The following is a 60319-nucleotide window of genomic DNA, read 5'->3' on the forward strand; positions in this document are numbered from 1 at the left end:
AGGGGGGGCATTTCTCTCTGAAGAGCCATGCATCCTGCTGCTTTAAGCGAAGGATCAAGACTAACAGCCCCAAGAGCATGAGCACACATTAAAACCCAGGGTGCTTGACTTAAAAAGATCAGACTGACAAACATGAAAACACACACGTGATATAAATGTGAAGAGACAAAATGGTTTTAATGTGTCAGGAATTCAAGATTGCCTGTTTGTGTGGAAGGAAACAAATTATCAGCACGTACAGCGCCGTGATGGATGCGCAAACTGAGAGGGGAGGGTGTGCGTACTTCGTCAATATCCCTTCTTTTTTAAATTCAAAAAGCACTGTTAACAGCGAGTGATTATTCCCCCATAACCTGCACATCTCTCAGGCAAATGAGCGCCATCCATCTCTCTCCGTTTAGCCCCTGCACACACACACACACACACCCCGCACTTCACTATCCGTTCCCATCACCTGCCCAGAGATGGAGCTGTGAGAAGGACTGCAACTCGCTTTCGCTCTGCCGTTATTTGTTTGAGTGGTGTCTTCAGAAAGTCGTCTTAATAGTTCACGCACCAATATTTTTTTCTTTCTTTTTTTCCGGGGGAGGGTGGGGGGGTCTGTCTGTTGTTCACCCGCGAAGAAATGCTTCTCTTCTGGGAGAATGGAAGGTTATTCAAACGTTTGGAGGAGAGGCAAGAGACGGAGAAGAAAAGAGAGAGAAAGAGAGAGAGAGAGAGAGAGAGAGAGAGAAAGAAAGACGCGACTTGTACCCCCTCCCTCTCCACACTCAGTCTCGGCTCAGGCGTACGCGGCAACTCAACGCGCACGCGGGCACGTGTTGGTTATGCATGCTCGCACGTGCACGCGCGCGCAGAGGCAAATCGAGTCACATGCAGCGGTGGCGTCTGGCTTAGAGCGAAGGGAAACAGCTTGAAATGATACTCCACTTGCATTACAATGGCATTAATTCAACGGAAGGAGTTCGATGGGGTTGGGAAGGGTTTTTTCTTCCCATCTTATTATTATAAAATATGCACGTGCACCTGCAGCATCAGGTTACAAAGACGGAATGTAAGCAGAGCGTGAGGGAGAAAAGAGGGGAAGAAGCCTATTGCAAATTATTGGATGATTGTCATGTTTTATTTAAATTGTTATTTCAATTTATATGTTTCAAATGCGTGAAAATTGTTGACAGTGAAACCACACTATGAAATATAGATAGATGAATAGATATATAGATAGATAGATATCTTATTACATACAGAGACTACAGAGGCACATAAGCCCATGACGTCCCTCATAACTAATCACGCACATGTACTACTTTAACCACGCGTGAGGAGGCAAAACACACACATTCACAAACACACGCGCGCACACACTCACAGAGGAAACGTTGCACTGCAGACCAGACTGACGTGACTACACTGCCAGCTCACTCTGCCTGTGCTCCGATGAAAATAAACCTCCAGTCAAAACTGAGGGCGAAAAGAAATGAGAGTTGTCCAAAGCATTCCAAAAATCAACAGCTGGGATGAATGTGAGGCTTATGAAACAATAAATTAAACGGTCATGGTATAAGATGCACATAAAATAGTCATTCTTTTAGCTCTATTGCCTCCTGCTGTATGTAGTCCTTGGTCGTGATGAAAATGTCCTCTGATTTGTAGTTTAACTTGAAATACGCATATGACTACAAAAATATACGCTGGGTATCATCAGCCCAATTTTTTTTCCTCCCCTTGCAGATGCACGCAGCTCAGCGCTCCTCGCCGTTCTCAGCTCAGTCTTGAGTGGCGCGGCTGTAGCAGCAGAATATTTGGCTGTAAACAGAGACACAGTGCTGTTGTCTCGATGCGAAACGCAGGCTTTTAGGAGACGGTGAGTGCTTCGAGGGGGATTTTATTGCAGAGAGGGTCGTGTCATCATTGCAAGCCGGTGAGGGAACACCATTTTCTTAACATTTTTTGGAAGGTGTCTTTTTCTCTCGTTTGTGTGTGTGCGCGCGTATCCGAGCCGTGTCATCCATTCGTGTTTGATTGTTTTTATGCTTCATCGTAAGTACTCACTGTCCGTTTTATGAGTCCTTGTCCTAAGCTGTCTTGGCTGCGATGCTGTCTTTTGGTAAATGTCAATTTTTTATCCCCTTGGATATCATCACGTAGGAGTCAGGGAGCGAGACAGCGAGAGAACGCGCGATTGGGGCAGAAAAAAACTAGTGATCCCAGCTGAAAATGTAAGAGGATTTTTATTTAGCAGCCACTGTAAAACAGATTAGGGCGACAGCAGTGGAAGTTAAATTGTGCTGCATATAAAATGGGCGGGCTGCTCTTTACATTTGGTTGGTACAGCCTATTTTGAAATGCGCTTGGATAAAGTCTCCATGTACTTTATTTACAGGCACTAATAATCAACCTAAACCTTCATTTTGAAACAGACATTGCAGCATTAAGCTAGATTTGTTAGTTTAGGACATTTGTTGTGTTGTTGCTGACAGACTGGGAGAGTTGAACTCACTACAGCATCACCAATGAACAGTGAGAGAGACCTGCGCATATCGTCAGCAGCCGCTTCTCCAGCCTCTAGCTAAAATTCGTCAGATCTGAGATCACAGAGGATTTTTTCTCATTCAGTCCGGCTAGAAAAGCTATTCTGAAAAGTTTGAGGATATAGCCAGCGGACACCGAATGTAAACCCGATTCATCTGCAGTAAGTGATTTTGCTCCATTTTCCTCGCTTTTTTCATCCGACAGAACAAGGGGGAAGAGGGGAGTAACACTCGGATTTAGAGAGCGACGGTTTGTGCTGCTGGACGCCGCTAGAATCGAAGACGAGTTTTATTGGGGAGAAGGGGGAGTCTGCCGTCGAAATTGGGACCGTTTAAGGTGGGATTTTTTAATGGTCCAAAAATATAGGCGTCTGACGCTTTTAACAGGTTGATTTCAGCACCATGGACAGCGTTCCGAATAAAACAGCATCAACGCACATTTGCTTAATTACTCCGCCACGCACGGACTGGATCGCCATGCATGTATTTAGAGCAGCCTTGCAAGGGGATGCCAGTTGCATGCTAAAATTCTCTCCAGCTGATTGTATGTTCATAAATCGTCGTGGGGAGAGAGAGGGGTGACATTTTCCTCTGAATAACTTAGAAAGTGTGCGGGATTTTCTCCTCCATTCGTAATCTCCATCATCCCCCTGCTTTGTCAAATCCTTTTCAACCAACGGATTTATTTTTATTTTTATTTCATTTCGAGAAGGCATTGTGTGTCCCCTCGACTCCTATCTGCTCACAGTGAACCTTGAAACATTACAAGCAAGTAATGTGGTATTGTCTTCTATAGTGGGTTTGTTTCAATGCTAGGAATTTGCGAAATACTGCTTTAGCGCTTTTCTATAAGTACAAAACTGGTCGTCTCGTGGACACACCGATTGTGCCATCATAAAAATGAACCATGAATCCGAGAATTGTGTTTTGCATGCGCAATAGCGCAGGCTAATTGCTCATATACTTTATGACCTGGCTGACATCATAGCTTAATGATTGATGATGAAGCGAATAGTCTTATTTTTTAGGAGGATTTGGGGTTGATATTGCGGTATTGCGCGTTTCACATTGCAGGGTATTAGAGGAGCCTGTGTACAGGTGCTACAAGCTCACACGGGCTGTTGTGTGGTCGATGATGTGTTGCCTTGTTCGGTCTTCTTAATCATTATGCGCTACAGATGCAGCCATGCTTAGGCTTGTGCGTATTGAGCGTCAGCTATGGAAGACGTATTTACACTGGATCCCCTTTCTAATCATCGACATGCTGAGTGGATATTTCAATCCGGTCTCCCACATAGTTAGGGTGTAGAATATGTCTCTGTCAGGGTGACAGATAATTCAGAATGATGATGTAAATCTTGGAGGGGGGCGCGTGTGTCAAGTGGCATGTGATGGCCCAACGCATGTGGCAGGGCCATTTGGTTTGATTCATGCCCTGTCAGTGAATCTTTGAGGGATGTTAAGGAGCAAAAACCTCCCATAAAACATCTCCAGGGGGACTAGGTCCTTACTCCCAACAGCTCCCACCTCTGCTGTTGTTGCTTGGGCACATCTACATGTTTGTTGACACTTGATGTGGTGACATATTGTTGGGTGTTTAAAGTAGATCTCTTGCTCATATGACTTGGTAATGATGCTCTCTTCCTCTCTCTTTGACCTCCAGCAATGAAAGGTCCTCATATTGCAACTATGTCTGGACGGGGCAGAGCGACCTTTCTGTGTGTGTGTGCTTGCTTGCTCACCACCACTAGCATGCAGGCTGGGAAAAGGTAAGAATGAACTTTAACTTACAAATGCATATGTACCTGTGTTCTACATTGGGTGCTACCATATATATGAATACAACATATAATCTGCACATATCATGCACACTGTTGCACACAGATTATTTTTAAAGAGTTCCAAAATCCATAAATGTACTGTACATTGTGGTAGATTTGCTCTCTAACTAACCAAAACAAGTCTAATTTTCATTAAACGTTCCAATCATTTCTCAAGTCATTTGTATTCTGCAGCTATAGGCAGAGTTTGAAACTGCCCAATGTGGAATTATTGTTTTCTTTGCTTAAATTATTAATTGAATGATGTCATTAGGAAAAGTGTAATTTAGTGGACTAATAGTGAACACCAAACCGCATTCGGAAAGTATGAAATATAGTGAACACCAAACCGCATTCGGAAAGTATGAAATACAGTTTTGCTCCAAACAAAAATGTCCCTTTTCTTGCTGAATGGTCCACTGCCAAGTAAATATGTAAAAATAAAAAAATAAAAACATGTCAGCAATGGTGTGCAGCCAGTGTCCAACGTACTAGGTTGCTATTGTGTCTTCTTCCTGCCTATACTTAGTATTTTCTGTAGGATTCCACATCATTACAGAGCATATTCACTGTGGTTGCAAATAGGCCATCCCCACAGGACACAAAATGTTTGTTATTGCATCAAGGTAATAAGTAGTACAAAACAGTGAGAGGAGAAAAGTAGCCGTAATAGCCACAATCCAGCTTTTTTTCTGGTTTCTCTAGACTCACATTCCAGACCTTTATGTGTGTGCTGCTCAAAGATATTTGGCACACATTTGCGCACATGTGTTTGTGACAGTGACTGCAGGGACATTAGGGTTCACGTACAGACACACTTCTCAATGTCATCTCGGATGTGTTGGATGTCACCTAACCAGAAGCAGACGCGCAGAGAGACAGGGAGAGAAAGAGAAAGGGTGATCGGATGCGAGATGACAGCAATAAGATCTACTGTCATGTGACTTGCAACTGCATTAATTCCTGCATGATTCAAATGCTGGGACAGGCAGGAATGTTTGGCAGAGCTCAAAACATCGTAATCGGGCTGCACTAGTTGGACTTCTGTTGGTAACTTTGGCATTGAATAGTGCAGTAAGTGAAAACACAGAGTAGGAGCCTAGGAGTAAAAACACAAAGCAAAAACACACACACAATCAGCTTGAGACCATTGGATTCCTATGGAGAATCTTGGAGAAACACTCATCTGCATGGTTGAATAATTCAGCAGAACTGTCATAGGCAGTTGACTTGAAGGCTGATGTCATGAGATGGTCCATATTTCTTCTCTCAGTGACAACCACAAACATCAGCACAGAGTCCATGTTGCAGCCTGTACAGCCTGAGCGCATGCAGAACACAGATGGGATGTGTCCTATTTTAAATCTACGATGCATCTGCGATACATCATTATTGCTGGCTGATTTGACCCAGGTTTCAGCTGCACTGACTGTAGCGAAAGGGAGGGTCTGATTTACTGGGTGTGAGAGGTTGTAAAAAGTACTGATTACCTTACCAAGAAACTGTCACTGCAAAACTGCAAAGCAATTATCACCCAAAGATTTACTGTATCATCCAGTACATCCCCTCCCCCCCTTTTTTGAAGTCAAATACGGAATCACATACTCACACACACACACACGCACACTCAAATACACACCTTGGGGGATTTCAACAAGACACAGTAATCAGGAAGACCTAGCACTCTTCTACAGTATGTTGCCAACGAGAGAAATTGCCTTATAATTAGATATCCAAGTGACAGGAGAACGAGAAAAGGAGAGCGAGAGACACACATTGGCAGAGCAAGTGTGAACGGCACTGTTGCTGTTCAGATGACCTGTAGATGGGGATGGTGTACAATGTTTTATGAGGAAGTGGCCCCTGGCTGATAAACATGTGTATTCTTCCACAGCACCTTTTTTTCTCTCCATTGTTCTTCTTCTCCTTGACATACAACCTCAAACCCCCATGTGTATGTTTTCCTTCAACACTCTAAAAAAAAATGAAGACTTAAAGATAAATGTGTTCCATATTATTTTATTTTCTCCATTATTATGTGAGAGAGGGTTTGTTGTCTACCGCGTTGAGGTAACAAATATAATTTGGTTATATTGAAAAAAATTGGAAAATCCATGGTGAAATGGTCTGCCTTTTCTTCAATTTTCTGTGAAATTTAAAGCACTACATGTTCAGATAATGACCTGAAGTGGTGTATTTTTCTCCCTTGTATTTCCTCTTATTTCCTATATTTTAATCAGTGGTGAACTTGAAAAAGCAAAGGGACACTGTAGCTTGTTTTTCTCTGTTTATTGGGACTAAGACAAGTGGACAACAACCCTTAGGGCGGATGGAAAAATGGTTTCTGTGTCGTGCTGTGATGTAGCAAATTGTAAATGTGTGAATAAATCCAGAGAAACAGGAATATTAAGAAGGTAGGGTTAAGGAGGTTGTGTTTTAATTTAGCCTCTGCTGATTGGCTTATTGTTTTTTTTCATAACTGGCTTCCCGGACCTGTGCAATACAGATAAATTACTGTTTTAAATTTGAATATTTCAAAGCTGTTACCTCTGAAAATGACACTGAACAAAATTGCTCACCATAGTTTGAACAGTTTTAAAAACTGGCCCTAGTTTTCACACAGTTCTTCATTTTTTTTTGGCGAGATAGAAGACTGCTTGCGAATTAAGTGAAATTGGTGGCAGAGAGATTCGCATTAACCCTTTTATATAAATCCATGTGTGACGTGGTTGGCGCATCCCTATTTTTGAACGCAAACTGCTCAGCAGCATCAAACTCAAAGCTCCAGGATCTGCTTCAGTCCCGCAGCTTTGACTGTGAGCCGCATCTCTCTAAAACACCGCTCCCCAGTTTCACTTAACAGAATCCTCACCTTATCCCAACCTCTGCCTTTTATCTCCCCCTCCGCCATCTCCGCTATCAACATTTTTTTTTCTTCCTTGTGTTTCTTCACAGCGTTCCCCACACATGTCACTCTCCCTCCTACTTTTCCCATCCTCCCGTCGCAGGTCTCCGCTAACTAATCTTGATGACCTCTCCCTCTCCTTGGAGGTGTTCAGCTATATAGCAGAGCTTGTTTTCAAACACTTGCTGTTTATTTAGCATGCAATCAAACCTCATAGTATTGGCAGGAAAATAGGGTAGGGATAATTGCTTTGCTGCCCACAGAACAAAACACTTTGATCTGATTATTATCAGTATATACACAAGCAAACATAAAAAGGAATAAGTACATAAGCATACATCCGCATATGTGCACACACCCTGAGCATATTGTATATGCATGCATTAATGCGTCAGGTATGCAAACACACATGCACATACACCCTCTCTAAACATTCCTGTGGCGTTCCTACATAAATGATACACAATTAGGGGCTGTACGCCTGATCACGAGTGTGTTGAAATATTTATGCTCAGAGATGCTGCAAACTGGGCTCTCACAATCACTGATCGTGACTGTTTTTCGGGGTTGCTCGAAGCATTTTGTTTCATGTTCAAAAGAGCACATTCAGCAAAGCCTGTGTGGTCTATAAAAGACCAGATTATGGTATAAATAATGCAGTGTGATTCTCCTATTCATTCAATCTCTGAGATTGGTACATGTTGGTGTTTGTGCATGGATAGCTTCCCTGCATACCTGGTCTTACACACTGACTACGAAGCTAACTTCAACATCTGCTTCCGTGGAAATATACAGAATTTTCAAATCAATCAATCAATCAATCATTATTTGTATAGCACCAATTCATAACAAATGATATCCCAAGACACTTTACAAAAGAGCAGGTAAAAGACCTACCTAACTCTTTGTTAACACAGGATAATTTTAGCCTCTCAGGATATTTTCCTCCCTTCTACACCTATTTCTTATACCTATCTATTTGATATGGATATGGTAACACTGAATAAAATGGCAAAGATGGCAAAGTGCGTCACTGTTATAGAAGATTTAACTGAGTTTTTTCTTGTCCATTTTTACACAGTGTGATTCATGATGCTTCCAGTGTTCTTAAACAGAGCCATCGTGCTAACTACAGAGCAGTGATCCCCTGTTCTTGTCTTTGATATATGATTCACATGCAGAGTTTCTTTATACTCTTTTGGCAGTTCGGACCGTGGTTTTGGGCTCTAGCTGTGACGACTTTAAATTTTCTTTTTCTTTGCTTCTTTGCCAGCGCTGATAGCATGACAGAAGAACAGAACACTACAGTGTTCACCAAGATCTTAGACAGCCTTCTGGATGGCTATGACAATCGCCTCAGGCCAGGACTCGGAGGTCAGTAAACCCAAGTCATTGCATGCACTTTGTCTGGTTGAATCGTTGTTTTTGCGTTCTGCAAATAAGGAAATGTCATCCCAAAAAATCCTTTTGCAAATAGCGTACTATCCATAAGATTAAATATCATTGAGATAGAAAGCTTCAGATCAGATTGTGTGTGTGTGATAATGATAATAAAGAAAAGAATAGGACACTCATTCTTCACCTGCTGCTTTTGTAAAACACTGAATAGTCACAAAGCCAGCACTTGTAATAGAACACACTGAACGTGATTTCATTGCGTGGGCACGTCTTCACTCTATTGCCTACTGTCCATTGTTAGAGAGAGAAGAAACAAAATGGCAGAGAGATGGAGAGACAAATCTAGAAACAGAAAATGCTGAAAAGAGAGAAAAGGGAAGGAAAAAAAGAGAGTTTTAAATAAAAAGGAGAGAACAGCAGGAGATAATGTGAGAATCGGTGTGTGAAGGACACTGAGGATCGCACAGAGTGATGCTGTCAAACAGACAGGCGAATAAAAACCAGGGCCTGCTAGGAGTTCAACTGCAGAGAGGAAGAAATTATGGATTATGATGGGTATCATTCATAAATCATGCTGTCACATTTGGGTTTCAGAATCACGGGAAAAGATATCTCCCCCCCACACACACACCTCTGCCACTGCCTCTGATTGAATCGTCACAGACCTTCTTTTTCTGTCAGTATTGAGTGAAATCAAAGTGGCATATTTTCAGTATTACAACAATGCACATATTTATGAGGAGATTGGACGAGTGTAAGTGCAATAGAGCTGACCCTGAAGCCAACACCTGCAGAAATGGCTATCGACATCCAACATGGGCATTTTTGTGGTTTATTTTTCTCCAATATGTTTGCGTGTGTTTTAAAAAAAGAATGTTAACTGAATCTGAAGCTACAGCCAGGTGGGCTTGTATTAACAGGTAGTTAAGGGCTAATGAATGCGATGGATAGTCACTCACTCTGGCAATTTCCTGCTTCAACAGAGCGTGTAACTGAAGTCAAGACTGACATTTTCGTGACTAGTATTGGGCCAGTTTCGGACCACGACATGGTAAGACTCTTTTTGCCTCTTTAAATGTCACCAATTTCACCCTGTATCCCTTCACCCTCCACCATCCACCAATGTTTCTCTCCCTCCCCCCTCCCTCCTTGGCCACATCTATCTCCAAGCTGTGAGATAATTATTAATTTGATGCTTCATTCCATTAACTCCTGATGTGTTAATAAACCTGTCACACGTGTGAAACATTTTCTTTCTGCTGCACAGTTTGTAATCTTGCCCCCACATAAATGCCGCCACTGACTCGTAAACATGGCTGCATGTGACTTTTATATGCCTGTGGGGAAAAGCTGTGAATCACAATTTCTCTTTATGGGATTAAGATTACTAATAATCATAGCTTTAAATGTTCTGTTCTGTATCTTCTAGAAGACCCATGTATATTTCAGAGCTGTCCCCATGCTAATCTGTTTAAACTTTGAAATTCTGAGCTAAGAAAATGTGATATTCAAGAACTGTTAAAATATGAAAAGGCAAACCAAATCCATTGAATAAAACACTGTGATATACTTCACAGTTCCAGGTAAAGGCGCTGATACTTCACTCATGAAATGTTATCATACTGCAGCAAAAATGAGTCCTTTGATACGTGTTTTTTGCTTGTATTTGGAAGGTCAAGCAGATTCTGTTAATGGGATTCTTGCCAAATATTTCAGTACCGTGAGAACATTTGATGTAGCTGGTAATAAAAAAACTAGATCACTTCAAATTTAAAATGCAACCATCTAAATATGAATCATCACCTTGAAGATTTTTTTCATCCCACTTCCATATGCTACCCTTCAAAAAAAGGCTTTGGGCTGTTCAAACATGAACATCTGATCTTTACCCTGTGCACCGGAAACCAATTAATCTCCTCCAAATGTCTCACTGCCTCTCCTTTCCCCACTTGAAGAAAAAGAAAAAGAAAAACACTTCTGTTTCATGCATGTGAAGTGAGTGTGTGTGTGTGTGTGTGTGTGTGTGTGTGTGTGTGTACTCTATTTGACATAATCTCATTTAATTGCACTGGCTGACATGCAGCCCAGGACTATTTTGCTGCTGTGTTGAGGCCAGAAGGAAGAAGCTGAAGAACATGTCCTCTATCTCCAGTCTGCCCATTTTCCTATCCACTTTTTACCTTGAAGCTTTGTTTCAGTTCATACTAATTATCTGAGTTGGAGGAGGAGGGGGGGGGGGGGGGGGGGCAAAAAAAAAAAACTGGCCAAACAATAATTTTTACAGCCTCCCTTTACTCCGTCAGCCAGTCACAGGGAACCATTCAATTCTGCTCAGAGCGACAGTCATTAGCTGCCACAAAAAATAAATGTCCCCCTAATTTCTTGTCCAGTGCTTCCTTTTTTGAGAAATTTCGATTAGAGAAACAACTCCCCTAAAGATGTATGCTAACAATAACCTATTTTGGCTCTTACCTAACAATGCAAGACCAAATGCCCAATGTTGAAGAATTATCCCCCATTTGTATGAAGCTTATTAAACTGAGATGACCATATTTACACAAATAACAAAATAATTTAAAGAGAGCCGTTATTACAAAATGGAAGCATACTTTTTAAAGATACCAGCCAGAGAACCACCTGCTATATAAGCCAAAGCCTTTAACATGAAGAGACAGTTACCAGCAGGGAAACTAGGCCAACACAGCCATAAGAAAGTCAAAGTGACACGATGTAGAGAGAGAGGTAGAAGTCAGAAAAGTGAAAGAAATATAATTTTTACTCAGTATCTTCCCAAACTGCATAAAGGAAGGAAACAAAGACAGGGTTTGAGTTTTTGACATCCTCCCTTTTCCACCTGCAGGAGTACACCATTGATGTTTTCTTCAGACAAAGCTGGAAGGATGAGAGGTTAAAGTTCAAAGGCCCGATGGCCGTGCTGCGTCTCAACAACCTGATGGCCAGCAAGATCTGGACCCCCGATACCTTCTTCCACAATGGCAAGAAGTCAGTAGCCCACAACATGACCATGCCAAACAAGCTGCTGCGAATTACAGAGGAAGGCACCCTGCTGTACACCATGAGGTAGGCCAACACGCTTTACCACGACGCCAGTGCAGTGGAGGATTTTTGAATGAACCAAAGACTTCAGTGTTCAGTAGCTTGGAGAAAAAAGCAATTATATTGTGCCATTTAAATATCAGTGCAACTGCACATATGATTTATCAGGAGAAGAGAGGGTTGAGGGCACACTGAATTTATATTTTCTCAATTAAATAGAGGGTGACTGATGTAATCTTATGAACAACCAACATGAAATTGTTTTTACTGGTCCTAGTTTTCAATGATTTTCTACATCATCTACGAAACACAAACAGTTTCCCCATAATTCACATTACTCAAACAGAGGTAAACAGTGCATTTGTTGGTGGGCACTTTCCGAAAATTACAGCAGATTTGGTGCATTAGTAGCTTTTTGCAGCACCAGAATGGAGTTTTGTTGGATTGAATGATCATTTTCATTGGTGAAAAGAACACCTGTCTGTGTGACTGATGGAGAAATGATGGAGATCTGTGGCTACTTCGGGCTTGAGCTACACAAAATGACTGGTTAATAAAATTCACTGTTGGTTTTGGGGTTGTTTTCTCGTGGCTGAAACAAATTAACCTAAAATAACCAAATGTGGTTACTAGTTGTGGTTATGTTTCTGAGCTACTTAAGAAACTGTTTTAAACAGTTAATCTTTGCGCATTACTTTGTTGTGTTCATTGGTTGTGGTTTTAATAGTTTTAGAGGCTTTAACTACGCAAGCAATAACTGTCAGTTATAAATATTGTTTGTTTTGGGTGATAGCCTTCAAGCTTAATACTTTTTAACAGTTTATCTTGGATACATTGCTTGACCAATGTCTGTGGTCACTCTGAATACACACAATAATCCACATTATAGTGTGAAATTTATGTCAAGGGATTTTACTATACTACTAAATTTCAGTTTTTATATATTATTACCTTTTTATGGTTATTTGGCAACCATAGTGAGCCATTTATGATCTGTGTATCACATATATTTTTAGTATGATTTGTCAGTTTTCTGTTCTAGTGTTCACCAGTAAAAGTAAAACGGTTTTATCCTGACGTGATTGATCACATCGGGGATGCTCTCTGACAGTTACAGTAGGAAGATAAGGTATACGACCAGCTGAGCTGAGCTTAAAACCACTCGTGGCCCCACGGTAGCCTTCAGCAGAGGGCGGGTAAGTAAAGGCCTTAAAAAGAGACAGCAAGAACCGTGATGCACACAGACAGAGGGATTCTAATGTGAGCTGTCTGAGTCAAGGATCGTAAAACATTTGTTTTAGCATGTTTACTAGCAGGGGGAGGGGGTTTAGAGGCGGAGCCCTGTATTGCTGTCACAGATGAGCGAGATGAGGGATGGATGGGAGATTAGTGTGTCACGGGTGGCCTGACATGCTGTTTTTCACCAAGCTGTCAGGAAATTGAAACCCACGGCTCAGGCAACTGGAGCGTTTTGTGTTGGTTTGGGGTAAAAGTAGCGGCCGTTTGACTGTGTCTGGTGCGAAAAAGATGACAAAAATACGGCCGCACATGTTCCTGGTGCTTTACTGTGCTTCGATTTTCCTGAATCCTCATCCTCAATTCTCCACCAGTACTGTTATGTTTCCTCCTGGCTCTGCATATGCTCTATTTTTCCTTATTTTTTTGTTGCTACTTTTTTTCTTTTCCTAGGCTTACGGTACGAGCAGAATGTCCCATGCACCTGGAAGACTTCCCAATGGACGCCCATGCTTGTCCACTGAAGTTCGGCAGCTGTAAGTGGCCTCTCTGCGCGCACACACACACACAACCTTACACACATGCTCGAAAAACACACATGAATGCACCAAACACACACATAAACACACATGTATCTGTATGACACACTGTCACATCCTCATCCAACTGGAAGCACGACCGCTGCGCAGGTCTCTGATAGGGGATGACAGTGCGGTAACAGCTGTCCTCCCAGAGGATCTGTTCCCGCCAAGGCCCCTCTGCTCCACCCTATTCATCCCTGCAAGACCCTGGAAGACCCCTCGTGAAGACCTGTGTTTATCCACAGCAGCAGTGTCTGTAATACTTCCAGAACATCCCACCAGCTGCCCACCCCTGACAAGCGACCCCTTCCTACCACGATTATCCCAGATAAGATGTAACAATGTAGAATGATGAAGAGAAAAAAAAGAGAGTAGAATTGTAGGGGGAGGGGAATAAAAAGCAAGCAAAAATACAGCGAACGTGAAGCAGAAAGAGAACATCGAAATGCTTCCCTGCCATCCTCAAGACAGCTGCACAGTGTGAGTGAGAGGACCTAGCCTCAACCCCCCCTTCAAATTGAACTCACTCCCTAAATATTTCAGTGATGAGCTCTCTTCCTTATGCTGCAGTCTGCTGAGGAGCCATCCTTTTCCTCTGCAGTGGCCGAGCCACGCTGCAGCTTTGACAGGTCGGGTGGCCGGAGGGAAGGGAAGACTGACTTGGCTCTTTTAAGGTCATGTTGTCCTGTTGGGATGTTGTTTGTTTGCTTTCTTATAAGTCCAGGGATAACATGAAGTGACACGACATTCCAATGCATCACGTGTTTACATGTTGGCGAAAAGAGGAGCAAAATATGAGGCAGGCTGATGCTTAGAGGATGAAAAAGAGATGAGATAAAACACTTGAACAAGGTGACAGAAAAGGATAATATGCTTAGAAAGCAAATGAGACAAGACAGGCAGGTTTGGGATGAGAGCAGCGAGACAAGATGCAAGAGGACAGAATGAGACGAGGTAAGGATTTAAGTGGAAGACCTCTTTTCAGATTTGCTTTTGTCTTTTCCATCCTGCGGGCATCCCTCCCAGCTCCAAAAATACAGCCTGAGAAGGACCACGTGACAACTAGACAACCAGCAGCAAAATAATTTATAACTTTTCACTCTGTTCATCCCCGGCAGATGCCTACACTCGAGCAGAGGTGGTGTATGTGTGGACCAGAGGGGCTGCCCAGTCCGTGGTGGTGGCAGAGGACGGGTCCAGATTAAACCAGTACGATCTGATGGGACAGAGTGTGGACTCTGGTGTGGTGCAGTCCAGCACAGGTAAGCTTCAGCTGGATCATACTCTAGATGAAAGATTTTATCCTTAAATAAAATCATGTTTTCAAGATAGAATTCATCTCATAAAGGCTTCAGTTAGATCACCTTTACATCACACCTACAAGCTTTGGCAGGTAGGTAACAGTAAAGTCCCAGATCAGGCTTGACTGTGAAATAACTTACATTATATTACTGTGCCTTGTATTTGTTCATTAGCATAACTCAGGCAGATCACAAAGCTTAAACCTCAACACATACACAGCCGTCTTTAATATTCCTAACTGAGAAAACTAACAATCTGAAACAGCACTTTTTTTTCGCTCTACGTATGACAGCCCATGTCCCAGATTTCATAATTTCCCTACCGACCGGTACGCCCCTTTCCCACCTCCTCCTCCTCTTCCTCCATTGATACTGGCACAAATTAGTGACAGCGTTAAATGGGTGACCTGTTTGCTGTGACGTTGGCTGCAGGCAGAAAGAAATGCTTTAGACAGCTCTATCCCCCGAGCAACGCTTAGCTTTACTTGCAACAAGCCCCAAGTGACTGTATCTACCAGCCTTTATCGAATAAACAATGCTGGAACATAAATAGGTTTTATTATTTGTTTTATTTGTTTTATTTGTTGATGTCTCTGGAAATACTTGAAAATCAACATATTGTTATTGCCGGATTAAATGCAAGTGCTGTTCCTGTTCTTGCATATTCTCTCTGAATGCACTGATGAAATGGAGTATGCCTGGATACAGAGTTTGCTGACAAATTACACCAATAACTCTGCCAATAAATCTCAAATGCAATAAAAGTGAAGGCCAGAAATACAACAAACCATTTAGAGATAAACACTCTATGCTATAGGGAATGGTGCAATAGATCTTCTTGTTTATAAAGTATAAAGTTCAACTGCTCTTTTGTTCCTAAATTCTCCATGTTTTTTTTGCCCGCAGGAGAGTACGTTGTGATGACAACCCACTTCCACCTGAAGCGGAAAATTGGTTACTTTGTGATCCAGACGTATCTCCCCTGCATCATGACAGTCATCCTCTCCCAAGTGTCTTTCTGGCTCAACAGAGAGTCCGTCCCTGCCAGGACTGTGTTTGGTGAGTTATCCGCTATCCCTCCCGTTCTAAACATCTGTGGTTCGAGAAATGAGCCCAGAAAACAGAAGGTTCCAAATCTGTTGTTGGAAAAAAAAAAATCTATTTGGCAGATATGATGACAGGACACCAGGCTTTCACCCGGAACTATGGTGCCGTTGAGCACGACTCTAAAAAACTAACTGGGCTGAAAGTACTACTTAATGGAACAAATATAAAGTACAGCTTCTAAATGTTATGCTCACAAAATTACACCATGTACTTATTTCCCAAAAAAACTGAGTTCCCCCAATAAGAGAAAAGGTTGAGTTATTTATTCAGTAACAGTATTTGAAAAATGCAATGCTTACATTTTCAAAGCCTAAATTCTGCCCAATCTTAAAAAAAAAAAAATAATGAGGCTGCATTTTACTGTGTAGTAATTACTCATTATCGCTTTTCAGTTGGAAATAGTTTTGAAGCTGAGTTTTTCTGTAAATGTCTCTAAGACCACCTGCCTTTCTCTCTGAATAAAAAAAAGATGACAATTTGGATGAATTCGTAGAAATCGTGACACACACAGCCTTTAATCACAATGCTGTCAATCGCCCTGGAGGGCAGCTTCATTTCTTTGCACCAAGATGTGATAATGTTTTTGCTGTCAGTATTTCTGACAGTGTCAATAACACAGCTTAACTGACGACAAGACCTTAGTGTGAGAGACGCTGCTTCAAAGGACGAAGAGAGAGTCTTATTAGGTTTGATTTGAGATTGATGACTGATGGCTTCATACCAGTCAAACAAAAGCAAAGGCTGGATGAGATTCATTGATAGAGATAAAAATCACTAATTCAAAGAAGCTGTTTAACAGTTTGGGAAATGTGCGTATTTGCTCCCTTAAGGAGAGAAAACAATTAGCGTAGCATAGCTTAAAGCCTGGAGGGAGCAGAGACACTCTGGTTCTGTTGTTCAACAACATCTCCCTAAATCACATGTTGTTCAGTATCCATCTCTGAACCCATCTTCTTAAGACGACCTCCTCTTGCATGCGCTGGTTATGGCTAACAATCCAACTTGCAACCTCAGATGTGAAAGATTAGTTGGATTTGATTGACGTTTTCTTCCTCTAATCTCGTATAAATAAACATGGCCGTTGCACCGTTGAACCAGGACTACAAATGTTCAATTTGAAGTCAAAATTATTTTGATACTAAAAACGTTACCCTTCGCTCTATTAATGCATACATCTGTTTATAGAAGCGGAACAAAAGGACGAAAGTCTGCAGCAAATACTTTGTGAACAGTGGAGTGACTTTCTGATGCTCTGCCGGTTGCCTGGCAACCTCGCAGTCTTGACAGAACGATATCAAAGTTCTGCATCAAATTCTCAACGAGGATATCAAATCAACCTGTTTTCCAAATGTCAAACTACTCCTCTGAAGAACATTAAATGTTAAATCCAGTGGTTAAGCGGTTTTATTTTCCTATCTTCTTTTCTGTCCTGTCTCTGCACCAACGAGGTGAACAGGAGCTTTAATCAGTCGTGGCTGGCTGCAGCAGAATTTCAGGCACAGGGCTCAGTGTGAATTCAGATTTACGTGCTCTGAATGTGTTTCTACAAGTGTGTGTGTTTGTGCTTGCCCTATGTGTGTATGTGTGTGTGTGTGTGCGATGAAAGTGTTCATCAGTGTGAGTTTGTGTGTGCACAGATTGGCCCATGTGTGCTGTGTGCATGTGCCTCGGCATGCATATGCGGGTCTTTGTATGTGTGTGTTTTTGTGTGTGTATGTGGTGAGTATATGTCTGTCTGTCACACTAATGTCTTACATAATAGCGCCCAAAAGGAAAGCTCTTGCTAGTCTGCAGCATGCTCGGTAGCAGCAAAGCACAGCAGCAGGCAGAATGTCCTTGAGTTACCTCAGCTTCTACTCTTTCCTATTCTTTTCTCTCTCTCTTTCTCTCTCTCTCTCTCTCGCTCTCTCTCTTCTGTGTCTTCTTCTCATAGATGCCACTGTCTCCCCTGGCCCGCCACTTTAAGAGCTTTCACAAAAAAAAAAAAAAAAAAAAAAAAAAAAAAACATTATACATGCACCAGACTTCACAGCTCTGCAGCAGATTTTCCTACAGTATTTGGTGCCTTCATATGCTTATGTGCATATGTGTGTGTGTGTGTGTGTGCCACAGCTAGCTGGCTACCTGCGGTGCTTGTCACGTGTCCAGGGGAAAATGAGGATGGCCTAGATTAGATTCAAACAAACTATCTAGGGCATGTGTGTATCCCTCATGCTATCATCGCGGGTTCTGCTTCATGAGATTACATGCATGCACACATGTGCACGCACACACGCACGCACGCACGCACAGTTGAATAAACACATGTACATGCTTTTTTTATGGAGACACAGAGCAGCAGAGCATCAAAATATACTAGGTAGGTCATCCTTATGATTAAAATGCATCATCCGAGACAGCAGATGAATGAGCCTGTTCCTCAAAGAGGTTACGGAGTCAATATCGCTGTAAATGAATCATTAAAAAGACATAGCAGACAATCAAGATCATTCAGTGCCTTCTTAATCCTTTGGCTATCATCTAAGTCAAGGATTTATGCTGTATATAAAACCACTGAACATGTGACAAGTGTTGTTAGGATGAAAGAGTACAATGAACCGTCTTCACAAAGAGCTCTTATGATGCTTAGTGCGTCTTTATTGTAGTGAATTATACAATAAACGCAAGCTAAATCAAAAGCTACCTGGTGATATTCAGCCTATATCCAGGAATAATGTGCTGCATGTTCCTGTCAGGCAGAGGTTAATGCTGTCACCGCTTGTAATGTTAGCCGTGTAAAAGGGGGGAAATGTGTCTCAACACCCCGTGTTCCATTTGTCTTGTTTCAACGTTACATTGCAGTCAGTATACAGTGATTATTTTGAAAGCCGGGCTTGTAATTGTGCCGAACGTTCAGTCAGTGGGATGTGATGCAGACAGATGTCAGTTTTTTTTTTTTTTTTTTAAACAGGCAGCCGAGGGCTTGACAGGAGCAGTATCAGACCGCTGTTCAACACAAATAACAGTTGATTTGCTGTAATTCAAATCCCCTTTTACAAAAAAACAACTGAAACGTCACCTTTTTGCTCACAGTCAGAATGATAATTAAAGTATTTTAAACATATTCAATGCTACATATTTAATTCTTCATAATAAGCTGAGGTTAACACAGGATGAGGTAACATGAATATTTCATGTTTTTCTACCTTACTACTTAAACAGATATATCAATAGATTGTTTCCTCCTGAAACATGTTTAGAATAAATAAATGTTTGAAGCAATTATTAATGTAGCTAGCAGAATCCTGGAGTAAATGATAAAATATGATGAATATTTTGTAGGGACATGTATTGTGACTATTAAGGAGCTTATGTGCACAGAGGTTAAATTGTCAAAGGCAGATTACATTTAAATTCTGGTCAGCTTTCCACTCTTTGAGGGGCAGCACTTTTCCGATCTCCTACTGTATGGCAATATTTCCGTTCACCAAGGTTCACCAGTTAAACGAGTTCATCCACTGGTGCAAAACAGGCCAGGTGTGTAAATAAAATGAACGCAGGAAAGACCTTGAAGAAGCCTTTTCCCACCATATAACATGGTATGAAAAAGGATGCATGTGCGGTGAAAATGTTGCACCTCAAGCATTCTTCAGACCAGGCACACAGACTGTGTGAGCCGAGATAGCTGCAGGTGAACATGGACATAAGGTGGACATGTTACATAGAATGATTTCATAGAATGAAAGAGTCATCAAACAATGTTTGCATTATTAGCCAATTTCACCTCCTATCAGTATTTTGCAGTCCACATGCCATCGGTAAAATGTCAACTAAGGAAGTTGCTGCAAATCATTTATGAACTATGAAATGTATCTTTATTTTGACATTTCAATGATCATTTATCTGTTAATGATATTTTTTATTTTGATCTTGAATACATAAGACTTTGTAAATCTAAATGAACTAATGTGTATGGGCACTTGTTGTGCATGAACACAGATTTGATCATGAACTTGTACTGAGTTTAACCCAACATTCCACAGACGTTACAGCTCTTTCCCTAACATTCCTCTCATGCCTGACTAAAGCTGTAAGGAACAATTACCTAAAAAACAGCTTTGGCTTGAAGATAAAATGTCATTATATTAACACATGACCAGCACTACCACTTATTCTTTGTTTAAAACCTGATCTCGGAGAATAAAATAAAAGAAAAAAAGAAAAGCATTTTTATTCAGTGAGAGAGAGGAATCACTTAACCACACAAACACACTTGAGTCATTCGTCCTGCAGACACCTAGTCACAGCTTGGTTTCTCTTTGTTTTCACTTCAGAACAGAAACACCATGTATTATACGTATGATGCACGAAAAATAAACAAACAACAACTGCAACGCCATATACGTGCTGCCGTACCACTACAGGTGTGATCAAGTTTATGTTTCCAACACAGATGTCAAGATCTGACAGAGGAACCCGATTAACATGAACAAATGCAGCGACGAAAACACAGTTTAAATCACACTGGGTCTACGAAGCACGGCCTGGGCACTAAATCTTTTTCCTAAAGCCTGTCCTGTAGATGAATAGGCAATTTAAAAACACAGCAGTGGGTAGAGTTATCTTATTTATCATTGTGCCGATTAAGAGGCTGATTAGTTTATAGCCAGTTTGGTGCAGTGGAAAGCTGTTGGCGATCTATTTATTTGCAGTCTGAATGAAAAACCAAAATGAAACAGGAAATGATGGCGCTGATATGGTTCTCTCTCTCCCCCTCTCTCTCTTTAAGCTGTCAGGCACACAGCAGTGATCAGGAGATTAGCTCGCTTCCTTCTCTCCTCTTTAAGAGTGATATGCTGCCTATTTATTGGTTCTCCCATGGTTCTGCTCATTAAGGAATATCACCCTGTCTTTGTGTGTACTGGAGTTTGGTTTTGTTTGCACAAAAGTGAGCGCATGTACATGGCTCAGCGCTATATGTGTACATGCTGCTTGTGCGCCATATGGAGCTCATCAATTAATGAAAGCCTTCTTATAATGTTGTAGGCAGTGCTACTACTATATACAGTAGATGATTTGTGCTTTTGTGTGTGTGTGTGTGTGTGTGTGTGTGTGTGTGTGTGTGTGTGTGTCTATGTGGCAGGGTTCCCACAGCTGTGATGCTAGCAGAGTCATTTAACTGACCTGCCAATCAGTGTGTCAATTTATTCCTCCATTTATGTAAATGTGAGGTGACGTGGTGCTGCTGACGGTGGTGTGTTTGTGAGTCAGCTACCCCCCCTCCCCTGAGGCTTCAGTTATTGATAAGGCATGAATAAATGAGGAGCTGCCACACGGTGGAGATGGTGATAGACATCCAACAAAGACAGCTGCACTCCTGGGACTGGTTGAGGGGATATAGAAAGTTGTTTGACAACTCCCTACACAACAGTCAGGTTCATTCATCAGCAGGCTTTACGTGTTGTACGACAGTTGCACTCTCTATAATTCATTAAAATATAATTCAGCTCATGTACATGTTTGTTGGAGTCTTTAAAAGACAAAACGTTTACAACAGTTCATTACTATAAGCATGTCAAACTTTATTAATTAATACAATTAACAAAAACAAAACCTGGTTTTATCCGACAGAAAAACAGAAAAACATCTTAATTTAAACTTTTCAGTGCATGTGGGTTATTTAGCATAAGAAACACAAACATTCACTATTGGTGTTTTATGAGTCTTTTCAAAGGTCGGTAACACTTCATATTAAGGTCACCATATTCACGATTAGCTAGTTGCTCATTTGATGCTAATCAATAGCATACTAGCTTATTAGCCATTATTAAGAGCAAGTACCTTATTCTACATGATGCTACCAGGCTATTAACTAAGAGTTTATCCTCAATGCCCTCTTAAGTACTGCTTGTTGGTAGTAAGTTAGGAAATTGTTGTACATGAATTATGATCTTTACATGCTTTGCTCAGTATGGCTCTAATATTATAGTCCACATACATACATACATATACACCACAAGAAAAGTTCTTCTCCCTTAATAACTGTCATTAAGCATTGTCTATTCTCATGAAACAAAGCACAAAACCTTGAGTCTCAGTCATGTCTTTGTATCTCAGAATATTTTCTGCATTCTAAAGTGAGGTCTTGTTCATAAAATATAAAGTGTTACCGAAAAGCCTTCTTTATCCTGGAGCCTTGAGCATAACAACAGTTTGCATCTTTGTGAATGCCAATGACCAGTTTGTAAAACAATTCATTAACAGATACTTTATGGGAAAGCTCTCTTTAGCAGCTGGCCAGATTACAGCATAAAGTCAAAGCATGCATTCCTTGAGAGAGCCGGCGTCCCACTTCACTGTGTCCCTTTGACCTCGTCCTACATTTTGATTGTCATGTTTGATTGGTTGCCTGCTCACTCATAGCACTATCAGAGGCAAATTTGACCGAGAGAGAGTGAGTGAGAGAGAGAGAGAGAGAGACAGAGATGGATAGAGAGAGAGCAACCATTTTCCTGAGGGCTCGCTCTCCCCCACAGAGATTTTAGGAGTGTGGTTTGGCTCTACTACACTGGCTGAGAAGCACATTTTACACACTGGCTTCAGATTGGTCAGATTAGTTGACACCTGTCGTTCAAGGGGTTGTCGATCAAATGCCAAAACTGGAACAAACAGAGCAATCAATAAATTGTCTGGGAAATCAACAATAATAAGGGATGACTTTGCACGTTCTGCTGAGAAATTGTTTGACCTTAAGTGACAAACAAGGTTTAACTCACGGAGCACGTGAATTTATTTTAAGCCGTTCCTGGAGCAATTCATTTTCTCACCTGCATCTTCATTCAGTTATAGTCGATCACTTAAACTCCATCCGACGGATTGCCCTGAAAGATATTAAATCAAATTTCTATAAGCTTTACCTTGCTCTGTCAGAAAACAGATTAACCGAGAGGACATTATCTGCCCACATATTCTCCAAAAAAATGAGCATCTTCGCTCCGTTTGTCCACATGCATACTCATATCAAATTGCCCTTGCCCCAGGGAGAAGTGATGGAGCACCCCACCTTGAAATAACCTTCCACAATTTGCTAATTATCAATGTTAATCTCTAATTTACTTTCCCCAAATTTGCTTTCTCTGTATCTTCACAGTTTTTTTCCCCCTATGTGTGCGAGTCTGCCAACAGAGGAGAAAACCCTGTTAGCAGATATATATCATATAAATCAAGTGTCACTGCTTGTGCACACTGGGCTAAATTGAGTAGAAGGGAGTCTAAAGAATTGAGTTACACCACTATTAATCCGGTTAGAACTTTTCAGATCAGTGACTTTGGTCATTAAGAGCCTTCAAAGCCTTAAGTCTATTAGTTACAACATGTCAAATGAAGTCATTTAAAAACAGCTCTCAAGCCATGTTCTAATGAATCAACTTACTGGTGTTCTAAATGACTCCTAAGTAAGACTATCATTAAACAGACACAAGGGGGGATCTTCTTCCTGGGGTGGAAACGGCACAATTACAAACACACACACACACACACATAACTGTTGTAGAGACACACACACAGCCTCCAAACACATCAGTGAGAGCAAGCAACAAAGCTAACCAACATTGCGGCATTCAACATTTTTATCACCAAATGTTTTTCTCTCCTTCATTTTTCTCTGGCGATTTTTCTGAGACGTTGGAGGAGTTGGAAGACCTGTTTCCATGGCAACAGAGCTTGTCAAACACAGTCATAGTATATATGATTCCAAGCATTGAGGCACTTTCTTTTGGTGAGATCTTGTGTAATACCCAGTGGTGCTGCTTTCGCCCACCTCCACAAAATTAACTAATGTACTGGCATAAAAAAACAAAAAACCTGACAGATTGACACCACTCTAGCCATCCACCTTTCCATACCTGCCTTTATCCCTTCTATATGCTGCACCCCACATATCTCTAGTTACACATTAAAGTCTTCATCTTCCCCCCACCCATGTAAATTGAAGTTATGTAGTTCTTCCTCATGACAGATATCCCTTTGAGCACTTATTCCTCCTTCTTTACTTCATCTAATGCCCGTCGCTCTCATTACAGAAGCAATGGGTGTGAGGTGCTGTGCTCTTTTCTGCATCAGCACCTGCTGAAGCCATAAAAACACATGATTTGCTGGCAAAGTCACTTTGCACTGGCTGTTTTCCAATGCAGAATGTTCATAGGCCGTGACACTTTACTTTTATAGAGTCTACAAGACACTGTTCTCAAACCTAAATATGACTTCAAATGTGGCACCAAACTGCTGCTTTCAGTCAATGTATGAGGTATTCCACAACGGAAGTTTGGATGAAACGTATATACAGCGCTAACAGCGGTAACCTACAATTCAAAGTTATCTTTTTCCCCTTTCCCTATAACCTTTACCAATTATTTATATAAACATAAACAGTGCTACATTGATCATTCCTAAAACATGGTCTGGACAAATACTTTATCTTAATTAGCTGCATGGTGTCTAGATTTACAGACAATTATACAGTGGTACTGGTGACACCACATGATAATCAATCTGAAGTAATGCGCTGCTACTTATCAGAAACAGCATAGAAACAGTCAAAGCCTCCCTTAACCAGGTATTTGTCAAACCATCTGGATTACTAGAACAACAGAGTTGTACCTTCATAAAAATAATAAATATATACATATAGACCTATATTTTTTTTTTTCAGTTGCAAAACAATTGAAAACATACATTTGTGGACTTTTTTTTATGTAGAAAGTGTCTGCGGTATAAGTGGTATAATGGACTTCAAGTTGTCCATTATCAGGAGTAATGGACACTTAGGAAGCAGTTGTTCTCAAAGTTTCAGTGTTGTCCAGAATTTCTAAATTCCTGATGATGGAGATCTTGTCTGACATCATCTCTTACCTAATTTGGCTTCAGCACATAGAGAATATGAAACAGAACAGAATGTGAAACATTTTTTGTTACCCCTCCAGCTTCTGATTTTGTTATGTGTGTGGGTTGGTTTTTTGTCCTTGACGGAGCACAATTGACAAATATGGTCGGTTAACATTTGCAGCTAAGCTTAATATGAACGTCTTGTGACATGTTTTTGAAAAAAATGCTTCATGCTGTCACCCCACCCCTACCCCAAAAATGTCATTTAGCTAATAGAAATTAGCTGAGTGGAGCTAAAAGGGTCGGGGAATCTGGTATGAATATGTGACTAAGCATCACTTGATATTTTCATATCTCCTGCCGCCATGCATTCCCATAACAATATAACAAACCATTCAATGCCCTACTTAGCAGAGGGAGCAGTGCTAAACATGGTCATGTGTGGGTTTTTAAGCATCAAATATACACTGACTGTAGCATAAAAATACTTCAGATTTCAGTGTATTGAAGTATGGCAAACACTTTTCCTCTTCTTCCTTCCTTTGGACTTCTCAAATTGGAATCGATAATTACTACTTTTTATTTGTTTTTGTACTTTCGAGTTTTGCTCATGCCAGTTGTCATTACACAACGTGTCAGAGTGAGATAGGTGTTCATTTTTATTATTCCTGCATGTCTTTTGAATTATTCGTTTTCTTCTTCTTCAAACAAATGATCTATCTGGAACATTTGATAAAGGACGTGCTGTGAAAACCTTAGAAAAAAATGAATTAATGGATGAATTATACAGAATAAATAAGGTTGACCTATTTGTTGTTCCCTTTGCTGTGATAATGAACACAACACATGTTTGAGCATGCAGCTTGTGTACCTACAGTGCAAATCTTATACATCTATCAGAGGTGTCTTCAGTTACAGATAATGATCATTTATTTGGCTTTGACTAATGAGAACATGATAATCATCCTTTATGCTTCATGTCACAGAGCCCAGTCATCTATGCCAAAAGCATGTGAAAAAGGAGAGTGGGAGGAATCAGTGATTCATCGTTTAGCACTTTATCAGGAGTGAGGAGGAAGAGTAAGAAGAATTTGTAATTCTGAGGGGAAAACATTTTAGGACACATGCACTCAGTACCAGTGAAAGAGTCTCCAAGGAAAGAGATCAAAAGGCTTAAAAAACGTGACTTATTGATGCTTCCCATGGTCATTTCTTAGGAAAATATCGTTGGATCATATGGTGGGAGTGTTTCTTTCTTGCTAATGCAGGTCCCAATTCTTTGAAATATGCCTTAGTCAGACTTGTAAACTTAATATGACACAGTTTTACTAACTGCTTTTGTAGAAATAAATTATTTCTTTTAAAGGCAATTCCCTATAAATCCCAAAGGCAGTGATCCAGTGAGTCACATTAAGTTACGGCACAATCCACAGCATTTGGCAGCTTAATGGGAGGGCTGATTTGTATGTCTAGATTTCAACGGTAACCTAACAGAACTGCTTGTACAACAATGTAGGAGATTTGCTGCATGCCCTGATGGTCACAATTACTGCAAAACGGAGCAACTTTTAAGAGAAGAGAGACCTAAACATTGTCACAATATATACCAAACATAAGAACATTACACTGGTGAAGAGGACAGTGACAAAAAGATCCTCGGTAGCACAGACTGAAAGAGGCTTAGCTGTCAAGTTTTATTGCACAAGGACAAACAATGAGTGGAATTGAATCAGATTTTTTCTGTATTTTGATTAAACATAAGCTTTTCCTTTGATTTCCATTCATATTATCGATATGTTTTATGTCTTCATTGTCCATTTTTATGTATTTCTAATACAGATGGCATTAGATGGCTAATACACAGTCATTTCATGCTGAGAAAATTCTTGACATTAGCTCAGCCTGAAAGAACAATTTCAAAAAGACTTCTCAAGTAGGATCATCATCATGTGAGGTTTAAAAAGAAAGTTTGCTTTGGTTTTTGAGCAGTGGATGCATGTACAAGGGTGCTCTGCTGATCATTTAAACATGGAAGTGGGTCTGTTGGAGTACTGTCTACATGTGTGTCTTCTGCATAAACATGCAGCACCACATGTGTGCGGGGAGGTCATCTATGCATATTTTATCATTCCTGCAAGAGCCAGCTGTTCATCACCTCCTCCGTCATAAAAAGCTCAGGCTGAATTTGTGGACTGTTTGCTGCTTGGGCTGATGTTTTTTGGTGTGTAAACATCTGCAGTAGCCTGTTCTGTGATGAGCACCGCATCGTTAGATATGCTCTGACCCAGTTCTTCTCCCTCTCCGCACACTGTGTCTCCTTTCAGCTCTCAGCAGCTGCAGTTTAGAGATTTGGTTTTCCAGGGGTTGACATACAGTCCTCCAAAAATGGGTCTCTTCTGTTAATTTCATGCATTGACTGTACTAATTTATGCCTTTTTATTGTTCATTGTATGATAACTGCTTCTGCATTGTTGTGACAGAAATAACATAAATAGAGCATCAGTATTTTTGAAGTGCATTTTCTAGCTGCATCTTTGGGATGAAGTTATCTTTTTGAATGTTTTAAAGACAACATCATCTGCATACAAAGATACTGTAATAGAGCTGAGCTGCTTTCTGGTTTGATTAAATAAATAAATTACCCTTACATAATGAGAGAGAGAGACACACACACACAATGCATACATGCACAAAAAATATAGAAATTGAAGATATTGATGATGGTTACCTACATCATCTGCTTCACAGTGTCTTACATTCCATATTTCCCTTTCAGATTTCATGGTACATACACGGTAGCAGCTGAATTATCTGCCACCCTATTAGAGTTCAAATTTCTGTCTTGTCTGTGTATCTCTCTGCAGGAGTGACCACTGTCCTGACCATGACCACACTCAGTATCAGCGCTAGGAACTCCCTCCCTAAAGTGGCCTACGCCACAGCTATGGATTGGTTCATCGCCGTCTGCTACGCCTTTGTCTTCTCAGCCCTCATTGAGTTTGCCACGGTCAACTATTTCACCAAGAGGGGCTACGCCTGGGACGGTAAAAGTGTGGTGCCAGAGAAGGTAATTTAAGATTTTGTTTAGTTATTCTAGTAGATGCAAGAATTGACAGCAATTTGACAAAATGTGGTTTCCTACAAGAAGAAATGACACATGACTGCCTCAATAATGCCTCCAGTTAAATTATGAACAAAGGACAGGACAGGGAAAGACTGGACACAAATATAAATCTACAAATTATTTATTTGTATTTATGGATCAAAGAGTCATTCAAGAGGAGAGTGAGCACTTAACCTCTAAGAGAGCGAGGCAAAGCAGGAAACACATTTTTTGTTGTTGCCAGCTCATCTCATTGAAAATACAATTTGAGTAACATGACATGAACATTAATAGTTAAGTGTTCATCTTGTGCTTTCTGCTCCACTTGTCTCTCTCTGCTGTAGTTAGCAGATCCACACTCTGTTATAGCCCAGCTGTTTTTGAATTAAAAAGTCCCTCACATTAAGTTTTTTCACCATGATTCTGAATGGAACTGTGAAACAGTCTGTGTAAGAATAATTGGCAAAATCGTCGCGGTACACTTTAAATAAGCTATTATTACTACTCAACAGGCGCGTCTCACCCGTGGGTGTAACACCCACACTTTCACTGAAACGTAATTTCATGCCCCACACTTTTTACCAGTGGAGTCATTGATTAAAACCTATTGGTCAAGTAAGATTTATTAAGCGACAATTAAGCCAATCATAGCTGTTTACACTGTTACAGTTGAAGCACGGTAAAGTTACGTGCATTTGGCAGTAATCCTCCTGTCACTCATCACGGGCTGAGTCAGTGCTCAGAGCTAACAAATGGATACATTCACAACATGTAGCATCCTTCTGAAAGAGAGTTAGTCACCCAAACAGATGTTTTTAAGATATATCCACCTAACAAAATCACGTAAGTGTAAAATGTTTTCCTCTTGGTTGTTATTTTAGCTGTATTTATTTACTCCCGTAACTTTACAATGTAGCGGATGTCCCCTTTGCAGTTTTTCAAAATAAAAGCACGTTATATTTGAAGACCTGAAATAAAGAGACTGAGGCATAAGGCAATAAGAAAAGCAAAATAAAAGCATCACAAAGAGTAGTTTTGAATCTCGTTTTTAGAGCTAACAGGGTTACTCACAATGGATGTTCATAAAGTTAGTGTCTAATTATCTTTTGTAACTTTGTCTTGTTGCATGATGTGTCAGCTAACATTAGTTATTGGACATTAAATGAAACAGAATGTGTTGATTTGCTAGAGGGTGGTAATATACTAGCATTAGAACACCCGCACTTTTAAAATCCCTGCTCCACCCCTGCTACTCAACCCTCACATCAGTAAGCTTTAGAAATAAATTAAAAGGGTCTCTTAAAGCTCTGACCTCTATCCTTTTAATTTTCCCCCCAACAAACAAAACCAGCAAAAGAAGAAGAAGGAGTCCCTCCTGAAGAAGAACAACACCACAGCCTACCCAGCTGCCACTGCTACAGCATTCGCCCCCAATATTGCCAGGGACCCTGGATTGGCCACTATTGCCAAAAGCGCCCCGCCCCCTCCAACTGAGCCCAAGGAGGAGCCAAAGCCCAAGCCTCCAGAGGCCAAGAAGACCTTTAACAGTGTGAGCAAGATAGACAGGATCGCCAGAATAGCCTTCCCACTGCTCTTTGGAACCTTTAACTTGGTCTACTGGGCAACCTACTTGAATAAGAAGCCCAAATTGCAGGGGATGAATCCACACTAATCCATGTTTAATTCCTTTTATTAAATTATAACTGTAATTTTTCTTCTTTTTTTTCATTTTCTTTCTTATTTCTCCTCAAAACAGGTGTTTATTTTCAGACAAACATGGTGTCCATGCTGGTTTGAATTCCCAGTTGTTGCATTGCTTCTATGTTTACCTAAAGTTTGACTTTGAAAAAAACTTAATAGAGAAAAAAAAAAAGAAAGATAAGGAAACCGATTTCTGAAAGGGTGTTGTTCAGGTCTCAGATGATGCTACTAAGAAAATGCTACTATAAATATATAGCCAAGAGAATGCTATTCTACAACTGCACATGGCCCACACTTGTTTAGGGGCTTTTGTTTCTATGTTTGTTTTCCTTTGTTTCAACTTGATTTAAAACATGGAATCACAGACACGGTAAAAAAGGCACTTGTGTATATGCATGGTCAGGGCATCCTATTATTTATGTTTTATTTATTCAAAAATTCAAAGAAAGCTCAGTTCATTTGATATGAGCAGCAAGATGCTACGCTAAGTCTCTGTCAAAATGTCTTCAATTCTCTGTAGGTGTTAGATTAATTATTTCATCCTTAAAAATACTTTAGGGGTTTCTGCAATAGCAATAAAACATGTCTCAGTGGACACACCATTTATTTAGGGTAAAAAAAAAAATCTATCATCTCTGAGCTCAGCATTGAAAATATTCTTAATTTTTTTCACAGCGTTGTAAATATTACCAAGAGTTAGAGATGTCGATATTATGTTGAAGCTTTGCAGAGTGTAACTAAAGGCTATGTTTATTGAGTAAACTCTATTTATTTTTGTTTATGTTTATGTTACATTCTTTTAAAGTATAAACTGGTCTTATTCATGCTTAAGTGACTGTTTCTTGCCACGTTAGCATTCCATTCAAAAGCTGCTCTCACACTGAAGTTCAAATTATTCCAATGTGTGTCTGCGTGTCACACACTGACGGCAACAACAGCAACGACGACAACATATACAACAGTGAAAACTGAGATTGGCTAGCAATGAGTAAGAATGTAAAAAAAAATAATAATCTCGAATCCTGGAGTGCATTTTAAATATATAGTATGAGAACACTCATTATTTACATATTGTGTTGTTTTTATCAACGGTGGGGGCCTCATTCGCCAAAAGCGCCATTTAAAGCAAAGTACGCTTAGCTTCGCTTAAAAAGGGGCGGGGCACAATGAGTCGGGGGAGAAGTGCCTTTTCCATTTTCAGAGTCGAAGCTTTGATTGGCTGCTACTTTGTTGATTGATGGCGCATCTGTGTTTTCCATCCCACTGTGTCCCCAAATCCTTAATTTACCATAGTTCCCTTTTTTCTATTTTTTTTTGGTCAAAAAATTGAGACGTATAACACTCAGAAAGTACCAGCTACACTGCCTTCAGTATCACATGCCCGTTTGGACTCATTTGTTGCTGCTTGTCGGTGAGCAACAGCGAGAGACAGGGACAGAACGAGACTAAGAGAGAGAGAGAGAGAGAGAGAGAGGGGGGACATTGACTTGAAGGGGCACTGTAATCTTGCTTTAGCCGGCGCTGTGTTTCGCACAGAGGACTTGTCTTGTAGTTCTACGATAGTGACGAAGATGAATATATTTTTGTAGCATGATGTCAATCCCTCTTCCGAGATAAAAAAAACAAACCAACAGAACCTAACGCAAATGTGAAAAGAATGCTTTTGTTTGTTTTGTCTTAGACATTGCTTGCTCTTTTTTTTTTCTTTGAACATATTAACACACTTTTAAAGGAAATGCTTCTTCTCTGACGTGGCATGTTGAGGTTTCTGAACAGTCCATTTTAGATTACGTTAATGTAGCAATATTACTTAGCAAGGGCTTATCTTAGGACCTGAACCTGACACTCAGTTTGGGGGAAAATATCCATTGTAGCTTTACATTAACCCATCTCATCCTCGTGGTTTTATTTGTGTACTTTACATGGGAATCCAGGAGCTATTTAGACCAAGAGTCATCACGTCGTGTGTCCATCCTGAGTTCCGAAAACCTTTGGCTCCTATTCCTCGACATTTCTTGCCAGAGAGTGGGGGGTGCATTGTATTGCATTATGAGTTGTGGGCGTGCTTCTTTTGAATATGTTTTACAGGGCACTGAACAGGCCAAAAGGCATCTAGGAAACTTGCAGGATTCTCTGTGTGTTTGTGCGCTGAGGTGAAGAGATCAAGCAAACCCCAGAGGGAAAACGAAAGGGAGGTTGGAGGTTGTTGCTATTGTTATTATTTGCATTATCATTATGAACCTTTTTCCCGTTATGGTGGATGTCTTTGCAAACCTTTGCAAGTCGTCCACTGTAAACAGCCACTTAATCTGCAGGTAGAGGGTCAAGGAACTGTATAGTTCAGGGTGAAGAGTTGTATAAAGATATTTGAATTCTAAACTATTGTATGTATGTTGATTATCATGAAGAAAAACTCTATATACATATGTAAAATACTTAAAGCATACAGTATTTGATTCTATTATTGAAAATATTAGCTAAGATGATGATGAATATTTGTTTGTATTATCAACCTATTGTTATGCATTTTGCACATTTAGCAGAACAATAACATTACATTTATGTAGTCAGCTTCGTGCTATGCAAGGACAGCTTTGAACCACATCATCGACCTTCTCTCCCTGACCATTGTGTTTCAGATTTACAAGCTATTATAAAAAAAAAGAAAAAAGAAAAAAGCTTAGCTTTTATATCAGCTGCGCACACATCAGCGTTATTGTTTTTTTTTTTTTCATTCAAACATGGCTATACAGGGTGTCATCAAAGAAAAAACAGTGGATTATCACTTTTGTTTGCGCTTTGGATTTGTAGGTGGTTGAAGGGAAAATTGCTTTCATTGTTGATTGCACTATTTCTCCAGAGACATGCAATAAAGTGATGGAACGAAGGGAAAAAAAAGGAGCAAAAACTGTAACAAGATCACCTTGTTAACAACATTTCTGTTCAGTTCTTGAGCTTGTTTGTCATTACAAAGATGGAGGCTGGTGAAAATGTACTTTTTTGCTAAATGGATCATTTTGTTTCTGTTCTGCTATCCGAAGCTATATTACAGGGAGCACCAGCTAGTGTTGACTTTGATGGGGGAAAAACAGTGAATTTTGTACACATTTCTGTTGGGAATATCTTTGCTAAGACCCTATCTTGTACATGAAGCAGGATCGAACAAATGCTGTAGACCATTTGCAAATCTTTTTTAAAGCCAGGTCTGGTTTTGCTACATTTACTGCTCCAGAGAGAGAATGTGAAATATGAGGCACAGTGCAATCATGAGCTTCCAACTTTTACCTTCACAGTCATATGCAGAGCGATCATGTAAATATCACATTTGTAGGCACATCACTCATTTTATTTCATGTTTAATGCAAGGTCCATTGCAGTTCTCAGCAGCACTTGCTTTTCAACATTGAGTCTTTTGTTATTCCTAGATACCTACTGGAGTTTTTTCTTGTATTTTTATCAAGCAAAATATGTTCTGATTTTCACTGAAATGTAATAAAAAAAAACTAATTTTCTAAAGCACAAACGTTGATTAGACTACGAGAAATAGAGTGAGACTGTACACATATGGACATACACACTTTCAGACAGACCCACATACCCACACACACACACACACACAGTACACAGGAATGTGTCGGTAGTTCCATGATACTGACAAAGGGTTCTGATGGATGTAGATGAACTGGTGAACCTTCTGTAAATGTTTTTTCTTTCTTTTGGTTATGATATGGCCCTGTAGAATCTGATTCTCTGCATTAGTCTTTAAATAAAAAGAAAACAAATGAAAGTTGTGGCTACACCTCTGTCCTTGTGCTATGAGTCAACAAAACAAAAAGGCCTCTGGAAAGCAGAGAGAAGCGTGTGTCACATTATGTGAAATAAAATGAAAGGATACAAAGAAACAAAGGAGTTGAGTTAAAAGCTGCATTTACACTTCTGTGAATGAAAGTGCCAGATGGGAGAGAGAACTATTGAAGGATTTGAGAGGACCAGAAGGCTTAAGCACGACGTACACTGTACCATTGTATGAAAGTCATTGTGGGATGTCAGCTCAGACTGTAGGACTGAACCGTTTACATCGCACAATCAAAGTTCATGATTTAAGTTCTCACCCTGTACGACCCAATAGTCGGACACGACCTGAGAGGCCACACTGTAGGAGTTAAATCGGGACCGAGCATTCACAGTTATCAATAGAACACTCTCAAAGACAGAGGTTGATGTCAGATCTATGTGTATTTCACTTTACTCATTTGCACCGCCCAAATTCACCCCGGCAAAAATGCTCCCGCTCTCACACACACACACACACACACACACACACACACACACAAACACAAACACACACACAATCTAATAGCAGTTAAATCATAAGAAATTTGCCCCGTGAGCTTAAAGGTCTGTAGATATTTCCTGCCAATGTTTCTTTCATGGTTGGAGGGGGGAGACAGATTTAACAGGGATGCCTGCTGTTGCCATGGTGATCTCGACCCTGTCTGTCACTTTTAGTGCTGACAGAATCAAGAAAAAAAGTCCCGATGTTCCGGACACGGCTCGTCGCTCTGCTCTCACTGTGCAGAAGTTTGCAGTCCTACAACCAAAATGTGAAAAGTGCCTGAAAAATCATCCAACCATTCGGAAGCAGCTGATTGGGCAGACATCGTTTGCGACAATTTGGGTGATTTGTTGACTATATAAGTGTCTCAAAGTTTCACTACCAGAAATATTGACACAATATTACGTAGGCATATTTGGATTCCAATTATACTTGAACCTTATCATGAACCTTTCATTCTTCTCGCACCATAAACACCTTAAACTTTGCATGTCTTTTTCATCCCTGAAGTCTAAACTTTTATACTTGCAAGATGTATTAAATCCCATGTCCTTATTATCAAACGTTAGCATCCTTACATGTTAAACTTATATGGTAAACGTAGTAAAACTATTTGGTTGGGGAACAGATAGGTTATGTGGCTTGCCCAATGTACAGAGGCTATAGTCCTCATCGCAGCGGCCGTTGGTTCGAATGCCACCTTAGCCCTTTGCTGCATGTCATCCCACACTCAACATTTCCTGTCTCTCTTCAGCTGTCCTATCTAATAAAGGCAAAAAGGCCCAAAAATATAACTTTAAAACTACCTTGTTGATAGCTCTGTCTTGGACAGTATGTTGGGATGCTGACATTAGCATTTAAGATACACCTCTTTGCTAAAGTACAGCCTTACAGAGCAGCTGACACAGTTGGAACGCTGCCTTAGCCGCTGTGTTTACTAACAATAATATAAAGGTACAACTGTTCAGACTTTTCCCAAACCCCATATTCACAAGCCTTGAAGCATTTCCACCCAAATCCTAACTGTTCTATAAATAAGTCACATTCACATCAGTTGCTGTCTCTTAACCTCGTGTATTACTCTAACTAAATATATCACGGTTCTCCTTCTACACTTTGAGGCCAACAGTTTTGCAAGGACTTTGCATGGCTTAAAAAATGGAGGTGGTAATAGCAAAATTCTGAGCCAGAATAGGCAAATAGTCTTTCAACTTATGTTTATTAATAAATGCTTTGCACTAATATGACTAAATAAAGGACTGTGCTTTCCTACCTTGACATCAGCACACAAATTTCTTGACCCAGTGGAAAGCTTAGTAGTGAACTACAATGAAGAATAAACAAAGGGTACTGGAGCAGCCTTGTTTGTAGAATGTGTCTATTTTTGATGTATTAATCTCAAATTGATAATTATAGCCTAATACAAGTAACATCAGTTAAAAGGCCATCCATAAAGTCCGAGGGCAAAAGGACAAGGGCTCAAGGTCCCTCTCGGAATCTGTGAAGAGCAACTGTAATTGCCTGTGATTTATACCTAAAAAGGCAATACAGCCATCTCCCATGACATGTATATTGTGTTCCTCATTGCTTTTCCTCCACACTCCCCAAACTCCCAAACCTCCACCTCATGCATCCCCAGCTCCTTTCACCCTGCCATGAGAATTCAGGTGCAGAGGAACGTGTGCTCCTTCCTTAAAAGCATGTGAGCTGCCAAGCCCAGAGACTGTTACGTAATAAAGCTGCTTCTCGCTGGCAGAAGAGCACAGAGAAGAGGCTTTTTTCTCTCTCTCTCTTTTTCTCTGCCTGGTTCTCCTCCTTATTTCTCTCTCTCTCTCTCTGTCTGTCACATTTTCCCTTCTAGAGACAGATTTGAAGGGGGTGGGTAAGGGGACATGTCCCACACTCAGGCACAGGATGCATTGTACTCCTATTGTTGCTGCTATAAATGCATACGGTGTTCTCCTTTTGATCTGCGTTTGAAGACACACATTTGAATTTCGCAAAAGCACTGTGTTGATGCCTGTTGTCACTACAAACCCTCCTTTCCCTTTTAAGCAAAGATAGTCCTTTTCGTTGTGTCCTGGTTTCCCTGGAATCTCTTTTCAGAGGGGTATTGAACAGTCTGTCCAAGATTTGTGTTTTTACAGGAAATAATGTCAAGTCTGCCAATCCCATCGTTTCGTATAGAGGTTGGAATAAGGCAAATATTAGCAAAAAGCTGCACAAAAGGAGTCATATAGCATGCTTAATTTTGAACTTTTCCAGTACAACCAATGTAAAAGGCCTCTTCTTAGATAGCTTGCAGTATAGGTACAAGCAGTAAACGTACCCGCTAAAGTCCTGAAGTGGACAGGTGCTTCTGGTGGCGATGAGCCCATGAGGACGGGCACAGTGTGAATGTTGTGCTTACAAGTTGCAACAAACATTTTTACCAACTCTATGCTAAAGTCCAGCATGTTGCCTATTAACGCACCCAGAGCACATTTCTGGCCATATACAGGAGATCTATCATCTAATTCTCATGCAATTCTCCACACACTGATGGTTGGGACTCAGGATCAACCTTAATGGAACAGGGATTCACTCTGTCTTTCTCGCAAGCAGCTGAAGAACCTTTATCCAATTCTCCAGGCGCTACAATCTCAGGCAGTCGCCCCAACAGGGACTCACATCGCCTGAGATTTACATTAGTTCTCCCTCTGCTCACTCGTTTTTTTTTTGTCCCTCGGCTTCCTCGTATCACTCTCTTCCATTGCCTGCTGCCTTTCCCCAATTATCCTTTTGAAGGCTCCATAGATTACACTGCCAGGTACCAGAATTGGTGATTTGCTTTTCTCTTCAATTGAAAAGAATAAATGAATACAAAAACAGCAAGAAAAATGCATTTGGAGAAAAAGATAATTACTTTAGATTCTGCCCCCACTGAAAGTAAATGCTTTTGTTATAAAGGTTTTGTGCCCAAGGACAGCATTGTTTTTTATTTTAAGCACTTTTCCATTTGTACATGGGCTGCAAACTGTTTACAGAAAATCCCAGCAGCCTTATTTCTAGGGTAGTTGTATAAAAAAACAAAAACAAATCAGTCATTTATTTTCCTCAACAGGGCTACAGGGGTTCATTTTGGATTGGACTCTTTAAGGCTGCCCTTTTCATTGTGAATTCTGTCCATTGTCAAAAGCTCTGCCTGAATAGACGCTCGGATCAAATTTAAATGTCTGGTCCATAACAGAAAATGTTAGGCAGTAATGTGAGGCTGCACTTAACAGAGTTGTTATCTTTTTTTATGATGACAATGGGACAAAGACATGCATAAGCAGTGATTCACTTGTGGCATATCCGTGTGCTGTACTGTAACATTGAAAAGATGACTGAGCAATGTTTATTGACTAAAGTACCATACTTAGGCAGACTGTTGAGATGGATCTATTTTTTTTTTTTTTTTTGCAACAAGCTAATTGGCTCAAAATACTTCTGGAACTAAACATTGGCATTTTTGCACTTAGCTTTTAATGGATTAGTTTCACATTACGGTGTTTTGCAATGTCATCTAAAACAGCAAACAGCGTTCAAACAAGTTATAAAAAAACAGTATAATAACTACACCTTGACAAATTGTTTTGCGTTGTGAATGTTACCAAATCCAGCCGGAAATTGAAAAACTGTCATCAAACAACGGATTGCTCTAGTTTTGGATCTGTTTTGGTCTCCACTGAGTCACTCACTCCAAAGTGAAATATGTGGCCCCTTCCCCCTCCTTCAACTGTCTGTTAAATATTTGGCAGTGTGCAGTAGTTTTTATTAAAGCCTGCAACAATGTCCAATCTGTTATACTTTTGACCCCTTTGGAACTTCAAAATTATTTCAAAGCTGTTGTTTTGATGTGTGAGTAAATGGGGTTAACAAATTAAGGAAATGTTAGGTATTTAAAAGGTTAATGCATGATTAAAACATGGTCATTTTATCGTCAGGAAGCTGAGGTTGGCATCTGGGTTGAGGAAAGCGTAGGAGGTGAAACAGAAAAATTAAAGGTCACATATTTCTTTTCAACAAGTATAAAGGGTGCCAGAGGTCCCAAAAGCATGTGTGTGAAGTTTCTTGCTCAAGATCTACTCTGATCCTGTAATTTATCATGCCTATAAACCCTTTTATTTCAGCCCTGCTCAGAACAGGCTGTTTCTGGGTCTATATCTTTAAATGCAAATTGTCTGTGTCTGACCACGGCCCTATCTGAAAGGGGATGTGGCTGGAGTTTCTCGCTCCATGCCCCATTGTTTACGGTGACGAGGCGGACAGAACAAACACTTAGCTGTTGGAGTGTCACCCACCTCGGGGGGGTTACTGCCCTTTGTGATGTCATGAAGGGAAAATCTCTAAAAAGCCTGTTTGAGCAAACATTATCTGAAAAGTGGAGCAGGCAAAAGACCAAGAGGATGGACTTTGCTCATAATTGGGGGGTTTGTAGACAGGCTAGGGACACATATTAGTGTGGTAAAGTGCATTTTACATAATAAGACACCTTTAAGTTATAGATTTGAAAACCAAAACAATGAGCATGAATATGTTAACAAAGTCAATGAATCACTTTGGTGTCTCACAAAGGGTGATTTCACATTACAGAGAGTCATTGGATGCAATTGGAAATATAGTTCTCAGGACTAAATTACTTTATCATTTTTGTTTAAATAGTAGAAAATGTGACCCACAAAGAATTACATTTCCGCAGTGCTGCAGCCTGAATACAATGCCATCACTGACTCTTTTCCACAGGACTGGCAAACTCTTACCTGGTGTTTCTATACAAAAATTCAGCATGAACACCTACAGTTCCACAGTGCAAGATGTGAGATTATCACAACCATCAAACACTTTGGAATTGGCTCCCAGTGCTGTGTTTTTCTGTCAATGATGTTCAACCCCAAACTGAACTCCAGCACTGTGCTTTGTTATTTTCAGCCAAATTGGTCGACAGCAGTTTCCCTGAGGGACTCTGTCGCAGTGCATGAAATTTCCACAAATTACCAAGACACAAAGCAGCCCCCTAGAACAACAGTATCAACCTCAAATGTGCTTAGATGCAAATACTGCAAAAGTAAAAGCCACTCTTCACATATTCGACCAATTGCAACAGTAATGGTCCCAGAACACAGAAAATGACTCGCTGAGCTTGGCCAGGCCGTGGAAGTAGAGCAATGCATATTGTTGCCTACAAGGTGTTCTTTCGCAATGAGAATAATGTTAGTCATATGAGAGGACATTTGCAGAGCCACCACAGTGACAGGTTAGCTAAATGAGCTAGTCATTAAGTGTTGTTTGAATGCTGCAGAACACTGGGCACCGGCTAATGATGGTGGAGGCAGCCGAAGGCAAGACACGTCAGTCCAGAGAAAAGACTGTGTGATGATAAGAATACAAATTGGACATATTCTCCAGGCCATTATGAAATCATCAGCATATTGGCTTACCTCCCACGGCTCTAATTAGAACACAAACATCTTGTTTTGTCCTCTCACCTTCTATCATTTACATTTATATTCCTTTTTTGTTCCAGTACTAGAGTAACTTCCACCTCTTGTCCAAAGTTTTGTTTCCCTGTCTGTTTTACTGTCTCCTTGTCTTTCTCCTTGTTTTGAAGTTGACTTCCAGGGTTAGCCCGACTGCCAAAACCACCGGTCTCTATTCAACCATCCCATCAGTTTGGACTTCCGTTGATGTTTCGTTGCTCTGCTCTCCAGGAGGAGTGAACTTGTGCCAAGATTGAAATGAAGTGGGCAGACAGAGAACACGAGTAACAAAAGATGAAATGATAGAATCTGGGAATAAAAAGAATTGGAGCTGGGTGGGAAGAGGTGGAAGGAGAGAAGGGAGCATGAGGGCATGCAAAATGATATGTTAAGGGATTGGGGAGAGATGATCAACAAGGAGGAGTGAGGGTCCAGAGGCAGGAAAGGACACAGAGGGAAAAGCAAATGGGGAAAAATAAGGAGTAGATGGAAGCAAGTATGGAAGGCAAAATGGGAAAAAATGTGTGATCATTCAGAGAAGTGATGTAGAAATTAGAGGTGGTGGAAGGGGACTTGGGGATACTCGAGAAGACTATAGAGAGGAAAGAAATAGTCCAGAAAGGGAAAAAAAAGATGACAATGAATAGAGTTAAAGGAACATCCCATCTTTGGAACAATCAGATGTTGGGGAATACAGATAGCTGTGCAGTAGTAAAACAAAGATACTAGTGCAATGAAATTAAACTCCAAAAAGACATTTTGAAAATATTTTGTAGTAATAATAATAAGATTTATCATATTCAGCACTTCTTGTTGTTCATCTTTTACAGACTTCCCTCAGCTCTTTCATCTCACCCTTCTATTTATACAAAACTGCTTCCCTGTGACATGGAACAAACATTTAAGTTGTTTTTAAGGTTGCCTTTTATAGGAGCAGCTTATGCAACATAATTAAAAGTAGCTGTTTTACCATCACTGGATTACATTACTGTGTTTTCCACTTGCCAGCCAAGCATCCTGAATCATGAGTGGTCTTAAGCCTGTTGTGAGCCCTGGTTGTATTAATACCAGACAACAATTTATTTGGCTTACATCACAAACTGCATCCTGTTCTATTAAAACACAAGTGAGGGCTTACGTAGGGGGAATTAACTAGTTTTGGAAACACCACTTCAGGTCGGCCAGTTAATAAGACTCGCAGACGTAGACACAGTGCTTTAACATTGTTCATCCTGATGACTGCAAAAACACAATTAGCTTTGCAGTTATGAAATAATGGAACCTGATAATTACATTCTGTTTACTGCTGCATGTGGAATATTTCAAGTTTCAGCGAGTAAAAAAAGGTAAACTCATTAAAGTAACGTATTTGTTTTGCCTTTTGTGCAGCATTAAGATGGTGGTAGCGCATTCAGTGACCATATCTGCAGCATACAATCCCACTCTTTGTACTAATACAACTGGATTTATGTGGAACAAATTCAACTCTTATGCGGTTTTTGAGGTCTCTTTATATTCCAAACAATGGCCCTGGCTTCAGTTTTGCTGCAGTAAGCTAGTTGGCTCCACAGTCAGTAAACACTGGCTAATTCTTGAAGGTCAAAGCATAAATACACTTGGACCCGAAGTGGACAATATGTTTGCATGGTTCGGTGCAGGGCTATTTGAGGCACTTTGTTGTTTGGAAATTGTGTTTTTTTTTTTTTTTTCAGGGTTTTATCAGAATGTGTTTGCTTCAGCTGTCTTGTATTAATATAAGCTCCAGTAGACATGTTTTCAGCACTGACCTGATGCAGCTACAGAACTGCACCTGTCACTGCCAGAGGGACTGTTGAGCACCAGGAAAACAAACATTTGCCAGTAGGTAGGTATAAAGCTGTATGTAATAGATTTATAGCATCACCTTTGCAAGTGATTTTGTATCTAGGTTGAGTGTTTTCCTGTGTGCACATGCATGCTCTGTGTGTGCATGTGCGTAGGATTGTGTGTGTCCAGCCTCGAGCTGTGTTCCTCTCCTCTTCATTCCTATAAATCACAGAGTAAACCCACATTTACCACGGTCAATGAAGGAATCACCTGGTTACAGTTCGCCTTTGTCTTGTGCCCCTGTTCATCCTGAGCCCCCCTTCAGGGATCACTCTTATGTTCATTCTTGTCTTTTAATATTCTTTCACCCTCTGAATTTCTTCTTCCTTCCTCTCTGGGTTCCCATCCCTTCCAATTTCTTCTTCTCTCTTCAACGCCTTCCGGATGTCCTTTGTCAAAACCAATAGTTTTCATGCATATCAGTAACAAGCTCTGCACTTCAAAAGGCTATGGATCTGACTTCTGCTCAGCCACACATTGCTATACAATCACATCTAGTTACCACGACATGCCCTATTGAAATATCTATTCTGGGAGGAAATGTGACCACGCAGAGGGTACAAGTTGAATTGGATTCAATCTTAAAAGTATAACAGTTTTGTTTTTTTCATTTTCTTATTGCAAATATTTGCACTATGGACTATCAGACAGAGTTTGGTCCTGTTTTCCTCTGGGGTTTGTTGGCAAAACTGAATACAGCAAGTATGACACAGCACTGGCTGTAACCTTAATAAATGTATTGGCTTTACAGGTGCAAACTATGATTTCCTCTTGAGGCTAAGGCTTTTCCTGTCTCAAGACCATAAATCAATAAAGAACTTACAGGATAACACGATGTGTGAGCAAGTAAGCACAGTGTGAAACATTAATTGGATATAAAGTTGAGATGCATCTTGCTTTTGCAATACTATTTTGAAGAATTTCATCTCAAGAAACCAGATTTGAGGAGGACATGGTTCCCTGCTTCCATTTGTGTTGTCATTTTCTCATATAACGCCACACAATGTCAACCCCCATCTCACCATCCTCGTCCTGTTCAGAGCCTTTTTATTTTTAGATGTATGGTTTGGCTCTCAATCTGTGTCTCTGTGTTTGGTAGGCAGCACAAACTGCAGTGTGTTGAACCATAAATCAAGCTTTTATAAACTGTGTACACTGAATCGACACGTATCTCACATCACCTCCCCGGGGATGCAGGTGATGCTAAAGCATCCATCAACAGTAAGCAGGTTAAATGCAAATGGTGGAGAAGGCAAATGGATCCTGATCGGACCAGAAGCAAATCAAAACATATGGCACATATGGTGCTCTCTTCCAGCAGGATAAATAACAGTTGTTACAAATTGCAGTCAAAAGACATTATGTGAAAGGTAACCAATTTCAACTTGCTAACAAGAGCATGACAAGGCTAAATATGTAAAACACAAATAGACTTGACACTTGATATTCAACTGTTGCAAGATTCACCTGGATGTTAGACTTGAAAAGAACTACATTTTTCATTTTTGTACAAAGTATATTATCACATCCGTTTGGCTGTATTAGCTCAGCTATGGCAGGTAAGGTTGGGTTTGTAATGAAGATATGTTAACAGCCATGGCACGGCTGTGTTGTGTCGAAATTAAAGGATTGGTTCCATGAAAACAATGCAGTGTGGGAGAACGGAAGGACCGAACAATGACATTGTCAAAGGACAATTTTCAGCTTATTACTGAGCAGGAGGATCATTCTCTTGTGGCCAGTGGGTGCAGATACACATTTCTCTAAATAGCTTATTTGCCAGCTAAGTGTCACAGTCAGTTTTTGACAATAAGGGTGATAATAAGCATTGGCTGTAGTTAGTGGGTGCATTTACACCAGATCTTGCAGATCCGAAAGTCGTCTGCTACAGTTTATGTAGAACATTACAGGGCTCTACCAGTATCTGTATAAATGTTGTTTGCAGCCATTATCTATACTGTTTTTTCCTGTTCCATGTCATTGGGTGAAAGGCGGGGTACACCCTGGACTGTTCGCCACTCAATCCCAGGGCTAACATATAGAGACAGATAATCAGCCACACTCACCAATTAATCTGACAAGCATGTATTTGGACTGTGGGAGGAAGCTGGAGTACCCGGGAAGAACCCACACATGCAGAGGAGAACTTGTAATCTACACACAAAGGGGATTCGAACCTCCACGCTGTGAGGCGACAGCGCTAACCACTGCACCGCCGTGCAGCCCAGAATGTGTATAGTCATTGCAAGTTCCGACATGAAAAGGTTATGAAAGTTGTGACCCTAATGTATTCTGCTTTGTAGTGCATTTGCTTGCTTTTTGCACTACATTCTTCACCTTTTAAATACAGTTCTGTTATATTCATCATTACTGTTGTGCTCTATTTGACACTTGATGAGAATCTAAAAATAATACTTCTTCTCAGAAAAAAACAGTTTCTCACTTATTGACAGAAAAAAAAATTGATAATTGCATATGTTTTAATGGTCAAATAATCTGGATTGCACTAAATGGTAAATGGACTTGAGTTTATATAGCACTTTTCTAGTCTCCCGACTACTCAAAGCGCTTTTACACTGCATGTCAAACATACCTATTCACACCCATTCACACACTGATGGTAGTAGTCGCTATATATTATCATCCATCAGAAGTAACTAATCCCATTCATACACCATCACCGAAGCAGCGGGAGCAATTCAGGGTTAAGTGTCTTGCCCAAGGACACATCCCCTAAAGGGCTTGTGACAGTCTTTGGGCTTGCCCTGAAGGACTTGATCCACATTACTCATGAACAACTTAATAGTAATATAGCACACTAATTACACACAAAAAAAACTTGAGCAAGTATTGGTTATGAAATTGAAATATTTCACTATTTTTTTCAGTGCCATAAAGGGAAAAAATGTAATTCTGTCATAACATACTGTAGCAGAGTTTTAATGTTGCTAGGGAAAATGTGTGTATTGCACGAGTGTGTGCCTGAGGCTCTCTCTCTCTCTCTCTCTCTCTCTCTCTCTCGCTCTCTCGCTCTCTCTCTCTCTCTCTCTCTCTCTCTCTCTCTCTCTCTCTCTCTCTCTCTCTCTCTCCCCCCCCCCCCCTCTCTCTCTCTCTCAAAAGACTGCAGGTTACATTTTTGAGGTCTCTTTATATTCCAAACAATGGCCCTGGCTTCCGTTTTTCTGCAGTAAGATAGTTGGCTCCACAGTCAGTAAACACTGGCTAATTCTTGAAGACATCTTCCAAACTCACACAGGCAGTCATGATGAAGACCAACTATCGCTGATAATTTGCTCGAGTCAATATTTTTTTTGTTGATTTATATAAACAGGTCATATCTAAAGATCATTAAAGAAACACTAACTACAAAAACATTTTCTGTGTGTGTCATACTTCTATTCCCTCACACACAAGCACACTGCTAATGCTGATGTAATTTGTTCATGTTGACATTTGTTCCACCCTCCAGCAATGCATTTCCCCATTCATCCACCCATTATTGGTTTGCATTGTGTCATCTGGCATTCTTTCCCCGCCCACCATGTAGACAACAACATCCCTCAGATAGATAGATAGATAGATAGATAGATAGATAGATAGATAGATAGATAGATAGATAGATAGATAGATAGATAGATAGATAGATAGATGGATAGATAGATTATAAAGGGTTCTTTAAAGCCGAAGCCCCTGACAAAATAAATAGAGAAGGTACAAAGGGATAGAAAGCTAAAGCAGGTGAGAGAATGGGAGACTGTCTCAAAGAGATAGAGTGATTGAGAGAGCAGCTGCAATATTCAGCTGCTCATCTCACTGCAGTACATCCAGCAGGGGGAGGTGTTGCAATATTTGGTCCGTTGCTGTCTGTCAGCTGCAAAAAACCCAACTAAGGACTGCTTTCAGACTTGTAAATATGCAACTTCTTCAACACACATGAAAGGTATTCCCTAAACAGAGGTTTACAAAACTGCATAGTCTTTCACAGAGTCTATTGAATTGATTTGTCTGAACCACATCACAAACACAGGGCTGTATCATGCTTTCAGTATCACCATTATCAGTGTCACTTCTACAGAATCTTCTTATCTGATTTAATGTGCCCTTTTAAAATATTTTTTTTTCCTACTAAACAGATCATAGTCGCTGTACAATGCTGCAAAGTTTCTCTACATTTTATTTATCTACTCTACATCTCAGTCTTCACCACTCCATCGTGAGCTATTTAAGGTATTTTTAATTGACAGGTGATTTAGCAGTACAACACATCATGACAAAAGTGGTCCAGGTTCCTATACAACTTACTGGCTGAGCCTACGAGGGCTTGAATTATTTTTTTCCACAACTGTCACCCCCAGCCAGAACATACTGTAACTAGATTTGACAGGTTGTGAAAAAGACCCTGTGTGTGGCTCGAGGGTAAAAATGAGTTCTGGGCCCCTATTATGCCCCTAATTTATCTGCATTGCCTCCTCATTGTCCTCTATTTTGGATTTAAATAAAGAACATTTTGTAACTGAATTGGCAGGAATGTATTTGCAATAAGAACTATGGGTGCACATCACAAATGGAAATGATAAAGTCCTAGAAAGAAGAACATCCAGGTAATGCTATTTTGCACGCGTAACCTTATACTCGTTTCATTTCACTTTGTGTTCTTTAAATTTAAATTGTATCATGCTTCATCACAAAACAAATGTATGACTGATATTACCATAGACTCATTTCCTAAATTTACCCAGAAACTTTCAGGCCTCTGGAGGGTCTTTGGCCTCAAGGCATTTGCCTGCTTTGTCTCGCTGGTAATCCAGTATTGAATGGGAAGTTTGATCCAATGACTTTTTTTTAAACAGGACCTTTGTTCCACAATTACTGCCACAGGGGTCGCCTGTGCAAGCAGCTTATTAAAACAAACAAAATGACTGTTACGCAGTGACCTCTGGTTGCTGTTGCGTCTATGACTGGGGCCCAGAAGGCGGTGAGAGCAAGAGGGTCTGGTAGGAAGAGGTTGTGTGTAGCCTGGGTCACAGACAAGAGTCTTACTCCCAGATTCCGAATGTCCAAAAATTCAACATTGAAGTATCTCTGGAATTTCCTGAAGTCAAATATGTAACCCTTACAGTGTTTCCCCTAGGTTTACATCTTTGTGGGGGTGGGGAGGTGCGGGCAGACGGACGCCGACACAAACACTTGAAGGAATGTTTGTTGTTCATGCGTTACTTTTAATGACAGCTGTCCTGTTCTATCGGAAAGGTATCCTTAAACGACTTCTTTCCCTGATTTCCGACTCTATCCACTATCCTATCTCTATAATAAAGGCACAAAAAGCCCAAAAATAAATCTAAAAAAATAAAATAAATAGTCAGATGTTATGCACCATGCCTCTCAATGTATAGTTGTTGGTTTGATCCCCAGCTCTACATATTGAAGTGTCCAACACACTAAACCGCAAAGGCATAGACATCGGTGTGCGAATGTGTTTAGTCACGGGCAGTACGGCATGTAGCATCCTCTGCCATCAGTGTATGAATGTATGTGTGAAAGGGTGAATGTAACGTATATAAGAGTTCTTTGATCTGTCATACTGTCATACTGTCAGACTAGCAGAGCTCAAATAAAGTCCATTGACCATTTCACTTCACTAAAAAACAAACAGTTGATGTGTTAGATTTTGATTGGTCCAAGGTTCCTTTCCTGTGATGTACCATAAGAAAACATCTATTCCATCACCAACTAATCTTCACTAATACTAGCCATTTTACAAAAATGTCCACATGTAAACCTTCTTTTTCCTGTGTCATAAAGTTAAATACACAAAAACAAGATGCAGATTATTTCTCGCAATTTCTGTGGCTTACAGTACTTTCTGCTGATATGAAGTCTCCTTTTGTGCTACATTATTAACACATTGCCATTTCACAGCCAGGTCGTGACGTGCCTGGGGTGCCAGCTATTACTCATCCTGAGACTAGCCAGTTGAATGATCTTGATTTGATGAAAAACCTGATGAAACACAGCTTTACTATGAAGTTAAATTTATCCAAAAAGTCAATGTGACTGAACTGGACAACATATATTGTGTATAGCTAATTTTTTTAGTTACACGTTACTACAACACAGCTGCTTTCAAACTCATTCTTATTCCAGGTGTGGCACTGATAGTTCTTCATCAGTACATTTTGTTTTCTTTTTTTGAACCATGCATATTTTCTAACCCTTAATTAGTCAAACCCAGAGAAGCGTGTCACCTCACAGGGAACAGTAATGATAGTAGTTTCAGCTGAACACTCTCTGCACTCACTGCCTGCACCTTTCTTTGTGATAGTGGCGCGGAAAGCAAGTGGAACTATGCAATCCAGTAATCAGAAATTACGAAAAGTTAACTGAATGCATTCGAGGATTTATTACTTCATCGCTGCATTTGCAGTGCATTAAATCAATCGAGGAAATGTCTCCTAACCCCTGCACCCTGAGGGATGAAACTTTCAGTTCCTACATGTCAGTTGTAGTTGTCAAGCACTCTTCATGTATTTCCATCCCTTCTCTTCGAATTTTGCTTTGCTTCTTTGGACTGAAGAATGTTATCATGTCGCAGTACTGAAAGCATTTAGGTCCAAAAATCTGTTAGTAATGAAATACGAAAATTGTCAAAGAAAATGAAAAAATTATACTGAAAAAATCTAGATGAATGTAAAAAAATGGGGACTTACTTAAAGCCAAAGGAAATCCAAGGTGTATTATTCTGTACAGTTCTTTATTCACCCAGTCTCGAGTGAGGGTTCACGCTAGGTTAGCGTGTGACTGACAGAGTATCAGATATACTCCTGGCAGGGCATAGCGAGACAACTCTTATCTTATACACCCTTTCTCCCTGCCCCTCCAGAGACTTGTCCACGCTGTCCTGCAGCCGTCCAAGCCAGTTTCATATCCAAACAAGCTGGCACCATGAGACCAGACGCAGCAGACGAAGCCGGGGTGGAGCAAGGGGGCAGAGTAACAGAGGAGGCAGGGTGAGATATGATGGAGGGAATGTTAGAGACAGCAAAAAGCTTAGGGGAGAGAGATGGAGGATGGAAAAAAAAAAAGAAAAGAAAAATCCAATAGTGGTTTTGAAAGCTCTCCAGAAAAGGCATTAAGAAGTTACTTAGCTAAATCCATTACGCTTCATAAGTTGTGGCTGCCTTGCTAGCTCTAAATCAAATCATGAATCCAGGTAATTGTTCTCACATTAGAAAAAACTGTGTCCCACTTCTATTCCTCTGACTGCTTGTTCACCCTGGACAAGCTTTTTGAAGATGAGAGAAAGTCCGGGGATGTATCGTGAGTCAGGTAATGATGGCTATAATGTTGATGAAGCAATAATCACAAAGAGACAGTTGGCAGTAAGATTGTGGCAATGAGATGAAATGAACTATAATGAAGGAGAAACAACAACAACGATGACACCGATGACGATAATGATGATGATTACCTTTCTTTATTAAAGCAGGGTTCACGCATTGTGCCTGTGTTTTCTCAGCAGTACGGTTTCTCCGTTTACTCATTGTCACACATGGATGCTCTCCAGTACTCTAAATGTCTTCTGCTGAGTAGCACTACTGGCTTCTTTGAAGGATAAGTAAGTACCTTTCTCAAAGTCGTCACCATTGTTTGCAGGACCATTGACACTGAAACCATGGACAGGTTTGTAAATCTCAAAATGACAATGAAAGTTTCAACTACCATCAAGAAAATCTTTTCAAGGTCAAGTTTTGACAACAGCTGCAGAAAACATTTTTCATGACCTTCTGTGCTGGCGAGAGAGCTTAACTCCTTCAGTCAGAGAATTTTCAAGCTCTCTTAAGATTTCCCTGAGAGTTATCAGATGAATGCTGTGTATTAACAGCAAAATAATGAATAGATAAGGGACGTTTTTTTTTTTAATCTTCTATTTTTCATGCTTTATCTTTATTGTCATGGTACACTTAAGTCGCAGTTCTTAACTTTCATATGGCTCAGCAGTCACCATAGTTACATAGCAGTTACTTGGCTGTTTGCATCTATTGTTAGCATCATCTGCAGTTATTTGGCTGTTAACACATTATGTAAGCATGGTCTGTAAGGCAATTATTAATGGCTGCTTGATTTTTCATGCTTGTCGCGGTTGAGTGTTGACAGCAGATGTTTGGTTTGAGCCATTGACGATATATTGTATAGTTTAAATGCTAAATAATGTAGCTCTCGCTAATGCTACAGGGCCATCATGTAACATGGTATTTATAGCTTTGAGAACAAATAGGGACATCTTATCGCCTCCTGTGTACTGTATGCTAACTGCTAATGTAATGCAGATAGCAAAGAATTGGTTCAGCAATATTCAGTGACCAATTTGAATGAATAGTGATACATTGGTAGGGCTTCTACTTCCTCCTCCTCTTTCTTTGAAATAGTATTTTAGGAGTGAAGAAGAGTTTATTTTGCTTAGATTTATGTGAATGCTTATAATGCTCAACTTATTTTACATGCATTGAAAGTATTTGAGGCCAATTAGACTATAAGTATGGGACAATGGACACTTAGAAATCTTGCCCAAAAAAGCATATCCTCTTGAACATAGAATTCAAGATCAATAGAGAGTTTTTTGATAGATGTATTTCCTCATGTAAAATACAAAAACAATACTCATAAAGAACATGTAACACACTGGCGCACAAATCAGGAATTACTACACACTGCAAGCTGACCACATTAGTCCTCATTCGTTCTGCTGTTAGTAAGAAAAATGAGTGTGCCACAGCAAATTAATTACTCAAACCTTCAATGTGTGAGGCCCAAATTGACCTTTACATGGCGCCTATCAAAGGGCTGCATTGCATAATTGAAAATCTTTAAAATATAAATGGACACTGAATCTCATCAACTTTCATTGTAGACTATCAACAGGATAGCACTCATGCACCATCTCTGGGGTTTGAGCTCAGGCCAGCTCTTCAGCTTCTCAGGTTTTTGTACTTCACCCAGAAGTTCTAATTTCCCTTTCAATTTCTCCCACTGAACGCACACTCACTCTGCCCACCAGGTCTCTCTTTGGCCAGGAGAATTTAGAGTCTCTGTTGCAATTCTTTTGGCTGATTTGCTCTTTTTTCCCCCCAAAAAAATTGCTAACAGCTGCAATGTTAGTTAAATGAATTACTCTCACTTTCTCCAAAATGTGTTGCCCATCCATTATCTTCAACTTACACTGACAACTCCTATTAGGACTTTTACCAGCATCATTTTGGATTTTCTAACAGATTTTTTTCTCTTACTTGGAGTTTTCTAGATGACCACTTTTAAAGTATTGAACCCAACAGCCAATATTCAAGAACTTGATACATTCACAACCTAATCTTAAATGAGTTGACTTTCTAAGCAACATTTAAAAGAATACCAAATTCAGATGTAATGCTGTTTAAGTCAAAGTCCATACTATATTCTTTCTCAGTTTACTGACCTTGACTACGCACACATGCTTCTTGCAAACTGCTTGGAGGTTGGAGGTGAGCAGATCAAGTGACAACTTCTAAGGCTGTTCCATTTGCTGTTGATGGGCCAACTTTGTGAATAGTGGGACAATGCTCAATGCTATGATCTGACGATGAAGGCCCATCTTTTGGTTCACAGCATTTATATTTAAAAAAGTTGTAAATATTGACCCATTTGACCAAAGAGCAGCAGAAGAAAGGGGATGTTGATCACATAGTCACGGCTGTCTGGACTGTAGCTTTGGGGTTTACTGCTTCAAGCTCATAAATATTAATTGGACTGTCCAAGATGATTAGAGTCTGAATGTCTTCTCATAGTTTTTTTAAAGGTTTATTTTTGGGCTTTTTATGCCTTTAGTTAGAGATAGGAAAGTGGATAGAGTCAGAAACCGGGCCGCTTGGAGGACTTTAGCCTTCGTACATGGGGCTTGCTTTAACCATTAGGCTATTGGCCTCCCATGACCTCTCATAGTTTAATATAATGGTGAGTCACAATTAAAATTAACACATGATTAGTGTTGTTGATGCTATTATTCACAAAGTTTCAAATCTATTGATACATACATTTACTTTATAGATGCTGTTTAAGAAAACAGAAAGACATTATTAAGGATATTTTAGTTCAACATGAGGATTCATATGATTGACTTTGCTCGACCTTTTGACCTTGATTTGTAAAAAAAAAAAAAAAAAAAAGTACAAGAATGATCAATAGCTGCTTGTTTTTGTTTTGGAAAATTTGATGTGCTATTTGGATGTCTCCAGTTTCACAACAAAGAGATTTCTCAGTGCAGAAGCTTATCACCAAAGCTTGTCAAAAATAAAACACAACCAAGGTTATTTTTGTGAACTTAAGTGCACTCCCAGAGCTGAATCCAGCAAACTTCATTGTCATCAAATGGATCGCTTCAAGCCTGAAGCCTTAAATTAGACACAAAGCATGTTTCAGCTCCCCCTTAGGAGCAAATGGCCTTGGGTTAGGCAACAGGCATTGAGAAATTCCCACTAATCTCAAGCACATTAATCTGTTTTATAAACACAGCACTCTTGGTAAACTCTGTGATGTGTCAGAGGAGTCTCAGTTTGAAATCTGTAGTAATTCCTGATGTGATCTTGTGTTATCAGGAGGGATCTGTCAGCAACGGCTCTTATTTATTTACACTTCCAGCTGGCTCTCGCCTTTTTTTTTTCTCAGGTGTTATTGTCACTGCTGGCAAGATTTCCTGATCTTCATATCTCAAAAACCACAGGCTCTCGGCATGCTGTGTCTCTAAGTATGATCCCAGCAGTGCACTTTACCTCTGTTAGCTCTGCTGGAGGTTTTTTTTTTTTTTTTTTTGTGTAAGGAGCCCAAGGATTTGAACTTGCAGAGCCATACAACACAGGGTTATTGCTCTGCTGACCAGGCTGTCTCTGGGGTCCCCTGCCAGGCCCTTTTTAAGGCTGCTGTTCAGAAGAGCAGAAAGGGATACGTGTCTACAGACTCCCCACAGCTTAGTCAAGGGGGATAACATATACAGAGGACCCGTATTCACCAGGTGTTAAGCCAATTCTCAGCGAATACAGAAATCCATCTGGGTACAGACCAGCACCAGAAGGATTTCTAAATACTAGATAATACAGTTGAAGCCTGTAAGCAATGCTGACACCCGAAAAACATATATTTTATTTAAAGCAACAAGACCCTACTGGAGTTATGCCCTCAGCTCGATAGAACATTTTAATGTCCTTCATAACTGTTAGATGGGATGAAACCTTACTGTTTTGGTTCCGACGTCAGTGCTATCAAAATGTATTTTCCTCCTTGTTTCACTTGTTTATGACGTAAAGTCTTAAATAAATGCACTTTTCACTACCTGCCCACCATCGAACAAAAACCAATGCTTTTGAGACAAATATGTTCCACATCAACAAGTGGAGTCAAAACCAAGATAAAAATGAAAAATCAAGAATTAGAATGAATGACCATGTTTATTTAAGTCTGTTCCATTATTAAATGGTAACTTGCAAAGATATGAGCAATAGAGATTCTACAGAAAAAATGCGTAAGCGCTGTGTTGCCGTTATCCGCGGCAAAAGGTTTAATCGAGGATTTCGTTTCTGCTAGTTCCTCTTCAAGGGAAAATCAGAGATTTCATTCTGAATACTTCAAAGTGCAAGCAACAACCTTTGGCAACAACTTCATTTGGAATCCTGCTGAGGTTTAGGGAACACACTGATAATGGTAAATGGATAGGGATATGTAATGGAGACAGGAGTATATTCATTTTACTACATTGGAATTTTGAGAGATGCTCGGATATTGATCTTTCATCTCTTTCCTGACATAAAACCTTTGTTGTTTGGCCACCAGTAGCCTAGTGGTTAGTGCTTGTGCCCCATGTACGGAGGCTAGAGTCCTTCAAGCGGCGAATCCGACCTGTGGCTCCTTTCCCGAATGTCATTCACTAATCTCTCTCTCCCTGATTTCCAACTCTATCCGCTGTCTAGTCTCTACATTAAATATATTTCATGTCAAATGTTGACAGCAAATTGAACCCATTCAACTTTCCAGCATGCAGCAGATATTATCTCAAGTCTACCTGGAGAAATTGCTTTTATTGCATCTCTAATCATAACAAGTCCCTACTGACTGAGTACACTTTTAGGTTTATTTCTTTATTTCTTCTAAATGAATTTGTTTAATCACACCCTTTTCTTTACTTGTCACTGACAGGTAAAAAACGTCACATTTGAATATATACAAGGCATTTCCATAGAGTTTAGGATACGTCATTTCTGGCTGGTGTTATCCTTTTAGTCATAGTACAAATGGCAAAATGGGAGTCCAACCCCCCTCCCCCAACCATGAGCACAACAAGGCCGAGTAAATAATCATCTGTCGTTGTGAGTAACCAATATGCCGGCTCTGCACAATGGGACAGAGTGCTATGGCCTTGGGTTGAATAAGATGTTATGTAAGCATCCTGATGGAGGCGCAGAAAGGAGTGATGAGGTTTGGATAAAGCCATCTCCTACGCAGTGAATTTAAATCAAAGGCATTAAAAACCACTGAGGTGTGTGAAGATGTACTGCGCTGATTAGGTGAGGAAAGGACCCATATTCATAAAAATAAGACGACTGTGCTGAATTAGTGATTTTTCCTTCTTCTCTGGTCCTTTTTGAATGTCGTCGTCAAGTGAGAGTGATGTGTTGCTCCACCCCAGCAAAATAATGTTTCAAGTGCAGGCCACAGTAATCATTTCATCTTTCTCAGATACTACTGCATCATGATAAACAATATTTGATTGCAGATGGTATATAGCCTATTTGTTTGTGTGAGATTTACTCTCTCAGTTTAAAGTAATCATTGGGTGCATTATGTCATTTCTGGCTGATGTTATGTGCCTTATTATTCATACCCATTTCCCCACAGTTATAGTCCATTCAAGTTGACATATTCCATAACACAGCAATGCTGCAAATATTGAACAAATGTTCAGCTGGGTTCTGCTCTCCATGTGCAATCCTGGGAGTCTCAGCCTTTTCAATATGATCAAAATCAGACATGTACAAATATTGCTTTGAGAGTGAATGTGCCTTCTGTTTTCTTAAAGACTGAGGTGACATGATACCCACCTGAAGGGATGCTAAACGAATGATGTATGCAGCCAGACTAACTGCTGTTGAAATGGGACTTTTTTCCTCACCTCTTCCAATATTTTGACTTCTTCGCATGACTCCTTTGTTTTTTAAAGTATTGAGCATTTGTGCAATGCACATCACTTTGGTCTGCTGGGTTTGAAAAAAAAAAAGTGCTTCATCATTCAATTTGATTGTATTTACCTTATTTGGTCATGTGTTTTCCTCTATTGAGGTGCTTTGTATGCTTTCTTTGTGATTGTAAATAAGCTGTCTGGTTGCATAGACTCAGCAGCTCGTACTCTCAGTGACTGTCACTGAGTTGTTGTTAACTGGCAATGACTTTAGTTTTACCGAGCGACAATCCATTGAACCACACTGAGTTCTAACAGAATATCCTTGCATGTGTTTGTTTTTTTTTCTCAGTTATCTGTCATCAAAGCATTGTAGTTATTTCAACAGTCTGAAAAAGTTGGACCATACTTTAAAAAAAATATGGACAAGATCATTTGGATTCTCAAGCAAAGTTGTACATTTAGGTTTAAGTTTAAGTTTTGGTTGTTGTTTGCTGTTGTTTTAGTTTTAGTCTGAATAACAAGCCTGTCATTAATGTGAGTTTACAGGGCATTAGTGTTCCTAAGATGAAGAAGCGAGGTTGTGGCACATTTTCAGCTACTAACAAAAAAGTCAATGTAAAATAGAGAGGCCATCTTGAACTTGAAATTACCAGTAACACTTACACGATAGCTACAGAGAACAACTTCATTTGTGAACTATCAGGGTGTGATGAAGGCAACAGACATTTGTTTTTTCACAGTAGTGAAGTACTTAGTTCTCCTCTACGGAACTATTACATTGTTGGTCTGAATGGAAACTGTTGTGCAGTGATACATAAATCTACTTTTGGTAGAAAAACAGTTACATATTTTGGAATCTGCATCCTGCATGGAACTATTTTTGTGTAGCAAACTCTCGCATTTCGGATTTTTAAACAAGACTTAGAATTAAATAGACAAACTCCTGAGGGCTCAACACTCAAATATTCTAAAAGCACTCCACATAGTGCAGTAACCCTGTATGGAAACTGACTTGGCAGTATTCTGCCTGCGACTTGCATCACTTGTCTATTTTGGCATTTTTCTCTTTGTATGTAATCTGTAGTATCTGCATCAGTGACTTTGGGCTCACTTGTGCTTTGTGTTTGTGGAAATCATGACCCTGAAGAGAACATAAAAGCCTCCGAAATAATACCAGAGCTGAAAGCAGAAACTCCCTGTGATCTACCTTTGGGAGTGGAGATTATACCTGCTTAACGTCAAGCAGACCAAATACCATATAAAGAGGCTACGAAATCAGCCAGCTAAATTTCCCCCTACTCACAGTGGAGAAGTTGGATGCTGGCAGGCGCCCTGCATGCTACATTTCAGGAGCATGTGCATGCCTCATGGAAAGCAGACGACTGAGCTAGACTGTTACAGGCTTAGAGCAGACTCCATTCCAAACTAATCCTAATGGTTTGTTCAATCCGTATACAATGGATGGTTTACTGGATCAGCACAGTTTAGATGGTTTCAGATACATTGTCTTTTTGAACTTTCTGTGAACTCTGGTTAGAATAAGTTTGAAAAATGTAATGGGATCAAAAACTGTATTCATAATTCTTTCAATATTTTGTCAGCTAAATTACAGTTGTATATGGTGTTAATGCAATAGCTTATTATAGGCTATATTTAAATTTAAAGTTAATGGAAAACCTCTCATGGCTGTAGTAATTTGATTGGAGCAAAAGCGTGCCCCCAACCCCCAAATCAAGGAGAGCAGGATTTGAGTCTGAGTATCATCTTTTGCACGACTTACACTATTATCTTATTTAGCCTTGTATATATTGTCTATTTTTGCTTATATTATGACATCCACCCACAGTACAAGAATGATCCAAATCCAAGTGTATCAGGTTAAATGCAAATAGTGCAAGGGTAAAAGGCTGTTTAGAAGTATCATCATGCCGGAGACAGAAGTGATCGATTTTGCGGTCTGTACCTCCTTCAGGTTGATGGAGCTGAATGCCAACAAATCTAAAACACCCTCTGCAGCTGCCTGTCCACGATGGGAAGGCTATTTTCATCTAGCCTATTCTAATGTTATTATCCTCATTACTGTTAACACTGTGTTTTTCAGCTGCAAACTTCCAGACTCTCATGCTGTGCATTGACGTTTGAAACAAATACCAACAAAGGTGCAATAATACTAAGAATGTGACATTCAGGTACTTACTCTGGGGTGATATGAGGGAACAGTTAGAGGCACATTTAGCACAGAAAGGTCATGGAGGCCATTTTTTCATCTAATGCAATGAATGTAGTAGAATGCTTAAATACTGTTGTAAGGTTATGTTCAAATGTAATGCTGTGTTCTTTGTTTGAAAATCTCACAAAAGTATCATCTGACAAATGTTATCCTTTAAATGCTTTCTGATTTATCAGCACATCAATAGATGATGTCAATTTATATTCAAATTGACATTGGCCCACATCCCAAAGTAAAAAAACATGTTTGATTTCTCATTGGCTAAAGCTGGCTTCACACAAGACGATTTTAAAATTTGAAAAGTGATTTTTAAAATGTGGGACACCTGAGGACAGTTTCAATTATGGGGGACTGTCGTCAGCTGGTTGTTCTGCCATTTGTTCTGTTTTGTTTGCAGGTGACACCCTGGCTGAGAGGACGTGCAGCTTCATACAATTTGCAGCTCAAGCTGGAGGTGTGTTGTTAAGGTACGCATCATCTGGTTGGTGACGCTTCCCAGCCTGCTGTCATTTCCTTTTTGGGGTATTCCGTCAGAGGCAGCACGACCTGTGACAAGCAGCAAATCAGGCCAAAAGTTGTCTAATGTGGCTTTGCTGTCTAATGATGCTTCACAGTACAAAAGACTTACGTTTATAGCTAAAAAGATAAGCTAGCCAATGTTAGTCATCAACAGTAATGTTAGCTATGAATTTTCCCGATGCTAACACTAGCCATTTTGACTTGGCTGTTGTTACTTTTCACACAGATTTTAAAATATGTTGTTTTACTTAAAATAGGGCTACATAGTCGTGTCTCTTTAGGACTATGTAGGACTTTAGGACTTAGTGGTTACTAAGTGGTTACCTAGTGGTTACTTAGTGGTTACCTAGTGGTTACTCAGTAGATATTTAGTGGTTACTTAGTGGTTTCTTAGTGATTACCTAGTGGTTACTTAATGGTTACTTAGTGGTTACTTAGTGGTTTCTTAGTGGTTACTTAGTGGTTACCTAATAGTTGCTTAGTGGTTACTTAGTGGTTACCTCGTGGTTACTTAGTAGTTACCTAGTAATTAGTTTCCCATTCATTTCCCACTAACTATGCAAAATATGTTTACCTTATTGTAAAGTGTTAAAAATGAAATCAAACAATAGAGTCATTAAAGTTGAGAACATTAAAAGACAAGGGGGGATGCAGTCTTGTGGAAATTCATTTGTGGACTAAAAATGTAATCTTGGGCCGCAGATCGTTCTTTAACATGTTCATGTCCTCACACTCTCTGTAAGGAGGGATGTGTTTGTACATTTGTTCAATTTCATAAACACCACCTGCTCTGTCTTTGTTACAGTGCACTTTATTTTGTATTCTAAGCCACCGCTGTAGCAGAATCACTGTGAAATCTTCTCTTGAACAGGTTCCAAAATGTGTTGTGTATGTTTTTATTCTTCTGTTTTTGGATTTTCCTTCTGATGTTACATCACTTTGGTCCAAATGCCAGAATTCTTCTCATATCCAATAGTGCTTACAGTAGATCATTCTGCTCCCACAGCTTGATGCTAACCGAGTGGGGCTGTGACAGCATATGTGTGGGTTGCAAAACTGGAATGATAGTGGAACTGGACATCTGTGTGCTCAATGATGCCATTATAGAAGACTATACCTCCCCCATCTCTTATCTAAAGGTGACACAACATATCATCACAGCCAGGCTCACACATGCCACCATGCCTTCAGAAAAGTAGGTGCAATAAGAGATGTAATCATTATTGAATTATTTTTTAAGCAGAAATGTCAGTAAACTAAACGTTTACATGCCAACACTGTCACTGCCTAAAATGTATCCAATCTTTTTGATTACAGAACTGAACAGAATGGATTCTTTTAACACACTGATTTGCATATTGTGTTTTTTTTTTTAAATATATAATACACATCATTTTGACAAAGATTTCAGCTCTTGTAATATTTCTGTAAAGAATCAATTTCCAGCATGAAGGCCATATCAAATGTGTAAAAGTAGAGTAGTAAAGTGACTGTCGAGATGTATTTTCTCACAGTTACAAACACACACAGATTAACAGGATTCTAGAGGTAGGTCAGTTTATGGAGCCCAGGTGCATCCATGATATGTGGATGTGCCAATTTGGCCCAAATTTGCACTGTGACTATTGAACCAGGTGGATTTAACCTGACAGTTATCTCTCTCTCTCTCTCTGTGTGTGTGTGTGTGTGTGTGTGTGTGTGTGTGTGTGTGTGTGTGTGTGTGTGTGTGTGTGTGTGTGTGTGTGTGTGTGTGTGTGTGTGTGTGTGTGTGCATGCATGCGTGTGTGTGTTTGTTTGTGCAAGTGTGTGTGTGTGTGTGTCTGCGTGGCAGAGAGTAAAACAGTGTGCCTGCTTTAACTGCAGACAAGTATGTGCAATGAAAGATGGAAATATTATTTAATTATTTTTTAAGCAGAAATGTGACTGGACTAAATGTTAACATGCCAACATTAAATATTAGAAGACTTATGGCCCAGTCAGCCCTGGAAAAACTTGTCCATGCTTTTCAGTCGACTTGATTACTCAGTCAGACAACTGATCAAGAACGCTGCTGCTAGAGTCCTCAGCAAGACCAAGAAAATGGATGACATCACTCCAGTTCTTGGTCTTTACACTGTCTCCCAGTCTGTCAGAGAATAGATTTTAAATGACTGCTGCTGGTTTATAAAGCACTGAATGGTTTAGGGTCAAAGTACATTAGTGACCGTCTGAGTAGCTATGAACCATTCAGCTCGCTCAGATCGTCTGGGACAGGTCTGCTCTCTGTCTCAGAGTCAGAACCAAACACGGAGAAGCAGCATTCAATTTCTATGCTCCTTATATCTGGAACAAACTCCCAGAAAACTGCAGGTCTGCTGAAACACTCAATTCTTTTCGAGGTTGCCTTTCACTAAACAATTTATTTTGATTAACATTTATTAACATTTATTTTGATAAGATTTTAAACTATAACTCTGCACTCTAACTTTTTTGCTTTTTTTAGAAAAACTTGTTTTATATTTTAGCTTAAATTTGAACTGCTTTTTCTCTTAATAATAATTTATTTAATTTAAATGAACTATTTATTTTAACATATTTTCAGATTTAATATTCTCTGTAATCATGACTTGTTTGTTTAACTGATTTTTACATTTTCTATTTTAATGTTTTTGATGTCTTATGTGAAGCACTTTGAATTGCCTTGTTGCTGAAACGTGCAATATAAATAAACTTGCCTTGCCTTAACTGGCTGCTATGTATAATGCAAATAAACCTTCAATGTAAACCATATAGATATAAAGTAAACATCCTCATGGGTTAATTATCTTTTCCATTTTAGAGGCCGTTGGGTGCATTAGCATTTATCTAGATTACCTCTTCCATTTCAGCCAGTTCAATACTGCCCACCACTAACCACAATCTCTGATGCTGACGCATGGGTCATGACCTGCATGGCTGAACTTTCTGACAGCTGTGGTGACATGGCTTTAGGGCATAGACAGATATCTTGCCCTAGGGACTGAATGATATTGCCCTGGTATGTATGTGTATGCGTGTGCGTGCATGTTTGTGTGCCTGCGTTTTGACC

General features: G+C 40.0%; 1 protein-coding gene across 4 annotated transcripts; it reads left to right on the top strand.

The window, feature by feature from the left end:
• The first annotated feature begins 1711 nt into the window (after positions 1-1711).
• Positions 1712-33389, top strand: gabra1 (gamma-aminobutyric acid type A receptor subunit alpha1). 4 transcript variants are annotated; one of them, XM_061055136.1, is made up of 10 exons: positions 1712-1921; positions 4195-4300; positions 8530-8630; positions 9638-9705; positions 11515-11735; positions 13401-13483; positions 14647-14790; positions 15736-15888; positions 27663-27865; positions 29253-33389. In XM_061055136.1, the coding sequence occupies exons 2-10, from the start codon at positions 4197-4199 to the stop codon at positions 29571-29573; spliced, it is 1398 nt and encodes a 465-aa protein (XP_060911119.1). In that variant the 5' UTR covers positions 1712-1921; positions 4195-4196; the 3' UTR covers positions 29574-33389. The 4 variants fall into 4 exon arrangements, with proteins under 4 accessions (XP_060911119.1, XP_060911120.1, XP_060911122.1 ...); XM_061055137.1 differs by having other exon boundaries at positions 1712-1864; XM_061055139.1 differs by lacking the exon at positions 1712-1921 and adding an exon at positions 2328-2692.
• Positions 33390-60319: the final 26930 nt, after the last annotated feature.

The sequence above is a fragment of the Labrus mixtus genome, chromosome 14, assembly GCF_963584025.1.
Source record: "Labrus mixtus chromosome 14, fLabMix1.1, whole genome shotgun sequence".
Classification (NCBI taxonomy): Eukaryota; Metazoa; Chordata; class Actinopteri; order Labriformes; family Labridae; genus Labrus; species Labrus mixtus.

Coding starts and splice junctions, on each gene's coding strand:
- gabra1 (XM_061055136.1), top strand. CDS start 4,197: ATGAAAGGTCCTCATATTGCAACTATGTCTGGACGGGGCAGAGCGACC. Junction 8,631..9,637: donor CCTCAGGCCAGGACTCGGAG/GTCAGTAAACCC, acceptor CTGCTTCAACAG/AGCGTGTAACTGAAGTCAAG. Junction 13,484..14,646: donor TCCACTGAAGTTCGGCAGCT/GTAAGTGGCCTC, acceptor CATCCCCGGCAG/ATGCCTACACTCGAGCAGAG.